Source organism: Hylobates moloch, unplaced genomic scaffold (genome assembly GCF_009828535.3).
Source record: "Hylobates moloch isolate HMO894 unplaced genomic scaffold, HMol_V3 SCAFFOLD_10, whole genome shotgun sequence".
Taxonomy (NCBI): domain Eukaryota; kingdom Metazoa; phylum Chordata; class Mammalia; order Primates; family Hylobatidae; genus Hylobates; species Hylobates moloch.
In genome coordinates, this window is record NW_026652285.1 from 106,299,253 (window position 1) to 106,351,895 (window position 52,643).

General features: G+C 55.4%; 1 protein-coding gene and 1 non-coding gene across 2 annotated transcripts; one reads left to right on the forward strand and one right to left on the reverse strand.

The window, feature by feature from the left end:
• The first annotated feature begins 11,331 nt into the window (after window positions 1–11,331).
• WDR5 (WD repeat domain 5) lies at window positions 11,332–35,799 on the forward strand. The gene is made up of 14 exons (XM_032165587.2): window positions 11,332–11,435; window positions 15,039–15,177; window positions 16,013–16,121; window positions 16,804–16,877; window positions 17,237–17,326; window positions 17,622–17,711; window positions 17,925–18,008; window positions 23,551–23,606; window positions 27,803–27,849; window positions 30,366–30,441; window positions 31,240–31,273; window positions 31,593–31,667; window positions 32,411–32,498; window positions 33,790–35,799. The coding sequence occupies exons 2-14, from the start codon at window positions 15,097–15,099 to the stop codon at window positions 33,888–33,890; spliced, it is 1,005 nt and encodes a 334-aa protein (XP_032021478.1). The 5' UTR covers window positions 11,332–11,435; window positions 15,039–15,096; the 3' UTR covers window positions 33,891–35,799.
• A 4,751-nt stretch (window positions 35,800–40,550) lies between these two features.
• Window positions 40,551–40,676, reverse strand: LOC116476046 (U6atac minor spliceosomal RNA). The gene has a single exon (XR_004250116.1). It is a non-coding gene; the product is annotated as a U6atac minor spliceosomal RNA (small nuclear RNA).
• Window positions 40,677–52,643: the final 11,967 nt, after the last annotated feature.

The following is a 52,643-nucleotide window of genomic DNA, read 5'->3' on the forward strand; positions in this document are numbered from 1 at the left end:
AGCCTGGGCAACAAGAGTGTAACTCCGTCTCAAAAAAAAAAAAAAAAGAAAGAAAGAAAAAAGAAAATTAGCCAGGCGTAGTGGCGGGCGCCTCTAATCCCAGCTACTCGGGAGGCTGAGGCAGTAGAATCGCTGGAACCCGGAAGGCAGAGGTTGCAGTGAGCTGAGATGGCACCATTGCACTCCAGCCTGGGCTACAGAAAACAAACAAACAAACAACAACAAAAAAACAAACAAACTGAAACATGCAACGTGAAAGATGAATGTCAAAGGCATTGTGCTGAACGAAGGAAGCCAGTCTCAAAAGGTTACCTATTGCGTAACTCCATGTATGTCATTCTGGAGAAAACGACACTGGAGGGAGGCAGCGTGGATCAGTGATAGCCAGGGCTTGGGGGCGGGAGGTGGTCTGACTTCCAAGGGGCAGCCGGGAGGGGTTGGAGGTTTGAACTCTCCTCTAGTCCTGATCATGGTGGTGGTCCACAAATCTACACATGTGTAAAACACAGAAATGTATAGTCCCATCCAATTTAATGTTTACAATTTATTTATTTAAGAAAAAATGTTTTGTAAAGAACTGTACCTGGCTGGGCACATTGGCTCACACCTGTAATCGCGACATCTTGGGATGCCGAGGTGGGAGGACTGCTTGAGTCCAAGAGTTCAAGACCAGACTGGGCAACATAGGGAGAGCCCTGTCTCTACTAAAAATAAAAAATCAGCTGGCTGCGGTGACATGCACCTGTGGTTCCAGCTACTCAGGAGGCTGAGGCAGGAGAATTGCTTGAGCCTGGGGGGTTGAGGCTACAGCGAGCTATGATCACACCACCACACTCTAGCCAGGACGCAGAAATGAAACTTTGTCTCAAAAAATAAAAAATAAATAAATAAAAACTGTACCTTTGGCTGGGCAATGGTGGCTCACGTCTGTAATCCCAGCATTTTGGGAGGCCGAGGTGGGTGGATCACCTGGGGTGAGTTCGAGACCAGCCTGGCCAACGAGATGAAATCCCATCTGTACTAAAAATACAAGAAATTAGCTGGGCGTCGTGGCAGGCACCTGTAATCCCAGCTACTCAGGAGGCTGAGGCAGGAGAATTGCTTGAACCCGGGAGGCGGAGGTTGCGGTGAGCCAAAACCGCACCACTGCACTCCAGCCTGGGCAACAGGAGGGCAACTCCATCTAACAAAAACAAAGCTGTACCTTTGAGGGCTCGCCGGGTCTAGCCCCCTTATTGCATAAGAATCCTTAAAACCCCGGACGGGTTGGGCTTCCCATTTTACAGCAGAGGAAACTGAGGTGTAGGGAGGTGCCTAGGTCTGTCTGACTCCAAGCTAAACACATGTTTTTAACCACTGTGCAGTTCAGAGCCTTGTAAACATCTGGCTCCATGTTCTCATCAGGATCCCTCTGCTGAGAGCTCAGCACAGGCGGCAGGGCTGGACACAGGAGATGGGGACGAGGCCCATGCTGTAGAAGGGGCAGATGGGGATCTCACCCCAGACAGACCATCCGATGGGAAGGGTCAGGGATTTCGGGACAGAAAGAGGAGACACGAGAGCCAGGCTAGCAGCGCCCGGATGGACAGACACATAGTCTCTGGGTGCGTTGCTGGAAGAGCATCCCAGGATGGCTGGAACCGTCTGGATGCTGTGCCCGGCAGGCCAAAGTGGCCGGTCACATCACAGCTGCTCTCAGCTCCTCTCGGCCACCACGGGCCCTGCTGAAGGGGCAGCCCTGAGCCGGGACACTCCCCACTCCCAACAGACATAGCTGGTGAGGAGGGCACTGCCCCTAGGCAGCCTCCACAGGCTCCTACACTGCACTTGCTCCTACACTGCAAGATTCTCCCTCAGGAAGGGGATCAGGGGGCCCTGGAGAGACTGAGGCCCTTGAGGGATGAGCTGAGGCTGGAGGAGGGGATGAGGCTGTGCGGGCGGTGTAGTCCCAGGACCATGGCTGGCTCAGCGCCAGAGGAAGGAGTGGCTGGGAAGGAGGCGCTGAGACTTCAGCCGAGGGGAGAGCCAGAGAGGGGGAGGGGAGGCTGTGAGGACTTGCGTCCAGGTCACACTGGGCTGGGCCCAGAGCAGTTTCTCCAAGTGTGGCCAGGAGCTTACAGGTGGTTGGTTAGAACTACAGATTCCGGTCAGGTGTGGTGGCTCTCACCTGTAATCCCAGCACTTTGGGAGGCCGAGGTGGGTGGATCACAAGGTCAAGAGATGGAGACCATCTTGGCTAACAGGGTGAAACTCCCCTCTACTAAAAATACAAAAATTAGCTGGGCGTGGTGGCACATGCCTGTAGTCCCAGCTACTTGGGAGGTTGAGGCAGGAGAATCACTTGAACTAGGGAGTCGGAGGTTGCAGTGAGCCGAGGTCGTGCCACTGCACTCCAGAGGAGGTGACAGAGTGAGCTCCGTCTCAAAAAAAAGAACTACAGATTCCTGGGCTCCTCCCCAGATCTACCGGGGGGCCGGGGAACCTGCATTCCACCAGCTCCCCAGGTCACTCTGTTGCATCCTGAAGCCTGAGAGGCACTTTGCCGAAGTGAGGAGCTGGAAACGTGGCCCAGCCCATCTGCAGCGACTTTTGCAAGGGTTCCCTCTGCTGCTGCCCTTCACCACTTCCTGCCGGTCCTGCTCTCACCCGACTGGCCTAAAGCTCACAGTGTCTCTGCCCCTCACAAACAGCCCTGCAGGGCAGGACCCTGCCCACACTACCCGCCTCGTTTGGGGTGAAAGGCAGAACCTGCAGAAACAAGTGTGTTCAGGCCCCCCTCTGAGACCCGGTCAGCCTTTGGGCACCGGGGTCCAAGTTAGGGTCCATCCTTCTAGACTGCTACCCCAAAATGATGTTTTTTTATTTTATTATTTTTTTTGAGACGGAGTCTCGCTCTGTCGCCCAGGCTGGAGTGCAGTGGCGCCATCTCGGCTCACTACAACCTCTGCCTCCCAGGTTCAAACAATTCTCATGCCTCAGCCTCCCGAGTAGTTGGGAGTACAGGCACCTGCCACCATGCACGGCTATTTTTTGTATTTTTAGTAGAGACAGGGTTTCGCCATGTTGGTCAGGCTGGTCTCAAACTCCTGACCTCAGGTGCTCAGCCTGCCTCAGCCTCCCAAAGTGCTGGGATTACAGGCGTGAGCCACCGCTCCTGGCCTTGGTCCTTCCTACTTTCATTCCTTGTGGGTTCCTGTGGAACCATTTCTTCTGCACCCTCCAGAGCCTGCCCTTCCTCCCCGCATCTGGCTTTGTTTTACAAAACTGGTCATTCTGTGCCCATTCTCCCATTGCTTGTTTCTTCCCCTTAACAACATGTCACTGCCGTTGCTCTGTGGCAGGACTGCCCAAGCTACCTTATCATTTTGGTGGCCGCGGACTGTTCCAGAATCCGGATGTCCCATGGCGTATTTACCTATTCCTCTACAGATGGACATTTGTCTCCAATGAGTTCATCATTATAAATATTGCTGCCACGGACATCCTGGGGCAGCCTCGGGCCCCTCTGCAGGTGTCTCTGAAGGAAAGATTCCTGGGAGGGAACTCACAAAGGGTTGTACATTCTAAATGGGCACTGAGGCCAGTGCTGTAATCCCAGAACTTTAGGAGGATACCTTGAGGCCAGGAGTTTGAGACCAGCCTGGGCAACATAGTAAAACCCCATCTCCACAAAAAATAACAAAAGTTAGCCGGGCATGGTGGTGCACACCTGTAGTTCCACCTCCTCGCGAGACTGAGGCAGGAGGATCACTTGCACCCCGGGGGATCGAGGCTGCAGTGAGGTGTGACCATGCCACTGCACCCCAGCTTGGGCAACAGAGTGAGACTTCATCTCCAGTAACCAAACCAGCAGGCACTTGGGATCCATCTTTTATTTCTGTCTTAGAGACCACGGTTGTGATTTAAATGACCTCCATGCTCTGGTAGTCCCTGCCTCTCTGGTTTCCGACAGCTTTAACATGAGACCCCAAGATGAGGAAATCAATGTCTTGAGGTCAGAACTATCGAGGACCAGCCACGTCCCATGGACTGCACCTCCTCTGCCCGAATTCGAGCCTGCCCACCCTTCCCACAGCCCACGGTGCTGAGATCGGCCCCATGTGTCTGCCTGCCTGCCTCTAGCCGCCGGGGGCGTGGTGGGGTGGCTGCTCCCTGCCTCCAAGGCTGTCCCCCAAGCTCTGTGGCCACTGGAAGACAGCTGGGAGTAAGGCCCAGGCTGACCGCCTTGGAGAGGCCTCGTCCGCCGCATTCGTGGAGGTGCTCAGGTCTTAGCTGGTTTTGCGGCGAGTTAAAGACCGCAGAGGTATAGGGCAGGGGCGGGCAGATGGAGGGGCCGCGAGGGTCCTTGGGGGAGCCAGGAAAGAAGGGAGCTGCTGGGAGCCAGAGCCCAGGCCAAGGCCTCCACCTGAGCCCGAGCCTCTCCTCTGTGTCAGCTTTCCTATTTCAGGCAGCTGCTCCCCGCCTAGGGAATTCTCCGCGAGCTTGTGGGAAACGCAGCAGGGCGGGCCCTGCATCTGCGGCTTCTTACTCTGTTCCTCGGCTCCCGCCCCCAGGGCCCGGCCTTCAGTGCCTCGGGCTGGCGAGGGCCGCCCCACTCAAGGCTGGTGCGCTCGCCTAATCCCACGTCACCCCTTTCCTTAGCTTACTTATCCCTGTGGAGACTGTGCTGCCTCTTAACCAAGTCAGGGAGCGCTTCTATTTTATCCCAAAGAAACACTTCAGGGGCCAGGCGCGGTGGCTCACGCTTGTAATCCCAGCACTTTGGGAGGCCGAGGCGGGCGGATCACGAGGTCAGGAGATCGAGACCACGGTGAAACCCCGTCTCTACAAAAAATCGAAAAAAATTAGCCGGGCGTGGTGGCGGGCGCCTGTAGTCCCAGCTACTCGGAGAGGCTGAGGCAGGAGAATGGCGTGAACCTGGGAGGCGGAGCTTGCAGTGAGCCGAGATTGCGCCACTGCACTCCAGCCTGGGCGACAGAGCGAGACTCTGTCTCAAAAATAAAAATAAAAATAAAAATAGGCCGGGCGCAGTGGCTCACGCCTGTAATCTCAGCACTTTGGGAGGCCAAGGCAGGTGGATCACGAGGTCAGGAGATGGAGACCATCCTGGCTAACACAGTGAAACGCTGTCTCTACTAAAATACAAAAAATTAGCCGGGTGTGGTGGCGGGCGCCTGTAGTCCCAGCTACTCGGGAGGCTGAGGCAGGAGAATGGCGTGAACCCGGAAGGTGGAGCTTGCAGTGAGCCGAGATAGCGCCACTGCACTCCAGCCTGGGCGACAGAGCAAGACTCTGTCTCAAAAATAAATAAATAAATAAATAAATAAATAAATAAATAAATAAATATAAATGAAGTCCTTAGGCGGGTGAAAGGCACACAGTAGGCGCTCAGGAATAACAGCTGTGGTGGTTTTTAATAGCTTGGACAGATGGAAATAGTTTGGTATGACAGGGAAGCACGGGTGGAGTACTACTAGCAGCCGCATAAAGAGCCTTAAGAAATGACTCCTACAAACCACCACTGCACTAGCCACACTCCTCCCACCCGGCCCTGCCAAACAAAACTAAACAAAACAAACTAAAGCCTTCGAAAAATCCCCTTGGCTCTTTGGGCCTCTGATTTCCACCTGGTCTGTCCCAGGAGCTGTATCTTTCACAGTGGTCTTTGCGGGGACCCTCTGTAACCAGTGGGATTATGCTGCCGCCACCAGCGCCGCCGAGAACCCGAGGTGGGGAGGAGATTTGCAGACTGCGCCAGGTGCAGCCTGGCTTTGGAAACAAGGGCCGCATTCCTGGAATTCTCGCTGGGAGACCCGCCCAGCTTGGCCTGACCCAGACTGGTGCCTGCATCGCTTCTGGGCACGCGCGGCTGAGCTCCCAGCACCACCTGGGGGAAGAGGGGGGCCGTCCCCGGGGACACCCTGGCCTGGAGTGGGGTGGAGGGTGAGGCGGGCAGACAGTCATAGGGACTTTTAAGCAAGTTTAACATCGGTTTATTTATTATTTTTTTTGAGACGGAGTCTTGCTCTGTCGCCCAGGCTGGAGTGCAGTGGCGCGATCTCGGCTCACTGCAACCTCCGCCTCCCAGGTTCACGCCATTCTCCTGCCTCAGCCTCTCCGAGTAGCTGGGACTACAGGCGCCCGCCACCACGCCCGGCTAATTTTTTGTATTTTTGGTAGAGACGGGGTTTCACCGTGGTCTCGATCTCCTGACCTCGTGATCCGCCCGCCTCGGCCTCCCAAAGTGCTGGGATTACAAGCGTGAGCCACCGCGCCCGGCCTAACATAGGTTTAAATCCCAACAGGAAGTGGAAGCGAACATGCCACGATTCATTGTGAGGGTCTTTATTGAGCACCTGCCGTGCGTCCCTCCTGGCAGGCACCAAGGTGGACAGGGTGTCCCTCTCTCGTGAGCCCACGGTAGCGAGGGAGGTGGACAAGGGAGCGGCCCCTGGTGAGGGCCAGGATGCTGGCAAGGATGGAGGGGCCTTAAGGAAGGGACAACCCAGGTGACCAACCATCTGGATTTCTTTGGGATTGAGGGGCTGCCAGGGGCAGGGACTCCGGTTCTGGAACTGGGGCTGGGCCAGTCAAAGTGGAGTGTCATCACTGGAGACAGGGGCAATCTAGAGGGGTCACCTTAGAGGGTGGCCAGGGGAGGGGATGTGATGAATGGAGAACGAGGCTGGTGGGAAGGAGAACGGAGTGGAAGGAGAGAATTTTACATAAGGAAGAAACCGCACAGTCCGTGTCAACAACAAGATGGGCTCCTCCGTCTACCCTGCTCTTTCTGTACCGGGAAGCTACGGCCAGGGGAAGAAGAGAAGGACAGTGGTACAGTGAGGACTGGAAGTGGCTTTCTGAATACCTGGGTTGAGTGTGGCCAATCAGCATAAAGCTGTCAGGTGAAGGCCCACAGGGCCCTGATGGGCCTCTGGGGAGATCCTGGGGATGGGGGATGGGGACATGAATCCCCCAACTGGCTGCCCTGGCATAGTTACCAGGGGAAAAGGAATTTAACATAAAATCCCACTGACCTGGGCTGGCAGGGAGCCATAGGATCTCCAGGCAGCAGCAACAGCTCCCTGCGCGGTGGCCAGGTTGAGGTGGCCCACCAGCCTGGAAATCTGGTCAGCAGCTCCGGGAAACCCTGGGTCCTGGGCATTCCCCCGTTCCTCGGCTTCCTCCACCCTCCCGAATCAACTGCCATCGGAATCCGCTGCCCCCCAAAGCTCTGGGCTGGCCATGAAGGGGCCGGTGCTCCCGGGCTGCCTGCTTCGAGGACATCAGCACTCCTGCCATGGGCCGTTTGTCCATCGCTGCCAGTGGCCCTCCCTCTCAGAGTTCGGCAGTCCACTGTCCCCGAGGAAATACTAGTCACTAGGTGACAACACGGTTCTTCGAAAGCCCCAAGTCCTAAAACAGGCTGCTGTTCTGCATTTCAGCCCTGCTGCAACCTCAGAGCCGTGCCGCCTGCTCCTGATCCCACAGGTGCCGTCTCTGAGGAGGCCACCCCTGGAAGCACTGAGAGCAGACTGGCGGGCGGGCGGGTCCTGCCTAGAGCCAGGGCTCACTTCCCTGGTTGTGCCCACTAGCTGTGGGTCCTTGGGCAGCTTCTCAACCTCTCTGAGCCTTGGTTTCCTCATTGTAAAAAGAAGATAATAAAGGCATCATGTCACAGGCTTGTTGGGAGGGTGCAAGGAGGTACTAAATGTAACAAACTGAATACAGAGTTGGGTACACAAATGCTCCTCAGTGCTACATGTCACCCCCACCCTCCTGGGCCAAGTGCCCAGAGTGCTGTGATGAGGGTCAGACTCAACTCAGCCAGACCCAGGGGACACTGACCCAGGAATTACAATGGAAGATGTTTTCACTGTGGAGGAGCTGGGGGCCGGAAGACTTGCCAGGTTTAGGGAGGCCCAAGTGGACACTGGCTGGTCGGGGGTGCCCTGGGGAGGAGAGACTGGTGGAGGGACCTGGGCCAGTGGGGAGGGTGGCCAGCAGGCCTGGACTCTTGGGCGGATCAGAGATCCTTGAGTGCGGGTGGGGAGAAACTTTCTAGAAATGTTTGTTTGTTTGTTTGTTTATTTATTTATTTATTTATGAGACAGAGTCTCGGTCTGTTGCCAGGCTGGAGTGCAGTGGTGCAATCTCAGCTCACTGCAACCTCCACCTCCTGGGTTCAAGCGATTCTCCTGCCTCAGCCTCCCAAGTAGCTGGGACTACAGGCACCCGTCACCATGCCTGGCTAATTGTTTGGTATTTTCAGTAGAGATGGGGTTTCACCATGTTGACCAGGATGGTCTTGATCTCTTGTTCTTGTGATCTGCCCACCTTGGTTTCTCAAAGTGCTGGGATTACAGGCGTGAGCCACTGTGCCTGGCCGAAATGTTGTATTTATAAAAATTGTTTAGAGAAGGCTGGGCATGATGGCTCACGCCTGCAATCCCAGCACTTTGGAGGCCAAGGCGGGTGGGTCACCTGAGGTTAGGAGTTTGAGACCAGCCTGACCAACATGGTGAAACCCCATCTCTACTGAAAATACAAAATTAGCTAGGCGTGTGGGCGCATGCCTGTAATCCCAGCTACTCGGGAGGCTGAGGCAGGAGAATTGATTGAACTCGGGAGGCGAAGGTTGCGGTGATCACCCCATTGCACTCCAGCCTGGGCAACAAGAGCAAACTCTGTCTCAAAAAAAAAAAAAGAGAAAATCCTCTAACCCCGTTTAGCAATTTTTGCAATCCACCCCTGCAGTCATAGCTAAAATTCTGAAACCATATAACGCCAGCAAGGAAGAGAATTTAACAAAGGCAAGTAATTTGCTTTACTAAGTTTTAAATCCTCTTATATCCTACCAAACTGTTGTCAGGCTCAGGAAAAAATATCGCAGGTGAAAATAGAAGAGAAGTAGGCCGGGCACGGTGGCTCACGCTTGTAATCCCAGCACTTTGGGAGGCCGAGGTGGGCGGATCACGAGATCAGGAGATCGAGACCACGGTGAAATCCCGTCTCTACTAAAAATACAAAAAAAAAAAATTAGCCGGGCATGGTGGCGGGCGCCTGTAGTCCCAGCTACTCGGAGAGGCTGAGGCAGGAGAATGGAGTGAACCTGGGAGGCGGAGCTTGCAGTGAGCTGAGATTGCGCCACTGCACTCCAGCCTGGGCGACAGAGCGAGACTCTGTCTCAAAAAAAAAAAAAAAAAAAAAAAAATAGAAGAGAAAATAAGAATCACAGAAGAGGAACAAACACGTTGGAGATTTTCAGAACATTAACTAGGCTTTGGCCCCCAGGAGTGACTTAGTAAATGGAAGTGTTTCTCTGAACAATTTTTTTTTTTTTTTTTTGAGACGGAGTTTTGCTCTTGTTGCCCAGGCTGGAGTGCAATGGCGCCATCTCGGCTCACTGCAACCTCTGCCTCCTGGGTTCAAGCGATTCTCCTGCCTCAGCCTCAGACTCAGGTGATCCCGACCTCAGGTGATCCACTCGCCTCAGCCTCCCAAAGTGCTGGGATTACAGGCGTGAGCCACCGCGCCCGGCCGGATTTTCTCATTTTTACTAGAAGGCTCTATCTCCTGGGGGTGGGGTGGGGTGGTGAGACCAATTCACCTGGAAGTGGAAGCTGGGAACTTGGTTTGAGTTCTGAGGGTTCTGGGGTTCAGCCCCTTATCTTACTTTGCCTGGAGGGCTGAAGGACTGGAAATACTTTTGTTTTGGGGCTGGAACCAGGACTGCAGTTTGGGAGGCGGTGCTAGATTGGAAGAGGAGGCGGGGTCTGGTAAGCACTTTAGCCGAATTGAGCAGTGGGAATTAGGGAATTGAGGGCGATGGGAAGCTGGTTCTGAGTTTTAAATTGGGGAGTGACAGATCAGAGCTGGATTTTTAGGAGTTTCTCTGTCTGGAGGTTTAGAAAAGACGCAGGTGGGAGATAGGGCTGGGGTGGGGAGGGAGAGAAGTGGACGATCTGAGAGCTGAGGCGGGGTGGAGGGAGAGCAGCGTGTCACGGGCTCGGGATTCCGGCCCAGGCGGCCAGGTGGACGGAGATAGAGATGCGCTTCTTCATCCGAACTGGGTTTGCTAACCTGTGACTGTCACTACTCCATGCTCCAGGGCAGCTGGCCCAAGGGATCAGGCCTCTTGGGCACACAGATCCGTATGGAGCCCTGAAGGACCAGACAGGGACCCTGCCTTCTCTGTGTCCTTCCTGGGAAGGGGACTCCAGACCATCTGCCAGTCTTCCGGTTCCTCTCTGACAACGGCTCACCTCACCCTCCTTGGCATTTTTATTTCAAATGCTCTGTCCCTTTGTTTGCATGGGTTCCTGTGTCATGTTCTGTGTTCCCATTTTTAATTGGAGAATAAGGGACTATGTTATTCTACCCACAGGCCTAGCTGAGGGGATAGGGAGGCCGTGCCTACCTCCAAGGCTCTAAGAAGTGAAGCAGGCGGCGAGAATGTACAGTCGTTGAGGCCAGAGGACTGGGCCTCAGCTTCTCCTTAAGACCCTGAGTCCTCCTCTGGGGACCACCCCCTTGTACCTGGAGGTGAAAATGCCCGCCCAGGAGGGAAGGGCTGGCCCCCAGAGAGCCCGCTGCGAAGTGAGTTTGCGCACTGCGGAGCGGGCGCGGGTGACTCCAGAGCGGCTCTGCCAGTCCGCGGGGCTGGCGGGGAGCAGGTTCGTGTACCGCGGGCTCTGTGCATGCAGAGGCGGGAAGAGCCGCCAGCCCGGCAGCCGGCCCCGCGGGAAGGCGCAGCCCGGGCTTCCGAACCCTGTGAACGCGCAGGTTCCTGATTTTCCAAATGGGCAGGAATCGTCCTGCCCGCCCGGGGTGGGAGGCCACATGGGGGCACTGCGCCCGGGCGCGGCCCCAGGTGCTTTCCAAATGCCCACTGCCGCTCTCATCCGTACCAGCGATGATCAAGAAGGGGCTTGGTCGCCGGGGGAGGTGCCCCGGCCCGAATCGACTCCGGAGACAACGCCGGGCGACACCACCCGCGCAGGTCCCTGAGGGCCGCTTGTGTCTGTGTGCAGGGCGTGCTGTCTGTGGAAACGCGAGGGCACACTAGCACTTTCCTGTATGTATTATTATACTTCAGTTTTTAGGAAGTGCATTAGAAGGGCCTGCACCAGCCAAATTCGGGGATTAAAGCTTTTAAGCGGGAAGCGCGCGCCCCGTGCTGTCCCTTTAAAGCGTTGGGCCGGCCCGAGGCATTCTGGCCGCTGTCGCTGCCCGTAGCGCTCCTCCGAGAGGACGGCTTTGTGCGCTCGCCCCGCCCTCTGGACACCGCCCCCTCCCCTCGCGCACGCGCACTGAGCCCCCGTCGCCTGGCGCCCGCCCGAGCTGCAGCCTCGTCGAGCCAAGTCCGCGCTCCCGCCCAGGCGGCGGCCGACGCGACGCCCCGAGCGCCCGGCCCCGCCGCCGCGGCCCGGCAGGTAAGCGGGCAGCCGCCCGGCCCGGGGAACACGAGGCGGGCAGCGGGGCGGCGCCAGGAGCTCCCAAACCGCACCCGGCCGCCGCACGTGTTCCCCGCCGGGCCTCGGGCCAGGCCCAGCCCCGGGCGCTGCTCCCGCTGCAGCGGCCCCGCCCGGGACCCCCGTCCCGACCCCTCGGTGGACGGCCGCGCGCAGGCCCCTCCACCCGGTCCGCCCCCACTCGCACCCTCACCTCCGCCTCCCCGGCGGGCCGCTGACAAGGCCAAAGCGCCGGCACTGGGGCCTCTTTCCCGCAGGCGACGTCCCCGGCCTCACATCGCCCCTCTCCTTCCACTGCCCCATTCAGGGAAGGACCCCAGACCCACCAAGCCACTCAGTCTCTGGACGTGGTGCGTTCCCCTCCTCGTAGAAACGCCCCCAGCCCGCTCCCGCCGCTCACCCCAACCCGAGGCAGCCAGGCTGCAGCTCGCTAGGTGGGGTCCTGGGTTGCAGGTCCTCGGTGCTGAACGGTGGGCCCACCGTGCCTCCTCGCGCGGGGCCGCAGACCTGTCGTGGCCGGTCTGCGAGAGCCATTTTGAGCCAGACCAAACTGAGGTCGGCTTGTTACATCGCTAATGACACTCCTTGCTGTCTCGCTTGCAAGTTTCCACTCACCCAGGTCCGTTTACCCATCTCCTCAAATGCTAGTTTAATCTGTGACTTGGGCAGGTGCTGTGCTAGCCGGTGGGGAAGACAGGTAAGCGAAGGACCCAGGCGGGAGTCTGTCCAGGATCTGAGATAGGGAGAGCCAGGTTCCCACCTCCATTGGGCCGGCCACTTGGCTGGTGTTTAAGATGCAGATTAATTCCTATCTTTGCACACAGTATGCTCTTCTGAACTGCATGCCACAGGCAGATTCCTGGGCTCCACCTCAGAGACTGAGGGACTCAGAATCGGCCTGTGGCATGCAGTCCGGGAGGGCATAGGTGAGGTTTGGTTGCTGGGCTTCAGGTGGTCAGGCTTACCTGGATGAAAAGCAGTGGCTGCTAGGAGGAGCCAGGCAGCACCTGGTTTAGGGGCCAACTCCTCATCACCGTGCCTGTAACCTTGGCCCCCGCTTTCCTCAAGATCAAGTCTCCAGCATTCCTGTTCCCTCAAAATGATTGTTCCACAGAGACACCTGGGTGTTCATGAAAATGCCAAGCCTTGGCCCGGCGCGGTGGTTCACGCCTGTAATCCTAGCACTTTGGGAGGCCGAGGCGGGCGGATTGCCTGAGCTCAGGAGTTCGAGACTAGCCTGGGCAACATGGCGAAACTCCGTCTCTACTAAAAATACAAAAAATTAGCCGGGCGTAGTGGTACGCGCCTGTAATCCCGGCTAAACTGGAGGCTGAGGCACAAGAATTACTTGAACCCGGAAGGTGGAGGTTGTAGTGAGCCCAGATCGTGCACCTGGACTCTTTGGACTGTGTCTCGAAAAAAAAAAAAACAAAAAAAACCGTCAAGCCTAGACTCAACCGATGTAGAAACTTGGTGGGTGTGTTGGGTCAAGAAATTGCATTCCCCCCACCCCCCGACGGAGTTTTGCTCTTTGGCCCAGGCTGGAGTGCAGTGGCGCAATCTTGGTTCACTGCTACCTCTGCCTTCCGGTTTCAAGTGATTCTTCTGCCTCAGCCTCCCGAGTAGCTGAGATTACAGGGACCGGCCACCACACCCGGCTAATTTTTGTATTTTTAGTAGGGACGGGGTTTCTCCATGTTGGTCAGGCTGGTCTTGAACTTCCTGACCTCGTGATCCGCCCGCCTCAGCCTCCCAAAGTGCTGAGATTACAGGCATCAGCCACCGTGCCCAGCCATCATATTCTTAAAAATCAAGTTAAGGTTGTTTTGTTTGTTTCTTTTACATGTTCATGTTTTTTGAGCCCAAAGGGTGGGGCAGGTTGGGCTTGAGCTAGGAGGGGCTGGGCACCTTTTTTGTAAGACCGCCTATGTGTTGTTCCTCCCCTGAGGATGTTTCCAGGCATCTAGACTCACCTAAGTGAGTTGATGCTGACAAGAGCTGCTCGGCCTTCTGAGCTGCCTGTTTCACCTTCTGTTCCTCTGGTGTTTCACTTGGGTAGGGCATGGCCACACTTCACTCAGCTCTTGCCCTGGCCTGGCTGTCTCACGCTAGGACCTTTGCTGTGGACTTTGCAGCTTTTTGCTTGGATTTCCTTAGTTCCTTTCTCTCCCTGTATTTGTCCAGCCTGCCAAGGAAAAGGCAGCAGTTGGGTTAAATTGGCATGGCCAGGTTGCACTAATGACAAGCACCATGTAGCTGGCATTTACCGAGGACCGGTTTTGTACTGGCACTTTGTCCCCTGGGCAGTGCTACAGGGCCTGCCCCTCCCCTCCCCCACTCTTGTACGGTACTCGGCCCTAGATGCAGCGTGATCCATCTTTGCGCAGGGAATCTTTGCTGCAGGTGAAATGGAGCCGTGGCCACACCTGTTCTCTGCAAAGTGGGTGTTGTAATTTCTCTGCTTTCCTCTTGGATGAAGACTTTGAGACATGCTTTTTGATGCCTTCCATTTTGCGTTAGTGTTACAAGCAGCCTGTGCAAGATTTCAGTTCCAAGCTAGAATTTACAGTGTGTAAACTCATTAGATTGATGGTAGTGCTAGCTTCCAGGATTCCGATGGCCATTGGTATTTGCAAGTATGTCTCAGTGGCTTTCCCTTTTAATAATGCTGTCCCTCCTTTCCGAGTAACCTGTTGTGCTTTTATGAGATGTTTTCAAGTAATGAATCTATTCCCATGGTAGAGGAAACTAGCTGCTTACTGTACAGATTTGGGGTAATTTTCCTTGTCAAGGTGAAACCGATTGAACTGCAGTCTTTTTCGTTCCCCTGCAGTGTGAGTCTTCCTCTTAGAATATCGTTGGTGTACTTGAGGCTGCTTTTCCAGAAGGCAGGATGTGGAAATTCCAGCAGGCAGAGCTGGCTCTGGCTTGCTCTCATCTCTGTGTTTTGTAGCTCCTCACTGAGCGCGCGAACCCTGTGAGCTGTTAGCATTCTGGAAGGCAGCCTCACGCCTGCAGCCTGTGCATGGAGGCACTGGAGCCCACCCATGAGGCGTAGACCACTGGGTGCCTGCGCTTGTGTTTTCAAACATGGCTGTGAACGTGATCGCGTCACTTGGGGTGCATTTTAGGATTTGGATATACTCCCAAACTTCTACACCCTGAAGCTCAGTCTTCTGTCATTTGGCGTGTTAGCTTTCTGTCAGGAAACCTTTTGCTGTTCTTTTTTTAATGTGTCCAGGGCTCTTTGAAGAAAACTGCATTTTGTTTGCACAAACTGCTGCATTCCTACAGACTTCTGGATAACAAAATAAGAAGCGCCCTTGAGGGTGGGGTCTTTCATTATGATGACAAAATGGGAGAGCGTGGGGGTATCACTGGAGCAGCTGGAAAGTATTAGCAGGGACTTAGGGGAATTAATAGGGTCCTCAATTTGGAATGGTTTGTTTGCTACAGGGCCCAATATGGTAGTCAAATGTTTTTCTTTTCATCCTTTTTCCTGGAAATCAATTTTTAAAAATATGGCTTGTTTCTTGGCTCCCTGTTCTGCATCTCGCTCAACAGACTACCTCTGTCACCGGGTCCCTCCATCCGCGTCTCCTGTGCGGCCAGTGTCAGAGCCATGGCGACGGAGGAGAAGAAGCCCGAGACTGAGGCTGCCAGAGCACAGCCGACCCCTTCGTCATCCGCCACTCAGAGCAAGGTGCGTGCCCAGGGGCCCCTTGGGTGCCTTCCGGGGGCAATACGCTTACAGATTCTCGGAAACATTTCAAGCTCATAAGCCTAGTCTTCCCTACTCAGTTAAATTTCACTGCTAATTTTTATTTACTGACCACATATCTAGCAAATGCTTGTTGCCTGCTGTGTCAGGGATCCCAAATCTGTCACCTGGAGGAGGGAGGCTGTTATCAAAAATACAGATTCTTGGTCCTGATTGTAAGAGTCTCTGTAGGACCCAGAAAACATCTCTTCATAGTTGCCCCCACCCCGGCTACAATCTGACGCCCTTTAGCAAAGGGAGCAGGGCCTCAGGTGTGTTGGGGTGGGGTGGGGGGCGCTGGACCAAGGCTGGAGCTGGTGGGGGCCTCCTGTACTGTAGCAGGATCAGAGGTGGGATTAAGGTGGGGTGATGAGCTGGTGGTGGCCTCCTGTGCTGTAGCAGGATCAGAGGTGGGATTGAGGTGGGGGGATGAGCTGGTGGGGGCCTCCTGTGCTGTAGCAGGATCAGAGGTGGGATTGAGGTGGGGGGATGAGGTGGATTGAGGGGGCCTCAGATGTTTCTGGCTCGGCTGGTGCTGTTGAGACTGAATTTGGAGACTACAGAAGAGGAGGTCTTATGGGGAAGTAGTGGGCTCAGATTCAGATGTGTTCCACTTGAAAGGTACTGTCCATATAGAGATTGGTGGAAGGCACTGGGCATGTGGATTTGGAGCTCTAAAGATCTGAGCTGAAATTAAACGGTGGGAGTCAAAATCCAAACTGGTCACGGGTGGAACGCACAGTGGTGGTGACTTTTTGCTAACTGGTCTCTCCCGCAGCCTACGCCCGTGAAGCCAAACTATGCTCTAAAGTTCACCCTTGCTGGCCACACTAAAGCAGTGTCCTCCGTGAAATTCAGCCCGAATGGAGAGTGGCTGGCAAGTTCATGTACGTAGCACTGAGGCCCTTAGCTGCTGGGAGAGGCGGTCTGAGCTGCAGACAAAAAACCGGCGAGGGGATGGCTTGCTTCCTCACCTACCGTTGGGGGGCCGTAGCAGGCAGGCGTGTCTCCTCCTGGAACTGTGACCTCAGTGCTGGTTGAAATTGCCCATGGGGGCCCGGTGTGGTGGCTCACGCCTGTAATCTCAGCACTTTGGGAGGTGGAGGCAGGTGGATCACGAGGTCAGGAGTTCAAGACCAGCCTGGCCAATATGGTGAAACCCCGTCTCTACTAAAAATACAAAAAAAAAAAAATTAGCCTGGCGTGGTGGCACATGCCTGTAGTCCCAGCTACTCGGGAGGCTGAGGCAGGAGAATCGCTTGAACCTGGGAGGTGGAGGTTGCAGTGAGCCGAGATCATGCCACTGCACTCCAGCCTGGGCAACAGAGCGAGACTCCGTCTCAAAAAAAGAAAAACAAAAGAAGAAAGAAAAGAAATTGCCTGTGGGCCCTGGGAGGGAGGGGAAGGGGACTGGTCCTCTCAGGCACGTGGTCATGCTGAATGGGTTCTGAGCCATGTGGTTCGTGCTCATCACCTGGGGCTCATGTGGGAAAAGCTCAGACTTTGGACTCTGGATGACTGGACAACTGTGTCCTGCTCTTAGCCTCAGATCCTTTTGTTTTCTTTCAGCTGCTGATAAACTCATTAAAATTTGGGGCGCGTATGATGGGAAATTTGAGAAAACCATATCTGGTCACAAGCTGGTAGGTTTCAGCCCTGTGCGGTGAAGTTGAGTGTTGAACAGGGTGGCTCTAGTGATCAAGGGATCAGGGCTGCTTCGAGAGCTGTGGGTTCAGGTTTAAGTTTTCCCTGTTGTTTCCTTATAGTTATTTGCATCTTGAACTTTTAACGCAAATATGTTTGACTTCCATGGAGGAATGTCTGTGAGGCTGGCAGAGCTGCAGAAAGCCTGCTGTTTTCCTCCTGGGCCGTGTGTCTTTTGTAAGGTTAACGCTAGTGGGACGATTTCCTGAGGGCAGTGGCAATGTTTGGGATTTTGACCTTTTGCCGACTGGTCCTATTTTGTCTTGTCAAGTTACTGACCCTGTTTTTTCTCCCCAAGGGAATATCCGATGTAGCCTGGTCGTCAGATTCTAACCTTCTTGTTTCCGCCTCAGATGACAAAACCTTGAAGATATGGGACGTGAGCTCGGTAAGTGACACTCAGCGCTTCTCTCCAGGGGAGACGGGCTGCAGGGCATGGGGTAGGTGGCAGGAACTGAGTTGACCGCTCAGTAAGCAAGACTCAGTGCTCCTCTCCAGGGAAGACTGGCTGCAGGGGCATGGGGTGGGGACGGGTGGGGGAGGCCGAGTCGACTCCGGGGAATAGCCAGTCACTGGTGGGGCATCAGGCATGCTCTGAGCTGTGAGGCATTGATGAGTGTGACCCGATGCTTATGTTTGGGGGAAATAAGCACTGGAATAATACTAATAATACTCTGTTTTAGGGAAAGTGTCTGAAAACCCTGAAGGGACACAGTAATTATGTCTTTTGCTGTAACTTCAATCCCCAGTCCAACCTTATTGTCTCAGGATCCGTAAGTGTGGCTGGGGTGTCTTCCCTAGGGGAGGTGGTGTCGGATGTGGGAAGGCTGTTGAATTTGCTTATAGCCACCATGGAGAAGGCAGGTGGGCCCCGAGTCCTTTCCGTACTGTTTGTGGGGAGGATGGGCTGATGGCAGGTCTTAGGTTCTGGGGAGGTTTGTCCCCTCTCCTTCCTGTAAAATCACTGTCATCTCTTTTGTGTTCAGTTTGACGAAAGTGTGAGGATATGGGATGTGAAAACAGGGAAGTGCCTCAAGACTTTGCCAGCTCACTCGGATCCAGTCTCCGCTGTAAGTCCCTCTGACACAGATGGGGTGGTGTCTGGTACTGCGTCCCTCTGACATCGGATGTGGCCAGCTGTCTCCCTGAGGGGCGTAAGCCTGGACATGGCCTGGGCCTAGCTGATTCCTGCTGTCATGCCACAGTCTAGAGCAATCAGGTTGGAGGCTTGGGAGATGAGTCCTGTGTGCAGTGGAGGGATGGCGAGGAGGTGGTGAGGTGTCAGTGGGGTGCCCTGTGATGAGCACCAAGGGACTCTTTGTGCAGACTTGGGGGCAGTGGCCACAGGCGTTCAGGAGGTAGTGTACCCTGAACTGATGCACGGGACAGGAAGGGCAGCCAGGCTGGGAAGGGCACTGGGAGTGGTGGGAGCATAGGTGAAGTGTGAGTTTTGAGTGGAGTTAGCTTTGATGGACGGGGTGGGTGGGGATGACCCAGTCCTGGTGGGAACCATTGGAAACTGGAGTTCTCTGGAGAATGGGCTTTGCACAGGAACACATCCTGCCATTTTGCTGTTGCCATGCCATTGTGCAAACCAAATGACCGAGAGGCCAGGCATGGTGGCTCATGCCTGTAATCCCAGCACTTTGGGAGGCCGAGGCGGGTGGATCACTTGAGGTCAGAAGTTTGAGACCAGCCTGGCCAACGTGGTGAAACCCCATCTCTACTAAAAATAAAAAAATCAGCTGGACGTAGTGGCACGCGCCTGTAATCCCAGCTCCTGGGGAGGCTGAGGCCGGAGAATCGCTTGAACCTGGGAGGTGGAGGTTGCAGTGAGCCGAGATGGCACCACTGCCTAGGTGACAAGAGTGAAACTGTCTTTTTTGTTTGTTTGTTTGTTTGTTTGTTTGTTTTGAGACGGAGTCTTGCTCTGTTGCCCAGGTTGGAGTGCAGTGGCGCAATCTTGGCTCACTGCAAGCTCCGCCTCCTGGGTTCACGCCATTCTTCTGCCTCAGCCTCTCCGAGTAGCTAGGACTACAGGTGCCCGCCACCATGCCCGGCTAATTTTTTGTATTTTTAGTAGAGATGGGGTTTCACCGTGGTCTCGATCTCCTGACCTCGTGATCCGCCTGCCTCAGCCATCCAAAGTGCTGGGATTACAAGCGTGAGTCACTGCGCCCGGCCGAAACTCTGTCTTAAAAAAACAAAAAACAAAAACAAAAACCAAGAACAAATGGCCGAGAGTTAAACTATGCAGTATCATAAACCGCTCCATTTCACAAAGTGGCCAGAAGGTTCTTTTGTTAACAAAGTGTCTGAGGTAGTTTCTCAGCCAAGCCTGCCCTTCGTTGAGAAGTGGAAGGAAGGGTGGATGCAGTGTTTGTCCCATGCTGCCCGCCCGTGTGCCTTTCACTTTGTGTCATCTTGGCGGTGGATGGGTTTAAGCATTTTTACCCTTGCAAGGCTTTGCCTGAGTGAGATGGCAGGCGAAGCCCTGATGCTGACCGGATGGATAGTGTGTCAGGCCGGGGCAGGGCTGTGGGGTCTGAGTCCTGCACATAGCTGGGCCACAAGGCCCTCGCGGGCCCAGTGTCACTGCTGCGGGGAGGCCGTCTGCTGTGGGGATGGCACCACGTGGTCCTGTGCTTGTGGCTGTGTGCTCGCGGGCCCAGCCCCTTGGTGCCAGCCGCTGCCCTTCAGGACACCTTGGGTCACAGTCAGCAGAGCTGACCTTCAGACTGCGGCTGACAAATGAACACTTGTGAAGTAACCTGAGAAAGGGGTTCGCTGGTGGCCTTTGAGTTGGAAGAAAGAATTCTGTGAGCATCCTAGAGGCCAAAGATAGTGCAGATGGGACTCGCAGGTGATAAGTAGGATTTTAAAAGTCCTTTTTTCCTACAAAAGTAACGTTTGCTCATAAAAAAACAAAAAAACAGGTTGGGTGCCATGGCTCCCACCTGTAATTCCAGCACTTTGGGTGGCTGAGGCAGGAGGATCCCATGAGACCAGGAGTTTGAGACTAGCCTGGACAACATAGTGAGACCCCGTCTGTATACAAAAAGCAAAAAATTAGCCAGGTGTAGTGGTGCACACGTGTGTTCCCAGCTGCTTGGGAGGACAGGGTGGGAGGATTGCTTGGGCCCAGGAGTTTAAGGCCGCAGTGAACAAGATGGTACCACTGCACTCCAGCCTGGGTGATAGAGTGAGACCCCATGTCTTAAAAAAACTGCAAAGGTGAGCAAATGTAGGAAGTAGAAAATGAGTTCCCTGAGCCACCCCTGGGGTCAGCTGCCAGGAGGTGGAGTCGGTCCCTCTGTGTTCTTCTACTTTGCTTTTTTAGGTGCATATTTTCCAGGGTAGTTCACTCCTGTCCTTTAAATAACTGGTACCGCACCACAGCTGCTGCTCCATAGCTGTCTCCACTCCACAGCTGCTGCTCCGTAGCCGTCTCCACTGCAGAGAGGTTTGTGGGGCTTTGTTTTTTGTTTTTTTTTGAGGCGGAGTCTTACTCTGTTGCCCAGGCTGGAGTGCAGTGGTGCGATCTTGGCTCACTGCAGCCTCTGCCTCCTGGGTTCAAGAGATTCTCCTGCCTCAGCCTCCCGAGTAGCTGGGATTACAGGCACCCACTACCACGACTGGCTAATTTTTGTATTTTTAGTAGAGACAGTGTTTCACCATGTTGGCCAGGCTGGTCTCGATCTCCTGACCTCAAGTGATCAGCCTGCCTGGTCCTCTCAAAGTGCTGGGATTACAGGCGTGAGCCACTACGCCCGTCCTGGGGCACCTTTGATGTCTGTGCACATCTATGCCCTTAGACTGCTGGTGTGGGCCTGCTGTGTGAGCAAGGACTCTGCCAGTCACCGCTCAGTGAGTGCTTATGTGTAATTCTCACTTTAACAAAAAGGAGTACAGTGAGCATCCTGTTTGCGTCTGTGGCAGTTTGTGTAGGATGGCTTTGGAGGGGAAATGCAGTAGTCAGGATATGTGTTTAGCTTTTTGACAGGTACATTTTGGAGCTTTAGAGACTTTGAGGCATGTAGCCCCCTGCTAACTGCCCCCCATCCCTGTCCCCTCTCTGTCCAGGGTTTGCCCTCTCTGGCCAGGGCTCCTCGGCTGAGGGCCGCTGCCGACCCCCGTCATCCACAGCACTTGCGCCCTCCTTGCGCCCGGGACCTGTGTTTTTCCTGCCCTGGAGCTTCTGCTACTGCTTGTCTGCCCACTTGGAGTGCTCCTTGGCTAGGGGCCTTGCCATCCCCTGCTGGGTTCTGGCTGATTGCCTTCTTTCTTTCTTTTTTTTTTTTTTAAATTATTTATTTATTTATTTAGAGACGGAGTTTTGCTCTGTCGCCCAGGCTGGAGTGCAGTGGCATGATCTTGGCTCACTGCAAGCTCCGCCTCCCAGGTTCATGCCATTTTCCTGCCTCAGCCTCCCGAGTAGCTGGGACTACAGACGCCTGCCACCACGCCCGGTTAATTTTTTTTGTATTTTTAGTAGAGACAGGGTTTCACCGTGTTAGCCGGGATGGTCTCGATCTCTTAACCTCAGGATCCACCCGCCTCGGCCTCCCAAAGTGCTGGGTGTTTTTTTTTTTTTTGAGACAGGGTCTCACTGTTGCCCAGGTTGGAGTACAGTGGTGCGATCTTAGCTCACTGCAACCTCCGCCTCCTGGGTTAAAGTGATTCTCCTGCCTCAGCCCCCCTGCATAGCCGGGACTACAGGTTCATGCCACCACACCTGGTTAAGTTTTGTATTTTTTTGTAGAGACAAGATTTCACCATGTTGGCCAGGCTGGTCTCGAATTCCTGGCCTCAAGTGATCTGCCCCCCTCGATTTCCTAAAGTGCTGGGTTTACAGGTGTAAGCCACCGCGCCCGGCCTCCCTTACCTACTTCTTCACACTTCACTTTTCTGGCGGCCTTCTGCTGGAGTGCAGGGGATGGGCTGTATTGCCCCTTGCACCTGAATGTGGGTGGAATGGCAGAGCTGGGCCATGTTTACCAGTGGGTGGTATTTGGATGTGGTTAAGAAGCTGAACAAAGCAAAGCATGGAGTTGGCCTTGTGAGTTTTGGGGACTTGTTTTGTCTTGTTACTGTTACATCCGTCGTAATCGTCTCAATAAGAAACTGTTTTGCACATTTAAAGGTAGGGATGAATGTGGTTAGATGGATCACTGTGAGTTAGAAAAGTACTTTGAGAGTCTGCCGGCCAGATGGTTACAGTTAAGCAGCTGGCACGGTGAGAGCACCCTGTCAGAGCAGAAACAGGTACTCACCCCTCTGTGTCTGCTGGAGAACATAGGGCCGTAGCACTCAGCATGCCCAGCATAGAGGCTGCCAGCCACATGATGGCCCAGAGCTCAGGGCTGTGTGAGGTACCTGTAGATTTCAGAGACCTGGCACAAAAAAAGAAAGTGTCTTGTAATAACTTTTTGTGTTGATTGTGTTGAAACAATATTTTAGATACATTGGGTTACACATAATCAAAGTAATTTCACTTGTCTTTTAAGCTTTTCTAATGTAGCTTCTAGAACAATTAAAATTACACGTGTGGCTGGCAGGCTCTTGTAGAGTCTAGCCTAGTGCTTCTCCGGGCGTGCAGCAGCAGGCAGCATGCCCCGTGAACCTGTTCGCAATTTATGTTCTTGGACTCCCCCACCCGGACTGGTCAAATCAGAAGCCTTGGGGATGGGGCCTAGCAGTCTCTGCCGTAGTAGCTCACGAGTGCCTTTGATGTGTGTGGATTTGCCTCTGGGGACACATGGCAATGTCTGGAGACATTTTTGGTTATCACAGCTATAGGCATCTAGTGAGCAAAGGAAAAGGTTGCCACTGCACAGGGGCAGCACCACCCTGTCCCCCCCGGAAGAGTCTGGTCTAAGATGTCAGTGGTGCCAAGGCTGGGATACTCCAGTCTAGACAGTAGAAGCAGACAACCTCAGTCCCATCCCCGAATCATTAAACCACGGCTTCCTTGTGTGGCTTGATTTCACCCAGGAAATGTACCAGCATCCATAGCCTGAGACAAGACAATTTCCAAAGGTGCTGTTTGCTTGTGAGAAGGCTTATCCTTGGCTGGGTGCAGTGGCTCATGCCTGTACTCCCAGCACTTTGGAAGACCAAGGTGGGAGGATCGTGTGAGCTCAGGAGTTCAAGACCAGCCTGGGCAAGATAGGGAGACCCTGTTTCTCTTATTAAGAAAAAAAAAAAAGGGTGGGTGCGGTGCCTCACGCCTGTAATCTCGCAGTTTGGGAAGCCGAGGCAGATGGATCACTTGAGGTCAGGAGTTCAAGACCAGGCTGGCCAACATGGCGAAACCCTGTCTCTACTAAAAAAAAAAAAAAAAAAAAGTATAAAAAAGTTAGCTGGACGTGGTGGTGCGCGCCTGTAATCCCAGCTACTCGGGAGGCTGAGGCACGAGAATTGCTTAAACCCGGGAATCAGAGGTTGCAGTGAGCTGAGATTGCACCCCAGCCTGGGTGACAGAGCAAGACTCTTTCTGAAAACAAAAAAAAAATAACTCAGTCTCTTTTGTTTTTGAGATCAGGTAAGAAGCAGTCGTGTCCATGACTTGAAAGTAAGTTTTTGTCTCTTCTCCCTCTCCTTAATTCTTAGGTTCATTTTAATCGTGATGGATCCTTGATAGTTTCAAGTAGCTATGATGGTCTTTGGTAAGTGAAAACATTTTACTTCATTAAGCAATGAGTACTTAACTAAGGGCCAGCTCTTGCACCATTCCTGCATCTGGGGGTACAGCAGTGACAAAAGACCCAATTCCTTAATTTCCGAAGCTTCTCTTCTGGCCACGCTGCAGATGTGTTAGCAGATACGCAGTGCAGTTTTGAGGTTGGCAGCACAGTGGTGGGGCGGCATGCCTGGGAAGATGTCCTTGTTAGGATGGGTCAGGGAGGGCCTCCTCCATCAGAGTTCAGCTCCGTGTAGACGCTGACATGTGCTGTTCACACGCTCGTGGAAAATGGGTGTTTGGACCCCTTGAGGTGAAAGCTGCGCTGTTCTGGGAGGATGCTGAGTGATGCTGTCTTGCCTAGTGAGGACACATCACCATCCCGGGCAGGTGAACCCGAGCAGATGGCAGCATAGAGAAGGGCAGGAGGGCCGGGTGCGGTGGCTCACGCCTGTAATCCCAGCACTTTGGGAGGCCGAGGTGGGCGGATCACGAGGTCAGGAGATCGAGACCATCCTGGCTAACACGGTGAAACCCCGTCTCTAGTAAAAATACAAAAAATTAGCCGGGCGTGGTGGCAGGCACCTGTTGTCCCAGCTACTCGGGAGGCTGAGGCAGGAGAATGGCGGGAACCCGGGAGGCGGAGCTTGCAGTGAGCCGAGATCGCGCCACTGCACTCCAGCCTGGGCGACAGAGCAAAAAAAAAAAAAAAAAAGAAGGGCAGAGAAGGTGACAGGAAGCCCACCTAGTTTCAACTTGGTAATCTGTGTCCAGCACTCCTCAGGAGAAACAAGGGAAGTGGAGAAGTAGAGGTTAACTCAGCGAAATGTCTGATGGGAGCGAGTTGGGGGAGTGGAGTGTTTGGGTTGTGTTTTGGGTGTGGGGCGGACACATCATAAGCTGTTCAGATTGATCACTAGAGAGGAGGGGGACGGTGGCAGCCACTGGCGGAATTGAAGATCTTACTAGGACTTCCTGCAGGGAACCCTCAGGTGGACACACACACTCGAAATCTGTTTCCCAGCGTGACTCCCCGGTGACTGTTGGCGTGGGGATTCCAGGGGGTCACAGTCTGTAGTCGCCATGCATGACCCCCCATCAGTCTTGAGAAGACAGGTCTGGTGGGAGAGGGTCATAGTCGAGTTGCACCCAACCACTGGCCTCCCATGGGCTTTACAGCACATGCTTCTGGGCCATCGTCTCGTGAGGTTCAAGCTGCAGTTGCAGCACTGTGATGGCGTTTGGGGCTGAGGTCACTGGGATGTGCTGTGGCAAAAATGAGGTCATCTGGAGCCCCACATTGGCCAGTAGTCTCCACGGTTAAAGCCATCGTTTACACTTGACCATTTACCAGCTTATTATAAAGGATACAATTCAGGAACAGCCAGAGGGAAGGGGTGCACAGGGTGAGCTATGGGGGAGTGTGGAGCTGTCAGGGCCTCTCTGGTGCCACCCTCCCGGCCCCTCTGTGTGTGTGTCACCAACAGGGAAGTGAGCACGGGACAGTCTCAGAATTATTCATGGACCTGGCTCTAAGAACTTTCTAAAGAAATCGGAAAAAGTATACCAAGGAAATTAGGAGGGAAATGGGAAACAAATGAAAATACAGATGATATAAGACGTGTTCTTTCATGAGGCTAGTAATGAAAACCTTTTAAGTCTCATAATGGAAAAAGCAAAATAAGCCAGATGAGAACTAGGAGGTGGGTGGAAGCACTGCAGGGGGAGGAAGCGGGAGTCAGAAGGCTCCGTCCACGCTGAGCAGTGCCACTGCTCTGCCAGCAGCGAGCTCGGCCACAGCTCCTAAAGGGGCCCCAGGCATGGTGCCTTAAGGACCAGTCACCGCTGAAGAGGCTGGAAAAGGGGATTGAAGGCCTAAAAAGAACATAATTCCCTGTGACTTTATATCTGAATCCAGTTAAATAGTGAACTTCGAAGCTTATCCAAACGATTCCAGACCACAGATGGGAGGGAGCTCCCTGGTTCATTTTTTTGGATTTAGCATGACCTTGCTACCTAAGTCTTGATTGCTGGTCCCAGAGGAAGACCACAGAGGGCAACTCACTGGTGAACGTTGATGCCAGGATTCCAGAGGAAGTAGCAGCCTCCTGAGCCTACCGTGCACAGAAAGGAATTCCCACAGCCAAGTAATTCATTCATTATTGAATAATGAAAGGATTATAATGTAAACATCAGGAAACCTATTATCTAATTCTACCAACAGATTCAAGGTGTTAAATGTCCCTGTTATTAATTCGTAGAGGTCAAAAAGGCGCCTGATTGATAATTTCCAGCAGCCAACCCTTCAGCAAGATAGAGCAGTTTTTTTTTTTTTTTTTTTGAGACGGAGTCTCGCTCTGTCGCCCAGGCTGGAGTGCAGTGGCGCAATCTCGGCTCACTGCAAGCTCCGCCTCCCGGGTTCACGCCATTCTCCTGCCTCAGCCTTTCCGAGTAGCTGGGACTACAGGCGCCCACCACCACGCCCGGCTAATTTTTTGGTATTTTTAGTAGAGACGGGGTTTCACCGTGGTCTCGATCTCCTGACCCCGTGATCCGCCCGCCTCAGCCTTCCAAAGTGCTGGGATTACAAGCGTGAGCCACCGCGGCCGGCCTAAGATAGAGCAGTATTGTTGACCACTTACTGGTAACTAATAATTTTCACATGGTGACACGCTAAAACTATCTCTGAAAATCAGAAGTGGGACAGGTGTGCCTGGTTCCCATGTTACTCAGCATTGTTGGGAGTTTCTAGTTAGTGTAAGAAAATGAAAAAATAGTCCTATGATAATTGAATAGAGATACACATTTTTGTAGATATGTTTGCATGTTTTAAAATATTTAAAAGCCACCAACACTGCTTTTTAAATACCCATTTAACCCTGTGACATGGGTACTGTCAGCCTTGCTTTTCAGGCAGGGACACTTACGACGGTCTCTCAGTTGGTCAGTGCAGGACCCAGACCCCGTGTTAGCTCTGGAGTCTGGACCTGGAACCCCCAGCCCTGCTGGCTACGTGGTGTGATCTTGCGTTTAGTGCCATCAGTGCTTGAAAATTGACTGTTTTTCCGTATACTAGGAATTGCCAGTTAGAAGATGGGGAAAATGTTTCCATTTTAACAGTGACAAAAATGCTAAGATGTTTAGGAATGCGGCTAGCGAGAAAGAGCAGGACCCATGCAGGAAATGAGAAACGGAACTGAAAGGACACACTGGGGTTAGGTCTTGAGGGTTAGGAGATGAGGCGGCTCCGGAGAGGCCCTCCTGCAGTGATTGCGGAGCTAGAGGACATGAATTTGAGATCCATGGGGCAGCAGGATGGAGCTGTTGCTGAGAGAATTGAGAAGATGCAGAGTTGGGAGGAGAGTTGCTGCTTCTGGGTTTGAAAACCCTGGGTGAAGTGTCTGAGGTCCAGTGTGGTCTCATCCCTGGATTATTGAAGTATGGGCAGAACAGGAGGTGGGTGTGCAGAGCAGAGAGCTCCGGGGCCCTCCCAGAGGCGGCTTCTGCATGGGTGAGAGATGGGAGGGACCGTGCATGGCGGCCAGGGGGTCTCGTTCCTGGGGAATGGTTTGTCCACGTCTGCCCCGAGCCTGTGCCCCGCTGCTGGCATCTGTGCAGTAGAATTGTGGGTGCTAACACAGTGGGCTCTGCTTCCAGAATGCGTCTGTATTGGCAGAAATCACAGAAACCCCGAAATTGGAACAATGTAAATGCCTGGCTCGTCCCTTCTGGGAATAGTCCAGGAGACTGCTTACGATACTCTTACATTTTTGTTTTGAAAGAAGCCCTCTCATTGCTTGCATGTGTTTGCATGAGCGTGGGCAGAGCCTGCGAGCAGCACTGGGCTGCCACTCCCCCTCTCCTTGGCCAGGGAGAGTGGAGAGAGCAACAGGCTTCCCCCTCTGTGTTAGGGGTAAACCGTGGCTTGTGTAGGAGAGATCCAGAGGTACCCCACACATGGTTGGCACGTGTGTAGTGTGTGTGGACTGTTGATGTTTGTATGGACAGTGTTTAGTCTTTGTCTCTAGAATAGAAGAGAATGACTGTTAAACAGGTGAAGCGTAACTTTTAAAAAAAGATAGGGAAAAGCGTGCTAGTCCTAAAACTTAGATCTGACTCCCAGCAGGCCGCGTCAGATCGTAACTTGTCTGCTTACACTTTTTTGTTCTCTTTGCTTCGAAGTCGCATCTGGGACACCGCCTCGGGCCAGTGCCTGAAGACGCTCATCGGTGAGTGTGGCTCTGTGTGGAGGCTGGGTCTGTGGGGAGGCCTCCCCTGCTGGGTCCCTGCCCCTGTTCTTCACCAGCTCTTCTTCCCTCCTCTGCCCTGGGTCTGCCCCTGAAGGAGGAACCTTCCTCCTTGTCTGACCGTTCCGCTAGCTCCCTCTGACCGCCTGCTGGCCCTGTTGCTCCTTCTGGTGAAGTTTTCCTGCCGTGGCCTTTCTTTTGGGCCAGTCTGGGGCTCCTCCACCTGTGCTGTCGGGCCTCACTCCGGCTGCTCACTAGCGTCTTCTGGGCTCCCCCATCGCCTCCTGGCTTCGGGCCCCTGCTGTTGTGCCAGCCTCTTGGATCATTCCTTGAGTGACAGGCTGAGCACCTGCCCATCTGCTGGGGGTGCTGCAGAGGTGGATGGAGGTGCCCTGGGGGCACGGAGGACAGGCCTGAGGTCTCCATGCCTCGGTGGGAGGAGAGGAAGGAGGGACATGGTGTGGCCTGGATGGGAAGGCCAGGTGCTGGGCAGGGTGTGGCCTGAGGGTCTGTGACGGCTCAGGGTTCCCAGCTGCCCCTTGCAGAGCCTGCAGAAAGGAGTGGAAGGGTTTCATCCGGGGAGTGTTTGTGTTTAAGAAGCCTAGGCTAGATGTGTGGGATGGGGCGCACCTTGAGGAGGGAGCTGGGTGGTGAGGATGGGGCAATGGACCCCTGTGTAGGGAGGCACGCTGTTTGCGCTCTTCTTCTCCCTAGTCTGTCGTAGCCTGCTGGCCTAGCTGAGACCAAGCCCCACAGCCTGGGAGGCCATCTGCGGCAGGAATGTGTTTCCCTGCAGTCCAGGAGGCTGTAGTCAGGATCGAGGAGGCCTCTTCTTGGCTTATAGACGCTGCCTTACCCTGGCTTCACACCAGTGTCCTGGTGCCTCCGTGTGTCCAAATGTCCTCTTGTAAGGACACCACCCTTGGGCCTCATTTTCACTCTGTCGCCCTCTTTGAAGGCCCCATCTTCAGTACACTCACCTCTGGAGGCCTGGGCTTCAGCATGAGTCCCCTTGCCACAGCGGGCTTTGTAGTTCCTGCCTTGTGGGGCCAGCCTTTTGCCATGCATCTCTCCTGATCGGGATCACATCACACTTGGTGTCCCCTGAATGGGCCACCTGTGCTCAGTGGTGTGTGCCGCTGTTGTGTGAGCTCATGTAACCCTCACGGCCACCTGTGGGGAGGGGTGTTGTCCTCATCCTCACAGCCACCTGTCGGGAAGGGTGTTGTCCTCATCCTCACAGCCACCTGTTGGGAGGGGTGTTGTCCTCATCCTGCATAGAGACTCATTCACTAGCCCAAAGCTCCGCGGCAAGCAGGTGCAGGGACTGGGATTCCAGCCTGGGCACGGGTAGTTTTGGGCGCCTCTCAGCCCAGGGTGGGGACAGAGGGGTCGCTGCATAGCAGTTTTCCCATTGGCGTCTCCTCAGGTCTAGCGAGTTAGACCCTTCTGGACTTCACTGAGACAGGTCGGCTGATGTGTACATTCTCTTGTGAGGCTCTGCCCAGGCAGCCTGGGTTAGGCATGCGGACACACTTGCCATCAGCTGTGTTAAGGGAGCCCGGCCCCCCGGCCCTCACTGTGACCTCGGCCTGCCTGGCGGTGTGATGTGGTATGCCCCTGAGGGAGGGACCGCGTGGCCTCACAGCGTCTCCCGTGCCTTTTCAGCGTATGTGACCGGGCTGAGGGAGTGGAGATGCCAGGTGCCTGGCGAGGCCAGGCGTCCCCGTGGTGGTAATGCTGAGGGCCGTGTCCTTCCCGGTGCTCGGGACACACCAGCGCGTGCACACGCTTGAGGGTGGGCGGGGGGGTCTCTGATGGGGCCCAGGGGTGGGGCCTGCACCAGGACACACCTTCCTTGAGATTCCTTCCTCCTCACTCGGGTGAGAGGAGACGCCTTCCTCCAGTTGTGAGGGTTGTGGGGTTGCCGTGTCTTGAAAACTCTGACCTGTACATCGACAGCTTCTGGGAACCTTGACTTTTTCAGCTGTGTGAGAAAGAGTGGCTCTGCTCTGCCCCCAGGGCTGTGGGGTCCAGCTGATGGGCCTGGGGCATTAGCTGTGGGTGTGACAACAAACAGATGGGTTCTGTGGGTGCGAATGCCCCTTGCGTCGATAAATTCTTAAAGGAGAATTTCTGAGGTCATTTCCCAGCCCTCTGTGCCGCTGGTGGTGGTGTCCCTCTGCTGAGGTGGGCATTCGCCAACCTTATCCGTCCCCTGTGAGGCAGGCGATTCCTGAGAGTGCCCATTGTATTCCTAAAGTCCTGGTGTCAAGGGGCCCCCGGGCCCAGGGGCTTGAGGTGTCAAGAACCTGCTCACGGCTGCTGTGCGTGGCAAGGCCACCCTTTGGGGCACCGAGGGGTGGTGGTGCTGGCACTGGTGGTGGTGGCCGACCTCACTCAGATGTTGCACGGGGGGGACGGGGAGTGGGTCCCACCTCCTGTCCCTGCCCAGCTGTCAGCGCCTGCCCCATGTCACCTGTCCATTTTTATTGCAGATGACGACAACCCCCCAGTGTCTTTTGTGAAGTTCTCCCCGAACGGCAAATACATCCTGGCCGCCACGCTGGACAAGTGAGTACTGTGTGGGACTGCAGGGGCGGGCGTGTGGCCTCCCCAGCCAGAGACACCTGCTTGCCAGCGTGAGCCTTTGGAGAGCATGTTGTGGGCTTGGCACGGGATGCAGGCTCCTGGTGGAGCTTCAGCTTCTGGGCAGTGGCCTGTTAGGTCGGAGGGCAGGCCCCTGCCCATCCCTTCCCGAGGCTGAACCTCAGGTCCGACTAAAGGAGGATTTAGGGTCGGTTTTCTGGTTGAGTGACTGTGGCCGGGGCAGGCCTAGCCATCCTGCATGAAGGAGTGGGTGGTCCAGGGGCCTCCAAGGCCCTTTCTCTTTCTGACCTCTGAGTGCCTTGATTTTACGTCTCACAAAGCCGCTGCCCTCCTGGGCTGTTCTCTAAGCTCCAGCTTTCCCACGTGTGCACCCTCAGCCCTGTGGGTCCGAACCTGGGCCCCAATCCTCTGAGGGCTCTGTAGTTGGGTGGTAAAACCTGTTCTGGATGTTTCCAGAACCAAGAGGACTTCCTCACCCTTTTGAGGATGACCTGAGTCAGGGACAGTAACACCCATCAGCTTCCTGTTAAAGTCTCTCTTGGAACTACAAATACTTGCAGCTCTCACACTGTGCTCTCAGACGCCAAGTCACTGGACTTTGAGCCTGAGGGGCCCCTCACCCTGATGGGGAAGGGGGTTCCAGCCCCGCTGGCTTTTACACCTGGCACTGATGGTGGCTGTGACGTAGTGGCTGCAGAGTTGGGCATGGGGACAGAAGGACACCTCCAGATGTGCCGCCTCACCCCTCTCTCTGTCTTGCAGCACTCTGAAGCTCTGGGACTACAGCAAGGGGAAGGTGAGCGCCCGCAGGCTTGGACCCCCATTGTGTGCCGTCCCTGGGTCATGGCCTCTGGTGGGGACAGAGCTGGCCCCAGTGATGACAAAGGAGAGGAGCTCAGAGAGCTATCTCCACTGGGTTTGGTGTGAATTCCTGAGAGAACTGGGTATTTGTAGGGTGGCAGTCTGCAAGTTAAATCTTCGATTGTGTGGGTTTGGTACTTGTACTTTTCGGAAATAAGTGTAGTGAGTGGTGAAATGCCTTGCTTAGAACGTAGAATTAAGCAAAATCAAGGGGAACCATGACTCTGTGACCAGCCTGTCCCCTCTTGTTTCAGTGCCTGAAGACGTACACTGGCCACAAGAATGAGAAATACTGTATATTTGCCAATTTCTCTGTTACTGGTGGGAAGGTGAGTCTCAGAACCTTGAAGCTTCTTACCCGTTCCCAGCCTACTCTCCCGAGAGGTCACGCCTGATACAGGTTGCTTTATACTCAGAGACGCTTTTCCGTGCCCACAAAATGAATTTCCATTTCAACCAAAGTGCGCTGCTCCAAGTACTGGGGACACCTTGTCCCATCTGTTTCTAGGTCCATCTCCTCCTTAACGGAGGCAGGCAGCCTGTTGTCGGGCTCTGCTGCCAGTGCTTGGCCGACACCTTCCGAGGGCGTTGGGACCCAACAGGTGGAGTTCTGTGTGCTCAGGGTGTCCCCGGGTGGGTGCACTGGCTCCAAGGCTGTCGGGCGGTGGCTTCAGCAGGGAGGGGAGTGTGTTTTCCCGCCCACCCACACTGGTCTCAATGCTCCTGTCTTAGACCGGGGTGACTCTCGGGCAGCATGTGTGTGACACACAGACTCAGAAAAGGGTGACCTGAGAAGCATCTTCCATCCTGGAAGCCTCTCCTGGGGCAGGCAGGTGCCTGGCTTCTGTGAGCGAGGCCAGTGCTGGGGTAGAGCAGGCGGGGCTGTCCCCACTGGGAGAGGAAGCCTCAGGCCTGGCTGGAGGGCAGGCAGGGCTTTTTGGTTGAGTTCAGCCAGGCAGCCACCAGCGGGGTGGGCGTGGGGCAGGGCATAACTGGAGATTCTGTCCCTTCCACGTGCACGAGCTCTGACCTGCTTTTCCTTGCCCTGTTTTCCCTGCTTGTTGTTACCTAGTGGATTGTGTCTGGCTCAGAGGATAACCTTGTTTACATCTGGAACCTTCAGACAAAAGAGATTGTACAGAAACTACAAGGCCACACAGGTGAGGACCTGCAGTCACTGGCTGCCTGCTGATGTGAGGACAGTTAGCGCAGGTGAAGCGTGGTCTGCCTGTAGGGTGCCGTCGTCTTCGCCTTCCCACCTCAGCCCTCTGCTGGCCCCATTGAGGAGCCGCTGCTAAGAGCTCTTGCCCAAGGCATGGAGCTGGTCACTGCACTGCCGACTCAGACCCAGGGCTCCTGGCTTGAACCCTGTTTCTCCCTGTTCTGCCAGGCATTCTGGTCCGGAAGGTGTGTGTGGCTGTGGGACTTTAGGTGGGTGCAGCCTGTCCCACTTCACGGCGAGCTGTGTTTCCTGGGCCGGGGACAGTGAGGTCATCGCTGCCCCATTCTAGAGGCTCTGGCTCCTTTCGGATACCTGTTCCCTCTCCCAGAGAGACCCCCAGCTGCATGCAGGCCTGGTGGGCTCACGGCAGTGCTGGTTCCCAAGCGACCTGGGGTTGCCCCCTCTGTGGGTCCTGGCTGCCCTCTGCAGCTGCCGCTGCTTCCTCACCCTCTGGCCCTGCATTTCCACGTCTCATGGAGCCATCGAGAGCAGGGGGTTCGAGCCCTTGTGGAAATCTGGGGAGGCGCTGCTTCTCCCTCCATGCAAGCAGCTTCACCTAGCCTGGGGTCAGTGCTCACGCTCCATGGCAGGCCTAGGCCTTCCCCCCGGGTCCTCGCCGGCGTTCTGGGGTTCCTTTGGTCTACATAGAAGCTGTAAACACTTTGATGTGGCCGACCTTGCACCACCAGCCTGTTAGATCTGACCGCCCTGCTTGGGTGGTGGACTTGTCCTTGCTGTGACAGAGCCAGCCCTGTGGGGTGCTCTGGGGCTTAGCATTGGGGGGAGGCGGTGGGACTGGGCGGGTCAGGGTCCGAGGAAAAGAGGGACGTTGTCAATAAAGGACTGAGGACTGTGAGGGGTCTGACTGCAGTCCTTGTGCGTGCCAGCCTCTGAGCCAGTCCTGCTGCCACGTTCCTCCTTGTGGGTGCCGAGCTGCTGCTGGTGGGTCGTTTGGGGCTCCTGGTCTGCAGGCAGGGCTGGCACTCCCTGTGGCCTCCTGCCGCTGTCCCCCAACCGGCTTTGTTGCCCTGATACTGGCTGCTGTCCCCTCGTTCCCCTCCCCTGGGCTCCCTGTATCAAGGGTGGGCAGTGAGTGCTTGTCCTGTGACCTCCCAGGTGGCGGGCAGGCGCTATCCGCGTTTCTGGAGAAAGGTGGAGCTCAGTGTGGGATGGCGCCCCCGACCCAGGCGCAGGGATGGCTCTGGTTCTGACTGTGTCTTTGTTTTCAGATGTCGTGATCTCAACAGCTTGTCACCCAACAGAAAACATCATCGCCTCTGCTGCACTAGAAAATGACAAAACAATTAAACTGTGGAAGAGTGACTGCTAAGTCCCTTTGCTCCTGCCCTCGAGAGACTGTCGGGAAGTTGACCCAGATTGGCAAGAAACAGGGTGTCTTGGAGGTGGTCCCCCGGATCTGCACCTGGGGGTCAGGACAGGGCCTGATTTGAGCCTCCTCTTTGAAGATGATTTGGCTGAGTGGAAGGTGTGGACCACCGGAAAGTTCTAAAAGTTGCTGGTGACATTTCTTGCCAATTCTAACACTGTCTAGGGAAGAGTTCCTAGTCTATTGTGTTCAAACAGAGTCAACAAGTTTTTAATTTTTTATTACAGAAGGGTGAAGTTCAATTTAACATGCGTTGTGTTTTTTCAGTAAACGTTCTGTATCTTTTTGATATTCCATGACCCAGTGCACGCTGTGGCCTGTCACCACCACCGTGGCCCTGCCAGCTGGCCTCCCCTTTGGTCCATGCCAGCCGCCCCCATTCTGTGCTGCGTAGATGCCCTGGCCCAGGGCCCTGACTCCTCCATTCCCGCCAGTAGCTGTTCCTAGTGTATTTTCGTCTTTCTGGAAAACAGCATCGTGTGGTTGTTTTCCGTGTAAAGAGCCATTTGTGTCTTGGGAGCTTGTGGCCCACACGCCGATAGCACGGTCACCGCACACGATGCTCCCGTTTGTCTCAATGTCCCTGCAACAAGCAGCACCGCAGACTGTAATAAAAGGTGGGGTTTTGTGAATGGTTGTGGCAAGTGCGTCCTTGTGAAGCTCGTCTCCATGTGGCTTTCTTGGAGAAAGGCTCCCCTGGGGCAAGAGGGCGGAAGGTTTCTTCGGAAAGGAGGTGCTGAGGCTGGCTGCACCTGCTCTCTGAAGACGCCTTCCTCCCTAGGTTCATTGTTCAGTGTTGCTGGGGGAGGAGCGGGGGTGGGGAGGTTCTTAATTGCAAAGGAGCCAAGCTCCTGATGGACTCCCGTTGGGATGTGGGGGACGCCTGTGGCATGGGAAGGCTCCCTGAGTCCCTCACTCCAGGTCAGATGCCAGTGGGACTCGTGCCCTATGAGGGCTGCAGGGCCAGTGCTGCCCCTCGGCCTCCTCAAGGGGTTGGGTGCTAAGCACGAGCCTCGCCGTCCCTGCCGGAGCCCTCACCCGCCTGCCCACCTGCCTCTGCTGGCAGTGCGGCTTCCCGGTGCTCATCTGCACAGCAGTTTACAGCAGAGGCCGAGCGGGAGCCTCTGGGGAGCGAGGCTGAAACCTGAACCTGCCCGTGGAGACAGTTGTGGTGAGGGTTGCCACACACAGTGAGGGCGGAGCAGGGTGGCCAAGGGCACAGGTCCCACGGGGCAGGGCTTTGGGGCTGTGATGCTCTGGGAAGCCAGCTTGGGTCCTGGGTCTATGGAGGGCCCTGGCCCCGGAGCCCAGCCAGCTCTGCCTCTCTCAGGGCCTGGAGTCCTGGGTGAATCCTGCAGATTTTTGGTTGCACCAGCCCAGGGAGGAAGGGGGGGTTTGTCAGGTGGGCTGTCCTGGGGGTCCTTGAGTGGCAGGGGTGAGGAGGGGATTATCTGAGGCATCTGGAGATGGATGTCCTGTGGTTTCCCCTGCCCCTCTGTTTCTGATGAGGTGTACGGATGAGTGACCTGCACTAAGAAGTGAGTTGCCACAGTGAAAATGGGTTGGTTTTTGTCTTCGACGCTCAGGGTCTGGGCGCCTCACATTTGCAGTCTGTTGTGACAGACACGGGGAGCTCCGCGTGCCAGCCTGTGGCTGCCCTGCTGTGGGGGTCCTGGGGCTGGCGAGGCCCCTTCAGTCTTGTTCTGGGAGTTACGGCCCACTCCGGGGAGGGGGTGTGCTGTGCTGAGCGCTGTATCCCTGAATATAGTTTATTTTTTCTACATTTGAATTCTGTTGTAGATTTATGTAAAAATACATTCTTTTTGAAAATAAAAGTTTTCATGTCTTCTAATTTAGTCTTGTGAGAATTTCTTAACTTAAAACGTAGCTGTCTCTGTGGGGTGGGAGGGCGGCCGCCCTGGGGCTTTGTCCCCGGTGGTGGGGGTGGTGTCCGGTGAGCTAGTGTGCCCCGCAGGACAGTCCTGGGTTTTTACAGTAACCTTAGGAAAATCATCTATTTGTGCTAATTATTCTATGTATTTTGTATTGGTTTTTCCACTCTTAGGTATATACCTGTGTGCTAATTACTGACTGTTAGGCAGGTAGGCACGGATGAGGAGAGGTCCTCCAAAGTCCTGCTGCCACCACCATGCTGGGGAGTATCTTCCAGGGTATGCGTTACAAACTAACAGGAGCCCTCAGATGTGAAGAGCGCGGCGCCCCCAGGTTCCTGTCCCTGCTGCAGGAACTTCATTGTTGTTCATCGGCTCCTCCTGTTATTTCAGTACAAATCCCAGACATTCTACCATGTAAGAGGTGAGCGCATGGTATCTCAGAATAAGTCTCCAGAAGCATTATTACCACAATGCCATTTTCATACCAAAAAAGTTCTCCAACCCCCTGCTTTTTTTTTTTTTTTTTTGAGATGGGGTCTTGCTCTGTTGCCCAGGCTGGAGTACAGTGGTGTGATTACGACTCACTGCAGCCTCAACCTCTTGGACACGAGTGATCCTCCCACCTCAGCCTCCCAAGTAGCTGGGACCACAGGCACATGATACCATGCCTGTCTAATTCTTTTATTTTTGAGACAGAGTTTAACTCTGTCACCCAGGCTGGAGTGCAGTGGTGCCATCTCAGCTCACTGCAATCCCCACATCCCGGATTCAAGCGATTCTTGTGCCTCGCCTCCCCAGTAGCTGGGATTACAGGCCCGGCTATTTTGTGTATTTTTAGTAGAGTTGGGGTTTTGCCATGTTGGCCAGGCAGGCCAGCGAATTTTTGAATATTTAACTTTGCAGAGACAGGGTCTCACTGTGGTGCCTAGGCCTGTCTCAAACTCCTGGCCTCCGGTGATCCACTTCTGCCTCCTAAAGTGCTGGGACTGCAGGCGTGAGCCATTGTACCCAGCCCCCCTAAAATTATTTAATTGAATATCTGATGTTCAGATTTCCCCTGTTGTCTTAGTATGTTTTAAAAAAGTGTGCCTGTATGTGCACACATACACGCATATACACACATCACATGCACGTGTACACATATATATATGCATGTAGTGCACACCTGTACATGGGTGCACACAAGTACATTTATGCAGCAAACCACAGCATGTGTATGTGTGTGTAGATGTACCTGCAAGGTATGTGTGCATAGGGTATGTGTGTGCACATGCACAAATGCATGTATGTTTGCACACATGTATGCCTGTGTATGGAATCGGGATCCAGAAAAGGTCTTCACCTGCATCTGGTTAGTTTACCTCAAGCCTTTTTTTTTTTTTTTGAGACGTCTTGCTCTGTTGCCCAGCCTGGAGTGCAGTGGCGTGACCTCAGCTCACTGCAACCTCTGCCTCCCAGGTTCAGGTGATTCTCCTGCCCCAGCCTCCTGAGTAGCTGGAACTACAGGCACTCACCCACCACGCCCATCTAATTTTTGTATTTTTAGCAGAGATGGGGTTTCACCATGTTGCCAGGCTGGTCTCAAACCCTTGACCTCAAGTGCTCCGCCTGCCTTGGCCTTCCAAAGTTCTGGGATTACAGGCGTGAGCCACCGAGCCCAGCCCCTCAAGTCTTTAAATCGCCAGGTCATCCCTCTTTTTTCTGTGCCATGTATCGTTGAAACCAGGTCGTTTATCCTGTGGCCTCCTGGTCTGGTTTTGCTGAGTGCGTCTCCATGGGGCTGTTCAGCATCTTCCTGTCTCCTGTGTTCCCTGTAACCTGGCAGTGGGGGACGCAGCCGGCCACGCTCCATGCACCTACCACAGTGGGTGGTGCTGTGTGCGTGTTCAAACAGCCGACTCATCAGCAGATTGGTTTTATTTAATAAACATCTTTCCAGTCCTTACTTATGTCCTATGTTAAAAAACATACAGGAGTTTGCGCCCATGACAGACATGATGGACAGGGACGCACACAGAGGCCAGGCGAATGCTGTCACCACGCTTGCCATTCTCACTCTCTGGGGTGCCTTTCTGGTGGTTTCCATCTATGGGAACCATGCACAGGTGGGGTCCATCTGTGTCATTTAGGAAAACAAGCTGTGTGCCACATCCTGCTCTTCAGCCCATGAAGGAAGCTCTCAAAACACTGTGGTGGGGTAAGGTGTTGGCCATGTGGATTCACCGCCACAGCAAGGAGCTCCCTTAGGGTCAAGGATGAGTTCTGAGAAATAGGAGAAAAGAAGGACTCAGTGAAGAGGAGAATCAGGTATGGTTACCCAGAGGAAGGGCAGAGGATGCTGAATCCCATTGGAGTGATGCCCGCTCCTGGGCTGTGGGCTGAGATGGCATTTCACGCCCTTGGGGGAGACCCTGACCCTCACCACCAAGCCTGACGGGTGCAGGGGAGCAGGGGGCGCAGGTGCTGTTAAAGGCGAGATCCACTTGGCAAAGATTTTATGTAACTCAACTAATGAGGGGACCTGTAAGATGTTACAACCGCTTGAAAGTACTACACTTATGCAGGCAAACGAATGCTGAGACAAATTGCAAATAGATTCAAAACTGGCAAAAGGTCAAAATCCACAGTAATAATCACATCCCACTGGGCAGGCACATTCAGCTTCCTACAATTTCTTTCTTTTTTTTTTTTTGAGATGGAGTCTCGCTCTGTCGCCCAGGCTGGAGTGCAGTGGCGTGATCTCGGCTCACTGCAAATTCCGCCTCCCGGGTTCCCGCCATTCTCCTGCCTCAGCCTCCCGAGAACTTGGGACTACAGGTGCCCACCACCACGCCCGGCTAATTTTTTGTATTTTTAGTAGTGACGGGGTTTCACGGTGTTAGCCAGGATGGTCTTGATCTCCTGACCTCGTGATCCACCTGCCTCGGCCTCCCAAAGTGCTGGGATTACAGGCGTGAGCCACCGCGCCCAGCCAGCTTCCTACAGTTTCGAGCTGTGAACAGTGAACAGCAAAGACCAAAGGTGGAGAGGACCTGGATGGCTGCTTAGACTCCTTAGGTTGAGCAGAGGGTTTTTTCCTTATGCCTATTTCAAGGTCTGTTTTTCCTTATAGTCGACTAGTCTGTCAAAAGCTTGGTGAGCAGGAGGGAGGGTTCCCATAAGGCCTTTTGGGGAGGGAAATACCAGAATATGGGGTAACCCCGAGGGGAGGGGCTGTAACAGAGGAAGGCCGCTTGGTAGCTTCATTGTCGGGGTGCAGGGGGCGAGCTGGGCTGCGGTTTCCAACCTCCAGGCTGAGCCCTCACCTGGATCAGCCCACTCTCTCCTAAGGGTGCAGCCAGGCTGTGGCTTTAACGTGGCTGGTGTGCTCACTGCGCAGGCCTGAGCCCTGGAGCGGCGCGCCCTTGGCCTGCCTATTTTCCCCATCCCAGGCCTCAGTGCCGGGCCCTCCAGCTCCCGGGGCCTGCGCCTCCCTCAGCCTTGGCTGTCTCAGCAGGTGGCACCGCGTCCTTCCCCGGAGGGGGACTGACACCCTGCAGTTACCCCTGACCCTGCCCTCCACGGCTGTTGGCACATCTTTTCCAGAACCCAGGGCTCTCAGCCCCTCCATGGTGCCCGCACCCGGCCTCCGGCCTCGCCCCGCCGCAGCCGCGAAGGTCTTCCCGCTGCCATCCTTGCCTGCTGGGCTGTTCTCAGCGTGGCCGCCGGAGGGATGTCCTTTGAGCTCATTCGGTCCCGTCCCTCCCCTGCGGGAGGTTCTCCAAGGTCTCGCCCTTGCTGAGGGTCGAAGCTCAGGTCCTTGCACAGGTCCCTGGGGCCCCGGGCCAAACGGGTCGTCCCCTGATCCCCCGATCCCCCTCCTGGCCCCTGGCTCCCCTCCAGCCCCGGGGCCTTGCGGGGACCTCCCTGCGTCTCAAGGCTCCGAGGCCCTCGCGCCTCCCTGGATCTGGACTTGGGTGTGGACCTCCCCGTCCGCCCTGCTCGCTGGAGCAGGTCTCCACGGGGCTCGGGGCGGAGGCTCTGGAATGGCCTAGAATGCGCTCCGGGCGGGCAGCGGCTTCGCTCGGTAGCTGCCGTATCTCCGGGTCGTGCCCAGTGCTTAGTTTTCTGTGAATGCAGAAACTTCCGTCAGGCTTTGAACGAGGCCCTGAACGTTTGCGATGCTGGGGACGCGCCCGTCAACCCGCCGAGCCGCCCTGTGCCTCATGCGGCGACCGGGGCGCCCTCGGGAGACGGGCCCTGCCGGGTGTCGAGACGCGAACACGACCCAATGCCAAGAAGGGGCGGTGAAGATTAACGGAAAAGCCCCAAGCAGCGGCGGAACGGCGCACCCGTGCACAAGTGCGACCCGCGCCCGTGTCCCAAGGAAAGAAGATAAAAGAAGATAAAAAATGCCCCGAGCTTTGCGGTGGCTCACGCCTGTAATCCCCGCACTTTGGGAGGCCGAGGCCGGCGGATCACCTGAGGTCAGGAGTTCAAGACCAGCCTGGACAACATGGCGAAACCCCGTCTCTACTAAAATTGCGAAAAATTAGTCGGGCGTGGTGGCAGGCGCCTGTAATCCCAGCTACTCGGGAGGCTGAGGCAGAAGAATCGCTTGAATCCAGGAGGTGCAGGTTGTAGTGAGCCGAGATCGCGCCATTGCACTCCAGTCTGGGCGACAGAGTGAGACTCCGTCTGAAGAAAAACAAAAAAAAAACAAAGAAAAAGAAAACGATGGTTAGATGCCACGAAGTAGGTGGCAATGCCTTAACCGTATGCGTGTTGTCAGGCCCGAGGGCCTCTTCCATCCTTGTCAAGGGGAGTGCTAACCTTCTCTCCTTTCATACAACACGCTCCGGCGCTTGTGAGGCATCTTATTTAAGGACCAAAGCTCCAATCGCCTTTCGGTGAGGGCGACTTCTCGTTCGCGATCCATGGAGGTACATTTATAAACATGCCAGTGTCCAGTGGGAAACCCAGCTATTCGCATTCAATCGTCTTTATTAATTTGAACGTATAAGAAAAAATCTACCATTTTTCCTTCCCTAATATATTCATAAAAGTAGCCAATTAGAAGCTGAGGAGAACAAACGGAAGTCCCGAGCGTCCTTCAGAGAAGTAGATTCCCCCGGAAACAAAACAGGGCGGGCGCGCACCTCCTGCGGCGACACGCCTAGCAGACGGCGGAAGGCGGGAAGAACTGTCTACGGAAGTGGAAGGTTGGTAACGAATCAGAGAACAAGGATCGGAAGATCCGTTCCACGGACTTCCGGACGCGGCCCTGCCCCGGGAACTGCGGGTGTTCAAGACAAGACCCTGTGGTGCGCGGGACGCCGCCTGCGCATGCGCCGCGCGGGCTCCGCTACGTTCTCGTAAGCTCTGCGCGGTCTTGGGTGGCGAGTTCGAGCCTTAGAACGGACAAGTGCCCTGGAACCGGTTTCGGCTCTGGCGTCCGCGCGTGTCCTCGGGCTCCAGGTTACAACGTCAGTATTGGCGCCTTGGCGCGGTCCCGTCCTGCTCTCGTCCTCCGTTTCGTGGACCCCCGGGCGGTTCTGGCGCCCCGCAGGCCGGGCCCCTCCCATCGCCTCGATGGGCAGGGCTCTGCGAGGCTCGGGGACCGGGGACGCGCGGCCTTCCTGACAAGGAGCGCGAGGGTCTGCACAGCCTGGGGCACCACCTGGCCTGGTGAGGATGATCGCTGTGCGCGCGATGCACCTGAGCCCTCAACACCTCTGCACATTCATGCACGTGCCCATACATGGGTGCACACACGTCCTTACACGTATGTACATACGCATGTCTACACACGCCCATGTCTACACGTGCACGTCTGCACACGCACATGTCTGCACACGCACATGTCTGCACACAAGTCACGTGCAAGTGCACGCATGGATGGTGGACACGCGTTTACACACGTGAATATGTGTATACACATGCAGACACATGTGCCTGCCCACATGGATGTGTGCACAAACAAGCACAGAAGTCCTCAGTGGCCCACTCCTGGTGGCCATGTGCTGTGGGCTGTGAATGGCCATACTCATTTCTCAGAGCTTTTGAGTTGTGTGTGTTTCCAGTTGTGCATATTAATTAGAAAAAACAAAAGTGAATTTGTAGGTTAAGGCAGGTCCTTAAGTTTCCTTAACTTTCTCTCCCTGGAGACCTGGCCGGCTGGGTTTGGCACTGCTGCAGAAGGCTAGCCGCACCCTGAGTCAGGTCTTCTCCAGAAGGTTCAGAGTAAGCCCTGGATTACAGATAGGAAACCAAGTGCATGACGAAGGCACTGCTCACCCTGCAAAGACGGTCAGGGTGTGGGGCGGGGAGCAGCAGCCTGGAGGTCAGAGCCGGAACCTTGTGGGCCGAGAGTGGTGTGCTTGGCTGGTGATCTTTGGCAGTGGGAGGCCTGGTGTCACCCTGGGGCCCAGACTGTGAAGGACTGGTGGCTTTGGGGATCTGCGTGATCCAGGGGGCCCAAGCATCTGCCCAGCTGGCGTTCTGTACACTGCCCACCTGCCTGTGTTGTCATGAGGATGGGGTTTGCTAAAATGCAGATTCTTGTGTCTTCCCTAGTCTGAGTCCAGGGTCTGTGGTCAGGCCCGGGAATCTGTATTCATTGAGGCCCTTCGGGTCCTGCCATCATAGCAGCCTGTCTTTACTTTGGGTGGAGGTCAGAGGTCTGCACGTCACCCAGGAGTCTTACCAGTGGTAACCCAAGAAGAGGGAAGATGGCAAGAGGGTCTTTGCAGGGTTGGGAGGGCCAGGCTGGAAGGACCTGGGAGGCCACAGCACTCTCTCGGACTCGGTGCAGAATCCACGGAAGCAGCCTGTGATGCACGGATGGAGGCGGCTTTGCCCCATGTCTGCTGGTGCCTCTGGAACTCCGGCTCTGACAGACGCCGCGTCTCCTGCTAACCGCTGCATCCCAAGATGAGCCCAGCGCTTGCACACAGGGCGTCCCAAAGTGTTTGTTGAACAAAGGCATGATCAGGATTGGTATTGCCGTGAGACTCATGCCCTCAGCCCCGATTCGGGCACATGCTCATGTCAACTGCTGGAAGTCCCTCTGGGGCCCACAAATGTCTCTGGACCAGAGGAAGAGTCGGCCTGGCTCCACGTGCCTGGTGCCTGGGGCAGAAAGGTGGACGGGGCAATCAGAGTGGTCACCCTTGGGGAGTCCACTTTGCACTCCACTCGAGTCGCCAGGGATAGAACTCACTGCATCCTAAGTCTCACTTTCTGAGGGCTGTTCTTAGAGTCCCCTGTATGAAATCAGGCTACGTCCAGAGAAGGGTCCAGAAATAAGAAAAGGTGAGATCGCCTACTGACCCTCCCATTTTTTGCACACGGAGACTGAGGGAGGGGAGGAACTTGCTCAAGGGCACCACACAATTTTTTTTTTGAGATGGAGTCTCAAAGACGGAGAATTCCTCCAACTACGAGGAATTTGAACGCTTATCCCGAATAGTGGAAAATGAATGTCTCATGGAGCTAGGGTCTGTCACCACCTGGGGATCCACAGTCCGACGTGGCATAGAGGATGCCCTCCCAGATCCCGCCCTGTCTCCCAGACTGGAGTGCAGTAGTGCTGCCTCGGCTCACTGCAACTTCCGTCTCCCAGATTCAAGCGATTCTCTGGCCTTAGCCTCCTGAGTAGCTGGGATTACAGGCGCACACCACCAGGCCCGGCTAATTTTGTATTTTTAGTAGAGATGGGGCTTCACCATGTTGGCCAGGCTGGTCTCGAACTCCTGACCTCAAGTGATCCATCTGCCTCAGTCTCCCAAAGTGCCGGGATCACAGGCATGAGCCAACGTGCCCGGCCCACCACACAAGTTATTACTAGAGTGGTGGGGTAGGGACCCGGCCCCCAGCTCCCAGTGCTGGACATGGGCAGAGCGAGTGTGGGTTCCTTTCCAGCCCTGGCAGAGCCCTGGGCTATGTGCGCTTTTCCCCTCATGTGTCGAGGCAGGCAGGGCTGCTGCATAGAATACAAGATGCCCCATTGAGATGGAATCTCAGACAGATGAGTCATGTTTTACTGAAAGCATATCCCAAATATTTCATGGGACACACTTATGCTAAAACTTACTCATTGTTTATCTGAGCTTCAAATGTAATGGAGTGCCCTGTATTTTTATTTGCTAAATTTGGCAGCCCTAGTAACGGGAGCTGGAAGGCTTTTGTTACTTGCCCTCAAGCAGCATTTCCTGGCATTGGCCCCAGTGACCGGTTGTCTCTTGAAATGTCCCACAGACAGAAGGGAACAAAACTGGGAAATACTGTGTTAAATAAACTTGCACAATTCCTTTTTTTTTCTTTAAAGAAAAGCCTAGCTGGGTGCGGTGGCTCACACCTGTAATCCCAGCACTTTGGGAGGCCAAGGAGGGCGGATCACAAGGTCAGGAGTTCGAGACTAGCCTGGCCAATGTGGTGAAACCCCATCTCTACTAAAAATAAAAAAATTAGCTGGGTGTGGTGGCGGGCGCCTGTAATCCCAGCTACTTGGAAGCCTGAGGCAGGAGAGTTGCTTGAACCCAGGAGGGAGGTTGCAGTGAGCTGAGATCACGCCGCTGCACTCCAGCCTGGGCAATAGAGTGAGACTCTGTCTCAAAAAAAAAAAGAAAAGAAAAAAGCCTATTAGTTGGCAGGAGGGCTTATGAAAATGAGGCCTGGGGGATGTGTCACTTACTCAGCTGTCTTGGCTAATGGGATCTCTAGGCTGGTGAGGTTGTGTTCTGTGTTTTTTTTTTTTTTTTTTTTTTTTGAGACAGAGTCTGCTCTGTTGCTGAGGGTGGAGTGCAGTGGTGTGATATCGGCTCGCTGCAACTTCTGCCTCCCAGGTTCAAGCAATTCTCATGCCTCAGCCTCCAGAGTAGCTGGGATTACAGGCGTGTGCCACCATGCCCAGCTAATTTTTTGTGTTTTTTGTAGAGACTGGATTTCACCATGTTGGCCAGGTTGGCAGTGGTGCGATCTTGGCTCGCTGCAACCTCTGCCTTCCAGGTTCAAGCAATTCTCATGCCTCAGCCTCCAGAGTAGCTGGGATTACAGGCATGTGCCACCATGCCCAGCTAATTTTTTGTGTTTTTTGTAGAGACGCATGTGCCACCATGCCCAGCTAATTTTTTGTGTTTTTTGTAGAGACGGGATTTCACCATGTTGGCCAGGTTGGTCTTGAACTCCTGACCTCAAGTGATCCGCCCACCTTGGCCTCCCAGAGTTCTGGGATTATAGGCGTGAGGCACCGCGCCTGGCTGTGTTCTATGTTCTGTAAAGGAAAACAGTGCAGGGAGGAGAAAAGAGGGGCCTGGGAAGGGAAGAAAACAGCAGGGAAGAGGAAGGCTGAAGACAGAGCAGGAGGAAGGCTGAGTGGCTTTAGCTCTTTGGCCTAACCCAGACCAGTCAGAGTTCACTCTGGGCACCTCCCAGTGGCAGCCACTTGATTTGCAGGCAAAGAGCTTTGAGAACGGCTCTGCAAATTCAGCCTTATCCCTGTCCACATGGGTATGGCCCCGGAAAGCACTCAACAAATATGCACTAAATGGATGACTTCAGGCAGTGATCCAGATTATTCAGAGCAGAAAGCTGCTAGGGCTCTGATTACAGAAAAGTACTCCCCGCTCATCCGGATGCAGGGATACCTTCCAAGACCTCCAGTGGAGGCCTGAAACTGTGGATCGTACCGAACCGTAGAAATACAGTACTGTTTTTTTCCTATACATACATACCTATGATAAAGCTAGGCACAGTAAGAGATTAACAGTAATTACTAATGATAAACAGAACGATTGCCACAATATACTGCTGTAATAAAGTTAGTGTTGTGATCTCTCTTTCACAATATCGTAGTGTTCCATGCTCACCTAGTTTCCGGCCACTATTGACCATGGGTACCTGAAATTGCAGAAAGCAGAAACTCAGATAAGCAGGGACTACTGTACTCTTTTTTTAAAGATTCTCTGTGACACCTCCGAGTAGTGGGTTACAGGATGTACCACCATACCCGGCTAATTTTGTGTTTTATTAGAATGGGGTCGAACTCCCTACCTCAGGTGATCCGCCACCTCAGCCACCCAAAGTGCTGGGATTACAGGCGTGAGCCACCATGCCTGTCCCAATTTTGTGTTTTTAGTAGAGACAGGGTTTCACCATGTTGGCCAGGCTGGTCTTGAACTCCTGGCCTCAAGCAATCCACCTGCTTCTACCTCCCAAAGTGCTGGGATTATAGGCATGAGCCACCGTGCTCGGCCCTGTACTCTTATTTCCAGGCTTACATGACTTTGGGGAGCCTGCATTTTCCAGAATGCTGATGACATTTCTGCTCCAGATCTGGGGAAGCGTTGGTGAGTCAGTACTCAGCAGGAGAGAAGGCTGAGGACAGTTTGGGCCCCCACAGGTGGCCATTCTCCCTCCCTAGAAGCCCGGCCATGTGGTTGGCCGAGGCTGCCCCCTCTTTCGAAACTCCAAGCTCCAGGCACCCACAAGGAAGGAAGGACGAAGCAAGGGTGGAGTGAGCGCAGTGAGAAATGCTCCTTCCGGCCGTCAGCACCATCCTGCAGAGTCAGCGATGTGCTGGTGGGATCAGAGCTCAGTCTTTATAGGGAATGTCCCCTGGAGACACATCTTACTGGCAGCATCTGTGGGCTGCCTGATTGGGGTCGCCTGACCCCTGCCCTGCCCACCTCTCACTCACACACCTACACCCACCTGCTGGCTGGTCCCAGAGGCCTTCCTAGGTTCCTGGGAGGCTCTCCGCTGGGAGCTGGCAGAAGTGTCAGAGCCAGGGCAACATTCCCAGGAATAACGAGAGGCCCCAAGGACTCATTGCCTCTTGGAACGGAAGGCCTCGGTGACCCAGGACCCTCCTGGGGCCGTCACAAGTCTTCGAGTAACCACTGGGGCCCAGAGGGTCAGCTTCAGGGCCACTCCTAATGGCCACCACGCTGACCAGCAGCTTTTAGAATGGGCCGGTCCTTTGGAACTGCCCCTGGCTGGTGGGTGTCCCTGCCTGCCAGCCCCCATCCTGCTGGTCTTGGCCTGGGTGGTGGGCTGGCCCCAGGGTGGGGTGTTCCTCTTACCCCTGCCTCTGCTTCCATCACTTCTTTTCTTTTCTTTTTTTTTTTTTTTTTTGAGACAGCGTCTCTGTTGCTCAGGCTGGAGTGCAGTGGCACCATCTCAACTCATTGCGACCTCTGCCTCCTGAGTTCAAACAATTCTCCTGCCTCAGTCTCCTGAGTAGCTGGGATTACAGGTGCCCACCACCACTCCTGGCTAATTTTTGTATGTTAGTAGAGATGAGGTTTCACCATGTTTCACCATGTTACCCAGGGTGGTCTAGAACTCCAGACCTCAGGCAGTCCACCTGCCTCAGCCTCCCAAAGTGCTGGGATTACAGGCTTGAGCCACAGCGCCTGGCTGCTTTGGTCACTTTGGGAACAGTATTCCAGTGTCAGGCTGCTGGGCCCGGGGGCTTGGGTGTCTGCCCCAGTCAGTCGCCTCTCTTGGGGTGGGACACCCAACAGGCATGGAACACAGGGGACCCGTGTTTTAGGGCTCAGGGCTGGGCAGTTCCAGCAGTGTCCACCAGGGGGCGGGGCCGCACCGCTCAGGGTGGAGCTGGAGCCACCAACCCGCGTCTTGGCTGGGGCTCCCGGCTCTCAGCACAGCCCTCTCCGCCCGGCTTCTCTGGGCTTGGGCAAGGCCCCTAACTGTTCTGTGCCTCAGTGTCTTCCCCTTGAAGGGACTGATCTGCAGAGTGCCCGCCCCGGGGTTGGCCTTATGGTGAGGGCTCCGTGGCAGTCAGCCCTGACTGCCCTGTTTACCCCATGGAGAAACTGAGGCTGGAGTGTCCGCTGGACATCGAAGGTGACACCCTCAGGTGCAGCTGGCAGCAGGGCCCCAGGAGATGCTGGGAGGTGCCTAGGTTCGTGGGGTTCTTGGTATGCGCCCAGTACACAACAGTTCCAGTTGCAGACCGGACTCTCTCTGGCATTGTTTTTTTCAGAAGGTCATGTTTTCTGTGTGATACACAGAATACCTGCTCACTATAGAGGCATTTAAAGCCACACTGAGCCGGGCGCAGTGGCTCATGCCTGTAGTTTCAGCTACTCAGGAGGCTGAGACTGGAGGATCACTTGAGCCCAGGAGTTCAAGACCAGCCAGGGCAACATAGCAAGACCCCATCTGTACAAAAATTTTAAAAATTACCCAGGCGTGGTGGCACTCACCTGTGGCCCCAGCTACTCAGGAGGCTGAGGTGGGAGGATTGCTTGAACTTGGGAGGTCGAGGCTGCAGTGAGCTGTGATTATGCCGCTGCACTCCAGCCTGGGCGACAGAGTGAGACCCCATCTCTAAAGACAAACAACAAACTGAACGACATGGAGAAAGAGTACAATAAAAACTAAAAAGAGCCCTAATCTTACCAGTCACCTCTGTTTCTATGGAGGAGAGTCGTTGGTGTTCCTGTGGGTTTTCTATTTCCCACTGGGTTCAGAGTGTGGAGCAGCTCAGGGAGGCCCTGGAAGGGTGAGGGAAGGACGCAGCGTGCCTTTTTGTGTGTTCCAAGGTTTCCTGGGATCGGAAGACTCTGTCAGTGATGTGCAGGGGGAGCAGGAGGGTCCAGATAAGGCCCTTTCGGTGCTGTATATTGAAGGCCCAGAGGGTTTACAATGGGTTGTTTCCCTGCATGCAGATGCCTTCCCTGTCACGTCCTGGGTTCCTGAGGACCAGGCACTTTGCCCGAAGTACACAGTGGCTGTGGTTTCTTTTTGCTGCCCCACCCCCCGCCCCCAGCACTGTTATGAAATGGATATTGGCCTTGAAGTAGATGGTGTCTTAGGAAGGAGAAAAAGCATTTCCCTTCCCGGTGCCTGTGGTGACCTCTGGCAGAGTGGTAACCGCCCTGCCTGGCAGGCCCAGGACTCCCTGGATTGCTCCAACTCTGCAGGGATGTCCCCATGGCCTCCCAGTCAAGCCTGCTCAAGGGGCCACCGTTCCCTGCTTCTGCAGAGAGGGTGATGACCCTCTAGGGGGTGAAGACCTCTTCTCAGGGCTCAGGGGCCTCTATTAATAAAGTGACTGCTGACCCCGGACGTACGGGAGGGAGGAGGGGACAGAACGTTCCCACGGCTGGCGTTTGGCCGGAGACCCTTCTTGCCTGACCCAGCTGGCCTCCTGAGCACTCCGGTTCTGCCCTGGCCCCTCCGGTTCTGCCCTGGCCCCCGAGGCTCCGATGGGCCGGAAGCCCTGCGTGGACCAAGTGCTGGGGCTCCCCTTCCTCAGGGACATAAATCTCCCTGGACTGGCTCCCTGCGAGCGTCCTGAGGGCCTGAAAGAAGGAGGGACGGAGCCTCAGGCCTATGGGACCAGGCGGGACTCAGACATAGGCCATCCACCCTCCAGGAGCTGGCTCACAGCTGTTCTGGAAACTTCTCAGGCTGCCCGCGGTCCGGCTCTGCCTCTAGACCCCAGAGGCAGCCTGGAAGAGGGCTCTTGCTCTAGCTGTCTCTCGTTCAGTTGTTTCCACAGGTGTTTGTGGGTGTGGGCTGGGGACAGGCAGGAGGACAAGTCCTCTCCACCGTCAGAAGCCCGGCCTGTGCTGCAGAGACAGGGGGACGTGGTGCAGGCCAGTGAGCCCAGCTTGTGTGTCTTGGTTTAGCCACTCACAGACCCCCGTGCAGTTCTCTGGGGCTGAGGTCCTCGGTACCCCAGGAGGGGAGGCAGGCGATTTTAACAAGTCATTCTAAGGACAGCAAGGCTGGCGAGAGGTGGCCACTGCTGTTGTCCAGAGAGGCCACCTGCCGGCCCCACGCCACACAGGGAGTGCGGAATGACTTTGGGATAACTCCACACACACTGCGGCAGCCCCTACTTACGAGAACTTTGCGGCAACCCTGAGTGCGGGTTTTAAGCGGAAACAGAGGCCATGCTTCAGGGGCGGGTGGTGCCACCAGGAGGGGCTTTTCTGGCCTGAGAGGCCGAGTGAGGCTGGGACCTTCGGGAGGGAGGCCGGGGCCTGTGCGGTCACCGCTGTGCCAAGGAAGAAGGCACTCCAGGCAGGGACCTGGCCCGGGCAGAGGCCCCGGGAGGGCTGCTGGTGAGGCTGCTTGGTTGGGGCTGGAGTAGGAGGTAGAACCTTCTTGGGATTGGCCCAAAAGATGTCACAGCATCAAAGTGCGGGCCAGCCTCGGGGGTCCCTCCAGGTGACATTTCAGTGTCCCAGCAGAGGCCACCTCGGACACTTGGTGGCCCCGCGAGGCCCTAGGGCACGTTGGCGGGGAGAGGCTGCCTGTTCCTGCGGTAAACGCCCCGGGCTGACAGGCTGGGCCGAATCCTGTGGGCCTGGGGTCGCTTTGTTGGGTGCCCTCCCCTGCCTGGGCATTTGGACCATCCCAGAGGCTGCAGGGATTTAACTCGGGTGGGTGCTGGTCCCTGTGGTTGGACCCCTGAGACCCTCCGGCCAGAGGAAGAGCCCAGCATTCCCAGCACCCATGAGAGGACCCGAATAGCCCGTCTTGAATGATACCCGTTGCCTCCCGCGCCCCTCGCCTGCCTCCCGCGCCCCTCGCCTGCCTCCTGCCTCCCGCGCCCCTCGCCTGCCTCCCGCGCCCCTCGCCTGCCTCCCGCGCCCTGCACCCCCCGTGCACCACGCCGTGTACTCTGGGGCTGGGGAGCCCTGGGTGGCCCTGGGGTCCCCGGCATCTAGACAGCCTGACTGCAGCCCCTCACAGCAGCCCAGCGCCACACCTGATCCCCAGGGACCATCCACTCCTGCCTGGGATGGACCCTGCGGGCAGAGGAGAGACAGGAGTCCGCCTCCCACTCCCATCAGTTCACGTCCTGCCCCCAGCTCTCTAAAGGGCAGCACTTTTCAAAGCATGTGTCTGCGGAGCCCTAGACCAGGGGTCGGGGGTTATGGGTGCCGCTCTGTGGTGGTGGAAGTTTGGGAGCACTGGGGTCAGGGGTTATGAGTGCTGCTCTGTGGTGGTGGAAGTTTGGGATGCACTGGGTGGGCAAGGGGCTGCAGATTTCTTCCATGCGGGACTTCTGTTTTCGCCAGAGCTTCGGGCTGGCGGGGTGGAAGAGCCAGCTCTAAGCAGATGATTTCTGGATTTGAGCCATGCAGGTTCTGGGAGCTGGGGAAACTCGTTTAGGGGTGGGCAGAGCTTGTTCCTGAGGAAACAGCGTGGAGGACGAGTTGGAGTTTGCCAGGAAGAGGGGAAGGAGAGAGCTCTGGTAAGAAGAGACGGCTCTGCAAAGACCTTGAGGCTGGAAAGAGCAGCCCCTCCCCAAGGACGGCCAGGCGGGGGCGGGGCCCAGGCGAGGGCGGAGCCAGGGAGGAGGAAGGTGATGGGGTCAGATTCCACAGGATCCAGCTTTCTCCCTTCCCTGAGAGGTGGTTTGGGCAGAGGTGGGCAGCATGGAAGAGGCGGCCAGGGAATCGCTGTGGTTGCCCGGGTGGAGCGTGGGGCTGGCCTGCCCCGGTGGGGACGTACGCGCTCCAGGCACCCAGCAGCCCTCACCCAGCCCGTCCATCTTGCCCCGGGCCCCCGGGTGCTGCCGTCTGGAGGGTGCTCTGTCTGGGCCTTGCCCTGGGGAGGTGGCCAGCCCAGATCCTCTGCAAACAGCTCACCCCTCCCAGCTGCCCCCATCCCCTAATAGCCCCCACTGTGAGAGATGCTGCTTTGGAGAGGGGCGGGAAGTAACGCTGTGTTGGAAATCTGGGGACGCAGGTCTGGAGGTGCACGCTGGATGCCCCTGCCCACGTGGGGTCTGTCACGGTGCCGGGTTCTGAGGGGCTGGGGGGGCCCAGGGTGGGCTGAAGGACCCAGCGCGGTGGGTGACAGAGCAGGAGGGGCTCCCAGAGCTGTCCTTGGTGAGGGAGGTGTGGAGGTCACTGTGGGGGCTTCTGTTGGTCCCTGCTGCTGTGAGGGGCACAGCGTCCACTTGGGGGCAGCTCTGTCCCGGCTCCCACCTGGAGGCAGGGGAGGTACTTTGCCGAGGATCATGGGATGGTCGGGGTGGGTGTCATCTTTCAGGCCACAGGCCCTGGCCCAACGTCCTGGGGAACAGTGAGGACACTGCCCAGAGCGCCTTGACCCTGACCTAGGGACCCTGGCCTTGCCCCGTGGCCCCGGCAGCCTCTGCTATTTCTGGTCCTGCTGAGCTGGGACTGCTCATGGCTGCCGCTCCCTGCAGGCGCCGCACGCGGTTGCTGGCCGCAGAGGGGACCCCTGCATATGCTCTAGAAGTGCAGGGTGACCGAGCACCTCCTGTCAGCTGGCCTCGGGCTAGATGCTGGGGGTGCAGTGCGAACCCTAAATAAAGGCAGGAAGGGCCCTGGTGCTGCCCCATGGAGCTCTGAATCCAGTGTGGTCAGCACCCAGCGGTGTCGGGGACACAGACATGGAGGTCCCGCTAACTAAGGCTGGGTCCCGCTTGGTCCCTGGGAAGCAAGGAAATTTCGCTCTCTCTGTGGGTGTCCAGCGGCTGCTGTGACCAATGAGCACATGCTGGGAGCCTTCAGAAAACAGAATGATTCCTAGTGCTGGGGGCCGAAGAATTGGGGTGTCTCAGGGTTCGGCCCCCTCAGAGGCTCCAGGGGAGGGTCCTGCCTGCTGCTTCCAGCTTCTAGAGCTCCAGGGGTTCCCTGGCTTGTGGCCACATGATTCCCGTCTCTACCTCTATCTTCACACAAGCCTCCACTTCCTCCATGTCACTCCACTACTGCCTATGTCTTTCCTCTGCCCGGTGTCTCCTTTCCCTCCTGTGTCTCCTCTCCCTCCTGTGTCTCCTCTCCCTCCTGTGTCTCCTCTC

Excerpts from the sequence above, each read along its gene's own strand:
- WDR5 (XM_032165587.2), top strand. The coding sequence starts at position 15,097 with ATGGCGACGGAGGAGAAGAAGCCCGAGACTGAGGCTGCCAGAGCACAG. Across the intron at positions 15,178-16,012 it reads CATCCGCCACTCAGAGCAAG|CCTACGCCCGTGAAGCCAAA; the intron begins GTGCGTGCCCAG and ends TCTCTCCCGCAG. Across the intron at positions 16,878-17,236 it reads CCATATCTGGTCACAAGCTG|GGAATATCCGATGTAGCCTG; the intron begins GTAGGTTTCAGC and ends TTTCTCCCCAAG.